Below are 72,089 nucleotides of genomic sequence, written 5' to 3'. Positions count from 1 at the left end.
TAGATGATTTTTACTTCCATTGTTTTGCTTAATGTTTTCAATTTTCTACAGTTAACATACATCAAATGTGTAAAATGAAAAGATGAAAGCTACTTATAAAAAACTGATTTACTTATTCTATCTGCCCTTGCTTGCATTATCAACCCACGCAGATGCCTTGGGCGACGTTATAACAAGAGTCCCTATCCCAATGACCACATGCTTCCCATTCCCAACATTACCTGGAAGATTTCCATAAGAATCATAGCTGACAGCAGCATGGTGACCATTTCAAAATGTCCTGTCTTCATTTTTTTCTTCTAAATTAAAATGAAGAAATTTCAATTCAGTAGACTTAAAAAAGAGGCTTAGGAAAGTAGATAAGCAGGATGATACACTATATATATTTTCATTCTGGGTGAGAGTGGGTATCATGACGGTCAGGAAGTGATTATCAATAAATTTCAATGGCTGAGGAAACGAAAGCTCAGAAAACTTCAGCAATTTGCTCAAGATTAAATCTACCATTTCCATTCTCCTCCAGATACGTTGTCTCCCCCACCATAGTCACTGATGCTCATATTTTATTCCTATCGCTCAATATCCCCTCTGCATAAACAGGAAACGAACACCAGCTAAAACAAAACTAAAACAAAAACATTTCAAAACTGGTCCCCTAGCTCCCAGTTCCAAGAATTCTCCAGGAGCTAATAACCATGCACATCATTCTATTCTTCTATCTTCTTTGCAAATCAAATCATGCCTATTTGGGTAGGATGGAGGAGATGATGAGGCCAGTAGTGGTACAAACCACACGGTTTTCCAAGGGACCTCCCTCCCCCAAATATTCACATTCAAGAGAAGCTCAAGGATAAAACTTTCTGAAGGCGGGAATGAGAATAAGAAGGAACTGAGTAGGCAGCAATTCTAATAAGATTATACAACTGCTGGCTTAATGCCCAATATTTATCCCAATGTTTATGAGACTGAAAGGGGTAAGTGGGAGGGTAAGAGGACCTCAGGGGCTGAAGCTGTCCCAGAGCCATCAACAGATTCAATTAAAGGTTGATCTACAGTTCCTTCCACATATTTACAACAAAGTTGACATTACTGGAACTGAACTAAAATTTCTATTTTATCCTACCAATTACCATATTCTGGCATCTGAATATGGGAATGAACAGCACAGGGGAAAGGAAGATAGCTTTCCCTTTGGCCTAGATTCCCACCTTTAGGCTGTTTGTTTCACTAAAGGTATTAAAATATAGTATCAAAATGCCACTTTTGTGTTAAACTTCCCTTTCCAAAAAAAGATTTGGAATATAAGATTTGACAAATAACTATCACAAGGCAGTATGTGTCAAGAAATCTCAGAATCAGGTTTTTGGGTTTTTTATTTCCTAATTCTTCACTTCTGTAGTCTCAGTGTAAATAAGTAAAAATGTTTACCTGGCTTTTCTGCCTGTGGAGGAGTTTTAAATGATGCTAGGTCTCAAACTGTTTCCCCACTCTCTCAGTTGTAGTGAGCGAGTCTTCAGGTTGGGAGACTGTTGACAGTGAGAGCTGAGAAGCGAATGCTTTTCTTTTTATAAACACCCCCAGCAGTAACTTGGCAGTGGCACATTACTCCATTTGTGTTCTGCTATTTATATCTGGCCCCCACGCTATCCCTTGGAATCACTGCTGTTAACACATGGAATCTCCAAGAGGCTTGTAAAGCCGCAGCAATTCCCTCTAACCGCACAGCATGTTCAGTTCTGAGCCCTTAGCTGTGGGCTTCTCAGAGAGTGATCACTTCCCAGTCCTAACCTTTTGACTCTGAGATGTCAAAGTAAAGCAAGATTTTACCCTAGATAGATGCTTCACATAACTAAAAACACTTGCTGTGTTAATCGCTGGCAATGGTGATAGCTATCACCATTCACTCAACTCACTTACTGTATTTCAGATACTGTGCCAGATGCTGAGGATAAACAAGCAAGTAAAACAAAGTACTAAAAAGCATTCACGATCTAATAAAAGACGTGAATGTGTATATTGAGACTGAAAACATGAAGAATCTTATGTACAGAGAAAGTGCAGTGAGAACACCACGAAGGGAAGGATTTGGTAATACCTGTCACCTGAACAAGGTACACATAGTAAAACTATTGACCACAATGCTGAAGAACTCTTAAGAGTTCACTGACTATGGATAAAAAATGGTGAAATGTCCCAGGAAATGCATGCATATATACATCAAAATACATCAATCAAATGTATTAGATAGTAGCACTATTTGTAATAGCCAAAAACTGTAAACCATCCAAATGCCTATCAATGGTAAAATGGATAAATTGTGGTATTTTCATAAAATAGATTTTGTATAACTTTGAAAATGAATAAACTCTAACCGTATAAACAAATGTGGATAAATCTTACTAACAAAATTTTGAGCAAGGGAAAAACAAGTATATACTGCATGATTAATTAACATAGAGTAGTGAATCGCCAAAACACACCTACGGTATTTGATGTCAGAACAGCGGTTACTCCAAGTGGGAGGTAGTAACCGGAAGAGAAGAGGCACCAGGGGAGTAGCATCTGGGATGCTACTTAGGTTCTGTTTTCAGTTCTGGGTATTACATTCGTGTACTCAGTTTGTGAAAATTCATCAAGCTATATACTTATACATATTTTCTTGTGTGTATGTGTATGTGCGTGTGTACATACATATATTACTCAAACATTTTTTTATTATTAGTTTTGAGTATATAATACATTGGTTAGACATTTATATAGTTTATGAAATGACTCCCTGATTACTCTATCACCCATCTGGCTCTCCACCTAGCCATTATATTGCTGCTGACTGCATTCTCTATGCTGTGCTCCCCATCCCCATGACCTATCAACTGCTAGTCCTTTCACCCAGTCCTCTCTATTTCTGAGTCTGGTTTTGATTAGTTTGTTCTTCTTCTTGTTCCTTAGATTCCACATATAAGTGAAATCATATAGTATTTATCTTTCTCTGACTTATTTCACTCAGCATAACCTTTAAGTCCATTCATATTGTTGCACATGACAGGATTTCATTTTTTATGGTTGAGTAATATTCCATTGTACATATAAACCATAACTTCTTTATCCAATCATCTGTTGATAGGCATTTAGGTACACATTTTAAATTACCATGAAGTGCATCCACTTTTACAAAACCCATTGCATCTCTACTCTTAAGACTCTTCAAAACCTCTAACCTCTTCCCACCTCACTGGCTAAGCAATTTGAGATTGAACACACTATATACACACCCAGAAATAGTATCATCTTAAAAAAAAAACAACAAAGTTTGGTTAAATAGGAAAGGAGTGTGTGCACATATTTTCAGGCCTTAAGTCCCAGGCATGTGGGCCAACAGGGAATGTGGTAGTGGGGTTTTCCTGTCTTTGGCCCTTTCAAGCCTACCAGATTCATCTATATTTCATGCATAAGTCTGAGTTCATCAAAAAGAACATAACATTGCATGAAGTTCAAGGTAAGTTTTGCCTCATTTATTTCCAATATGCCTTTCCTCCATTCTTGTTTTCTTACAGTTTTTAACCCCCTAATATTATTCATTCATTTTTTTCAACAAATATTTGAATACTCGCAATGTTCCTTGGCATTGTTTTAGGTACTGGGAGTATAATAGTAACATCTTGCCCTTGTCAAATTTATATTCTCATGGAAGGAGGCAGTCAGCTAACAAGATAAATAAATTATGTAAGTATGTTAGAATATAGTAAGTGCTACTTTTTTAAAAAAGGTATTACCAAGGAGATTGGGAGTTCCATGGAGAGTCTGCTATTTAAATTGGATGAGTAGGGAGGACTCAGTGAAAACATCTGAGCACAGACTTAAAGGAGATGGGGGAGATCAGCCATGAAGATTGTGGTGGAGTGCTCAGGCAGAGGGAACACAAGCAGGCAAGATGGCTGGAACAGAAGAGTAGTAGGTAAGGGAAGGGTAGTAGGAGGTAAGGGTAGTAGGAGGTAAGATCATGTCTTTGTAAGCCATTGTAAGAACACTGGGTTTTACTCTAAGAGAAAGGGAGCAAATCACAAGGTTTGAGCAGAGATATGACATGATCTGACTTATTTTTTAAGAGGATCATCCTGGCTATTATGCTGAGAATAATCTGTAAGATGAAAGTCTGAAGACCAGTTTATAGGTAATGCAAGCAGATTACAAAGGCTCAAATAAGGATGGTGGCAATACAGGTAATGAGGAGGTGTGTGTGTGTGTGTGTGTGTGTGTGTGTGTGTGTTTTGCTGTTAGAAACAGGTCATCTTTATTTGAGCTTGTTAATAATCCTATTTTCGAAGATTAAATTAAGCATAATATGTCCAGATATTATAAGGGAAAGTATTTATGGGTTCTAAAAAACTGTATTTTCAAAAATGTGATAACATTAAAAAGTAAATGAAAATGACCTATAGTGATACTGATTTCTTACATAATAAAAATATTTGGACTTAAATTCAGAATATATTTTTAAGATTGAAGCAGTAGGATGCGCTGATAGATTGGACAGGGGCCACAAGTGAAAGAGAGCAGTAAAGGATAACTCCAAGATTTTTAGCTTGAATAACTGAAAGGATAAAGTTGTCAATGACTAAAATAGGGGAGATGATGTGCAACAAATATCCTGGAAGTCAAGTGAAGGAAACATCTTCAGGAGAAAGAAAAGATCAAAAGTGTCAAATGCTTCTGATGTGTCAAGATCGGGACTGAGAACTGACCAGTAGATTTAGCAATGTAGAGGACACTGACAGCCTTGATAAGAGCAGTTTTGATGGAGCAGAAAGCTTGGTTGTAATGGTCTAAGAGAAATAGAAAAAGAACTGGAGAAAGTCAAAATACTCAATTCTTCCAAAAATTTTTTCCTGTAAAGGAGAGATAAGAAATGAGACAGTGGCTTGATGGTAGGGTTGGGGAAAAGATGAAGAGGGTCCAAGAGCAAAAGGTAATAATTCAGTGGGGGGAGAGACTTATAATACAGGAGAGGGAGGGGAGAATTACTGGAACAATGTCCTTGAGGAGACAAAAGGGTGTGGGACCTAACATACAAGTAGATGAGGTAGCCTCAGATAAGAGCAGGAACAGTTCATCTAATATGAGCAAGAGGGAAGGCATAGTATATTGATAATGCTGGAAAATAGTGGTTACGATGTGAGGATTCTTTTCTAATTGTTTCAGTTTTCTCAAGAGTCAACAAATGATGGTTGAAGTGGTAGAGATTTGATGAGATTAGAGAGGTATAAAATAGTCTTCTAGAAAAAATAAAAGAATGAATGAAATATGATTGCTGGGCTGCATTAAGGCCCACTTGAATTTAAAATGAAAACACTCAAGACTGTATTTCTCTCCAGCTACATTCAGTTCCATGAGTAGATGTGACACAGGTAAGATTAGACTGAACCAACACTGTAGCTTTTCTAAGATTAAAATCAGGAACAGACTGATTTTAATGATTGGTGTGGGCAAAAGACTTGAACTGACACCTCACCAAGGAAGATGTATGAATGACAAACAAGCAGGAAATGATGTTAGACATCATTTGCCATCAGGTAAATGTAAATTAAAACCACCATACACCTAGTAGAATGGCCAGAATTAAAAAGACTGACATCAAATGCTAATGAGGATGTGGAACAACTGAAACTCTCACACATTGCCAGTGGAAATGCAGAACTTACAACTACTTTTGAAAACAATCTGTCAGTTTTTAACAAGTTAAACGTGTATTTACAATAAGATGTGGTAATCTCACTCCTGGATTGTTACTCAAGAGAAATTAAAGCATATGTTTATAAAGACTTGTACTCGAATGTTCACAGCAGCTTGATTAATAGTCAAAAGCTAGAAACAACCCAAATGTCCATCAGCCAGTCAACGGGGGAAAAAAATGAATCCTAATGAGCAATAAAAAGAAACAAATTTCCTGCAAATCAAAACCACAATGAGATAAACATCTCACACCTGTTAGAATAGCTGTCATCAACAGGACAAGTAATAACAAATGTTGGAGAGGATGCAAAGAAAAAGGAACCCTCATACACTGCTGGTGCGAATGCAAATTGGTACAGCCACTATGGAAAACAGTAAGGAGGTTCCTCAAAAAAACTAAGAATTGATCTACCATATGATCCAGCAATCCCTCTACTGGGTGTATTTACTCCAAAGACTTGAAAATCCATATCCAAAAAGGTATTTGCACACCAGTGTTCATAGCAGCATTATTCACAGTGGCCAGGACATGGAAGCAACTGAAGTGTCCTACGATAGATGACTGGCTAAAGAAGCCGTGGTACATATGTACAATGGAATATTACTCAGCCATAAGAAGAGATGAATACTGCCATTTGTGACAACATGGACAGACTTCAAGATAATCATGCTAAGTGAAATAAGCCAGACAGAAAAAGTTGAAAATCACATGATATCACTTATATGTGGGATATAAACCTAAAAGCAACATATGAGCAGGACAAACGAACAAGAGACTCATGGACATGGACTATAGACTAGTGGTTACTAGTGGGGTAGGGGAGGAGGGGGGAGGTAGATGGGATAAAGGGAGTCAAATATAGGGTTTAGAGGGAGGGTGAAGTGGGTAAAAAGAATCAAATATGGCAGCTAAAGGAAACTGGACTTTAGGTAGTAAACACAAAATAGAACATACAGATGTCAAATGATAATGTACACCTGAAAATTATATAATTGTATCAACCAATGTTACCCCAATAAACTTAATTTAAAAAAAGAAACAGATTTCCTTCTTTAGATCAGTAGTTCTAAAACTGACCGCAGCGACAGCTGCACAACTCTGTGAACATACTAAAAGCCACTGAACTGCACACTTGAAGTGGGTGAATTGTATGGTAACTGAACTACATCTCAACAAAGCTGTTTTTAAAAAAAGAACTACTTGATACATGTAATAACAGATGAATCTGAAAAACATTATGCTAAGAAGTCAGTCACAATAGGATACATACTATGTGACAGTATTTAAATGGCATTCTAGAAAAGGCAAAACTGTAGTGACAGAAAGCAGATCAGTGATTGCCATGGCCTTGGGTTGAAGGAGGAGAATGACAAAGGGCATGAAGGAACTTTCTGGGAGTGATAAATGTTTTAAGTCATGACTGTATGGTGATTACACGATGATATATATTTTTCAAAAGTTACAGAATTGTACATTTAAAATTGATGAATTTTATTTATATAAACCATACTCAAATACATCTGATTTTTAAAAAAAAATAAAATACAAACTTGCCCACATACTCCCTGGAATGTTTTCTTGTACTCTCAGAATTATTTGTATCTCAATTTGAAGACTACTACTATAAAGCATCTGTAATGTTGCAATGACCAGTAGAAGATGCTGAAAGAAACCTAAAAGTTTTGTCCAAAAGAGCTTATAGTTGTGACAAGATAATGCAAAGTACATATGTATCCTAGAGACTGGAGTAGGACCAGTAGCAGGACCAGACGCCTCCACGAAAGGCCAGTAACCACTAGAGGGCAGCACCAGCACGATACCTCTCCTCCAGCAGCAAAACTTAGATTGCTCTTTGGAAGGACTGAAAGGGAGAAAGGTAGAAAAGAATTCTGAATTTAAATATTTACCTCAGGAAGACTGTTTCAACTCATGAGTTGAAACTGGGCAGATTTTGAGTGCCCAACTGGTAAATTCCGCCATTTTGGCCTCATGGCACTGGGTATTCTAAAGAACAATTTCTCCGTCCTCTCACCTTACTAGATGATCCTCCCACAAACCCTAGATGAGCTTCCTTGGCCTTGCTGGACATCTTATAGATCATAGCTGGTTTGTGCTCCATTTACGTTCATTAGGCCCACAGGAAAACCAAAAAATACCATCACAACAACCTTGATTTTGTAGAAAACTGAGGAGGAACCTTTGTCTGCTCCTAACTCATTCTGTTACTTTGCTATTTCCAACTACTGCCTGGGTGATGATCCCATGTTAGACATGGCGCCTCTCTAAGAAGCTGAAAATGGCCCAGTTTGCCCAAGGAGAGGCAAGAACATAATCTTGACTGCTCAAAGATTTCCTGAAACTTAGCAGGTTGTTTCTAAACTGCTACCGACCTTTCCCAGGGTTTCAGTCCAGAGGCTCCAGAGCACAAGCGTTTAATCGTTTTTCCCTTCTCTTTTTCTATTCCGAAATCAGTTCTTCTACTCCCAAATCCTATTTGGGGTACTTCCTATATGCTATTTCCTCTTCCTCTATTCTATGAACCAACTTATTCTGGCATTTTCTAACTCTTTCTTCCCTTGGACTTATCTTAAAGGTGACTGCATAGATAGAACAGACTTTATAGAGGGAATGAAAAGTATATCTATTTAGTATTTTCAAAATTATTCAGAATATTGTCTCTATAATATTCTAAATATGATTATGTTATTATATTTGTGGACATGTTTATGTTTGTAGATTTTTAAGCCTCCAGGCTTTAATTCTCAACTTCTTTTTCTACTATAGTGAGAGATACATTCTTATCAAGAACAATGGGTCTCTGTGGCAATGATTTCAAAGTGTACAGGTGTATATGTGAAGTGGGTTATATTAAAGTGTAGGAGGCATGATATTTCAAAAGAAACTCCTTCACAATTTCTTATATGTCACTCAAGATATATGTCAACATATCTTCGCATCTCCTAGAATATTTTCTAGATGTCTTCCTCACTTATAGGCACTTCATAAATGTTTACAAAATAAGGAAAGAGAAGGATGAAGAGAGGGAAGAAAGCCAGCCAGTAGCCCTAGTAGGCTTAAGATTTCCAGGATAAACATCAGCAGGAACAGCATCAGCATCTTGAGCCTCTAAGAGCAACAATTAAGCTTTTGCAGCTTCTTTGGGGAGAAGCTTTACTTATAGGGACCTTCCAGTGAAAGTGATAGGTGTCCTGTTTCTGGTCACTGGAACTCATAATTTTGGCCTCACTGAACACTTAGATGAACTATGACTTGAAATCATAAACCTCAATGACTCAGAAATCTTGTACTATTAGACCTTGTTACAAACACATTCAGTTCACAAGTTCATATACAATACTATGTGCCAGACCATAGAGTCCAATGTTGATGTTTTAATATTTGTAAATTAACTTTATTTTCTTCACTTGCAAGTGGGCGGCACTAAATTATCTGGTGACTATTTTCCTGTGTGCTGGATGGAGGCTAAAGCCAAGTGAATTGTGACTGTTCTTAGCTAACCTGTTATGGTCCTACAAATCTCTTTTGCAGCTCTAGATTTCACCATAGAAATTTTTTACAATAAAATCTACACTCAGCCCTTATTCTATTATTTGAATTCAATAGTTTGGTTGGTTCTCAAGAAATCTAGACCAAGACCGTGAAGTTAGCAATTCTCTTTTCTGTGGAGTAAAGCTCCAGAGTATGACCCACAAACATTCATCACAGAAATAAAGCAACTGAGACTACTGTGGCACAATTATTAAAAAAAAAAAATACTACTTACAGAATCATTTTATTGAGCACTCAAAATGCTCTGGGCAGACATCACTGAACCAAGTATGAATAACTCATTGTAACTGTTGAGGAACTAGTTTCTCATATCCTAATCAATGATTCTGGAAAAATAAACCACCTCTGAGGAAAAGCAATGAGGGCATATGACAATTCTCCTTTACATTCCCTTCTTTCAGAAGAGTTCTAAAATATACTAACCAAGACTCTGAAACAAAGGACTGTAAATGGAATTTCTAACTGAGAACAATGTTGACATTAAGAGAGAAAACCAAGAACTGAAATATGGCATTGGTAAAATTAGAGGTTCCCTTGTGCTCATGAAATACTTTAAAAAAGGTATCAATAACCTAGGAAAACATACTTGAAAGATATTCTCTAGAAAAAGGAGTTGCAAGAACAGAGCACACAGGAATTAACGACATCAGAATTCTCCTCCAGGCAAGGGCCCATTCTCCCGTGACTCCAGGGATTAGATTTCTGTGGGATTCTCTGTATCCATATGATCCTGCAAAGGTATTCACTCATTCACTCAAATGCTTACTCAAAAAAATTCCTCAGTTGTCTACTATGTGCCAGACCATAGAGTCCAATGTCAATGCTCTGATATTTGTCAATTAACTTTATTTCTTCACCATTGTGATAGGAACACTTGCAAGTGGGAAACAATGAGTTATCAGTGAGTATTTTCCTAGGTGCTGGACAGAAGCTATAGCCAAGTGCAGGTGATACCTCTATACCTCACTGCCTCTGAATAGGGTAACATAAAACTTAAGTGCACACAAGATTCACACAAACAAGCAACTCACAAGTATTTATTGAGTGCTATGTGTTCGGTCAGGTGAGAGACAGTAAAAATTTTAAGACAGAGTCCTTAGCCACAAGATACTGTCTAGCAATGGTAATAAAGTTAAGATGAGGAAATTTGGGATTGATAATATTGCTATGAAGGAACAGAGAAATCTTAATAAGAAGCAAATTCTTTTTTACAAATACTTAATTTGGTTTATAATACTCCTTCCTTCCAAATATGTCCATTTCAAAGTATCTATTATCAAAGGCCTCAAAAAGTTAACTTTTTAAAATTAAATTTTATACAATATTTATGTTTAGTTTAAACATCGAATATTTCAGAGGACTTATATTTAAAAGCATCAGCTTTTGACATTCTCTTTCTGGTAGTCATTTTGTTACAGGACATTAGCTACCCTTACTGTTCCTTCCCTTCGTCTCCTTTCTGGCTTCTACCCTCAATCTTTTACAAGTTCGTTTATCTTTACATTGCTAAAACTTAGTAACATTTGTTTTCTGTTCTACAGTCAATAAAATCTTCCATGCTTTGATTATAGGTTTGTTCTAAACTTAAGAAACAAAAACATTGTTTATAATATTGAAACCATTAAATACTCTTTAGTGTAAAGCCAAGAAACAAGATAGAATTATATTTCCATCTCTGTTGTGTCATGATCACTATCACACTCAAAGCAAAGCATTCTTATACCAAGATCAAATGCATAATACTTTCTAGTGGAATATACTCCACTAATCACTTGAAATTATGCCCCATTTTGGTCTGTTTCACATTTGGATAATTACAATTTTTTTTTTCCTTGAGCCTCTGAGTGCTTTTGTTGTTGTTATTAAGAGAAAAAACACTTGTTTCCATCATATCCCTAAGGTATGTCTATTTCTAGTGCTTAGAATCCACTTTGTGCTTGTTCTTAAAGCCCAGTTTTAATCTGGACCAACTGCTTTCTAGGCTAACAACTATCATACTAGAAAATCTTTTAAATGTATCCCTTGGTACTTTTTCCATTTCTTATATTATACAGCTTCTTCCTTAAAACTTATCTTTTTTTTTTTTTTGTAGAAATACATTCTGAAATAATTTTCTCAAAGGATTCATGGAAAATAAATCCTTTCTATTCCTTTCTTTTTTGAAATAGGAATATAATTAACAGTTTGGCTGGTATATAATGATAGGTTCAAATTAATTCTCTCAAATTTTATATAATAAAGGAATCTCTAAAAGATTTATGTGAATTCCATTTTTAAAAAAGATTATTTTTTTGAGCCATTTTAGGTTCACAGCAAAACTGGAAGGTACAGAGATTTCCCTTATACCCTGGGGCCACACACATGCATAGACGCCCCCACTATCAACACTCCCACCCCACCCCCCACCAGAGTGGCACATTTGTTACAACTGATGAACCTACATTAACACATAATAATTATTCAAAGTCCATAGTTTATGTTAGGGCTCACTCTTGGTGGTGTACATTCTGTGTTTGGTTGAATGCATATCTACCATTTCAGAATGACACAGAGCTGAAATCATCACACAGCATGTAGCCTTTACAGATTGAGGAAATTTGGGAATGGCAGTAATATGCATTTAAGTACTATGCACATAAGTTTCCTCCATGTCTTTTCATGGCTTGATAGCTCATTTCTTTTTAGTGCTGAACATTGCCTGGATGTATGTATCACATTTTATTTACCTACTGAAAGACATCTTGGTTGCTTCTAACTTTTGGCAGTTATGAATAAAGCTCTTATCAACATCCATGTGCAGGTTTATGTGTGGACGTAAGTTTTCAACTCTTTTGAAGAAAATACCAAGGAGTGTAACTGATAGACCATGTGATAATACATTAGTTTTATAAGAAACCTCCAAACTGTCTTCCAAAGTGGCTGTACCATTTTGCATTCCCACCAGCAATGATTGAAAGTTTCTGTTGCTCCGTATTTTCACACCAGCATATGGTGTCATTAGTGTTCTGAGTTTGGCCAGTCTAATAGTGTATAGTATTTCATTATGTTAAGTTTCAGTTCCCTGATGACATATGATGTGGAGCATCTTTTCATATATTTTATTTGGCATCTGCATATCTTCCTTGGTGAGGTATCTGCTAAAGTCTTTGGCTCATTTTTAATCAGGTTTTTGTTTTCCTGTTGTTGAATTTTCAGAGTTCTTTGTATATTTTGGATAACAGTCTTTTTATCAGATATGTCTTTGCAAATATTTTCTCCCAGCCTGTGCATTGTCTTCTTTCTCTTAATACTGTATTTTCCAGGGAAGTTTTTAATTTTAGTGAAGTCCAGCTTATCAACTATTTCTTTCATGGATCATGCCTTTAGTATTGTGTCTAAAAGATCACTACCATCCCCAATGTCATCTAGGTTTTGTCTTACATTATTGTCTTGGAGTTTTAGTTTTGCACTTTAGATTCAGGTCTATAATCCAGTTTGAGTTAATTCTTGTGAAGGTTTATAGATTAGAATCTATAATAGATTCATGTTTTTGCATGTGGATGTCTACTTGTTCCACCACTATTTCTTAAAAAGACGATTTTAGCTAAATTTAATTTTTAGAACTGAAATTTTTCTTTTTCTCATTGCTTTCAATTAGTTTTCAATTATAGGTTTTATAATACTTTTACTTTTCTTATTTGTGCTCAAGTATCTGTCAAATAATTAATGATACATAAACATCTAACAACTTAAATACCTACTGGGAAATTCTCAAAGGAATATATGCGGCACAAGCAGAGAGGCACCATATTTTAACCCAATTCTCTGGTAATTGCAACAGAATGCACCATTTTTCATATTTTTTCTTTTTGTGAATCTTGCCTGCCTAACTAGATTATAAGCTTCTTTTGTACCCATTTCTCTCCCTACTACTTTCAGCTTAGAACAGCATAAGGTACAGAGAATGTATTCACGGTGCATTTAAGAAGGATTGGTCAATGTTTTTAACTCTGCCTCAATTATACTAGAATCTAGTACATATACTTATTAATATTTTCAACAAGTTTTAATAATGATTCATTCATTTAATAAATTTAATCTCAATGTTTATTGAGTACCTGCTATAGGTCAAGCACTGTTCTACGTGGTGGGATATGTCAGTGAATAAAATAAAAATCCTTGCTTTCAGGAAGCTTACGTCTATCAAGCAGTGGAAGTAAGGGAGGGAGGCAACTATATATAAAAATAATAAATTAACAATTATATAGTAAGGAGAGATGAAGCAGAGCAGAGTAAGGCAGATTAAAATTGTGGAGTGTGGAGAGCCAGGGGCAGGCTGTAGTATTAGAGTGGTCAAGACAGGCCTCACTGAGAGGGTGAGTTGAGCAAAAGCTTGAAGGAAGGGAGTTAGCCAAGTGGTCATCTGTAGGAAATCTTACCTTACAGAGAATACCTAGAACTGTACTGTCCAATAACACCTGTGGCTACTGAGCACTTGAAATGTGACTTGGTGACTAAGGAACTGAATTTTTAATTGTATTTCATTTTATTTATATTTAAAAACTGATACTTGATTTATTTAAAAACTGTATGTTTGGAACAACTCAGATATGTGAATCTAAACTGCAACTGTAAATTTTATGAAATATGAATACAGATCAAGTATCTTTGATAAAAATTCAGTGTCCAAATGCAATGTACTGTCAGTGTAATACAGATTTCAAACACACAGTAAAGGGAATAAAGTAAAACACCTTATTTAAATATGCTGGGTTACATAAGATATATTAATAAAATTAATTTCACTTGCTTCTATCTTTTTAAATGTGGCTACTAGAAAACCTTAAATTATGTGTGGCTTACTTTATTTCTTCCGGACAACACTGAACGAGAATGGAGAATCTTCCTGCTATGTCTGAGGAAAACCAGGATAGCTCAGAGGTAAAAGTGGCTAAGGGTGAGTGAGTGAGTTAAGAGTACAACAGAAGGCGAGTTTAGAGAAGTAAAGGGTCCGTGACATGTGGATCCTCAAGTACCTTTTAAACTTTTGTATCACGATGAAAATGACGGAAACTGCAAGATTAGAGGTGGAATGAACACCTGAAACCACTAGTTCATTTGTCAGAAATTTCTAGGAAACCATTTGGCTATATTTTTGTGCCCTTATCATGTAGATGTATTGCAACATGCCACAAGGTACGATGGAGGTGAGAAAGAGAGTTAAGCCTTATTTAAAGTCTTGGCAGTGGGCAGGACTGGAAACCTTCAGAGAGCAGACCAATCCAATTCCCATGCTGCCAGGCCTAAAGACAGAGACTCTAGTTGTATCCAGATCCAGTCCATCATTCTTTCATTTATTTTCCACATCCCTCTGATTACCCTCTTCCATTCAGAGTTTCTTCTTCCTCAAGTAGTAAAAAAAGCAGCTATATGTATTTCCTTTCTTACCATCATTATTATTTATGCGTGGCCATAGATATATTTATACTGATTTTATTTTTTAAGGGCAGTTAAAGCAATAGCTACATTTTCATCTGTATTTTCCCTCATGCAACACAGAATTAATTAACATAGATTTGGGAAGAATACTTTTAAAAGGGATGGAAAATAAGCAATTTTTATTTATTTATCAGCTGTAAGAAGTCCAAAATTGCATGGGACCTTGTGGATTGAAGACATAAAACAAGGGTAAACAGGATCTGATTACTAATTAGAAAGGCCCTGTGGAAGTTATGCCTTCCTAAGAGGAAAATAAAAAAATGTTTTACTTATTGCCCTTTTAAAATGCATCGAAGAACACTATTAAAAAGGTGAGAATTTTACATAACATGAAGAATAGAGCAAAACTCTGTTCCTTGGCATGGCTAATAATGTAATCAAGAGTTTAGTTATTAACTTTCCCAAAGCTGGAAACCCCCATGAACTAACTACTGTTGGAACATCATTCAAACTTAAAAAGGAAACTGAAGGTAACTTAATGCTTTTTAATTTAATCTTACTCCTTTCTGGAACAGGAAATCTTAGCTTTGAAAAAAAGAGAAACAAAACTAAAAGGGGTAGTCCCCCTCGTAGATGAGAAGAGTTAATGATTACATAAATGGGTCTGGTAATTTTCCTTTTTTTTTGCTATCTTTTTTTTAAATTGAGGTTAAATTGTCATATAACATTATATTAGTTTCAGGTGTACAACATAATACTTTGATATTTGTATACTCCAAAAAGTGATCACCACAATAAGTCTAGTAACCCGTCACTATACCATAGACCTCTATTTCACCCTTCCCCTATTCCCCTTCCCCCTTGTAACCACCAATCTGTTCTTTGTATCTATGAGTTTGGTTTTTTGTCCATTTGTTTTGTTTTGTTTTTAGATTCCACGTGTAGTGATATCATATAGTATTCATTTTTCTCTGACTTCTTTCACTTAGCACAATACCTTCAAGGTCATCCGTATTGTCGCAAATGGCAAGATTTCCTTCTTTTTATGGCTGAGTAGTATTCCATCGTGTGTGTATGTGTGTGCGCATCACATCTTCTTTATCCATTCATCCACTAATGGACACTTAGGTTGTTTCCATATCTTGGCTATTGTAAATAATGCTGCAATGAACGTAGGGATGTATATGTCTTTTCAAATTAATGTTTTCATTTTCTTCCAATAAACACCCATAAATGAAATAGCTGAATCATGTAGTTCTATTTTAAATTTTGTGAAAAACCTCCATACTGTTCTCCATAGCTGCATCAATTCACATTACCACCAAAAGTGTATGAAGGCTCCCTTTTCTCCACATCCTCTCCAACAACTGTTATTTCTCTTTTTTGATAATAATCATTCTAACAGGTGTGAGGTGATATCTCACTGTGGTTCTGATTTGCATTTCCCTAATAATTAGTGATGTTGAACATGTTTTCATGTGCTTGTCAGTCATCTGTCTTCTTTGGAAAAACATGTATTCATATTCCCTGCCCATTTTTTAATTGGATTGTTTAGGGTTTTTTTGCTATTGAGTTGTTAGAGTTCTTAATATGTTTTGATGTTAACCCCTTATTAGATATATGATTTGCAAATATGTTCTTTCAGTAGGTTATCTTTTCATGTTATTGGTTTTCTTTGCTGTGCAGAAGCTTTTTAGTCTGATATATTCCCACTTGTTTATTTGTGCTTTTGTTGCCTTTGCTTTTAGAGTTAGAACCAAAAATTCATCAAGACCAATGTCAAGGAGATTACCACCTATGTTTTCTTCCAGGAGTTTTATGGTTTCAAGTCTTACATTCAAGTCTTTAATCTATTTTAATTTTTGTATATGGTGTAAGACGGTGGTCTAGTTTCATTCTTTCACACGGGGCTGTCCAGTTTTCCCAACACCATTTATTGACGAGATTGTCCTTTCCACATGGTATATCCTTGGCTCCTTTGTCATAGATTAATTGACCATATATGTGTGCATTTATTTCTGGACTCTCTATTCTGTTCCACCTATTAATGTATCTGTTTTTATGCTAATACTATACTCTTCTAATTACTATAGTTTTAGACTGCAATCGGGAAGCGTAACATTTCTAGCTTTGTTGTTCTTTCTCAAAATTGCTCTGGCTTTGGGGGTCTTTGCAGTTCCATCCTAATTTTTTAATTGTTTGTTCTGTTCTTTGAAAAAGGCCATTGGAATTTTGATAGGAATTGAATTAAATCTGTAGATTGCTTTGGGTATCATGGACAGTTTAACAATATTAATTCTCCCAATCCATGAACAAAGAATATCTTTACTTTTTTTTGTCTTCAGTTTATCAATATTTTATAATTTTTAGTATACAGGTCTTTCAACTCCTTGATTAAATTTATTCCTAGGTATTTTCTTCTCTTGATGCAACTGTAAGTGGTCTTGTCTTCTTAATTTCTCTTTCTGGTAGTTCATTATTAGTGCATAGAAATGCAACAGATTTCTGTATATTGATTTTGCACCCTGCAACATTATTGAATTCATTAAGTAGTTCTATTAGTTTTTTGGTGGAGTCTTATAGGTTTTCTATATATAGTGTATTGTCACATGCAGACAGTGACAATTTTACTTCTTCCTTTCCAATTTGGATGCCTTTTATTTTTCTTGCTTAACTGCTATGGCTAGGACTTCCAATACTATCTTGAATAAAAGTGGCAAGAATGGATATCCTTGTCTTATTCCTGATCTTAGAGGAAAAGTTTTTAGCTTTTCACTGTTGAGTACAATGTTAGCTGTGGGTTTGTCATTTATAGTCTTTATTATCTTGAAGTACACTCCCTTTATACCCACTTTGTTGACAGTTTTTATCATAAATGGATATTGAAATTTGTCAAATGCTTTTTCTGCATCTATTAAGATAATCATATAATTTTTATTCTTCATTTTGTTAGTGTGGTATATCATATTGACTGAATTGTAGATGCTAAACCATCCTTGCATCCCTGAAATATATCCTGCTTGATTGTGGTTTATAATCCTTTTAACTTATTGTTGAATTCAGTTTGGCAATACTTTGTTGAGGATTTCTGCATCTATATTCAACAGGGATATTGCCTGTAATTGTCCTTTTTTTGGTGTCCTTTTCTGGTTTTGGTATCAGGATATTGCTGGCCTCAAAAAAAAAATGAGTTTGGAAGAGTTCTCTCCTCTTCAATTTTTTGGAAGAGTTTGAAAAGAATAGGTATTAAATCTTCTTTGAATGTTTGATAGAATTCATCAGTAAAGCTGTCTTGTCCTGGACTTTTGTTCGTTGAGAGGTTTGGATTACTAGTTCAATCTCCTTACTAGTAATTTGTCTATTTGGATTTTCTACTTCTTTATGATTCATTCTTGAAGAAATTTATCCACTTCTTCTAAACTATTCAATCTGCCGAAGTATAATTGTTAATAGTAGTCTCTTATGACCCTTTGTATTTTGTGGTATCAGCTGTAACTTTTCCTCCTTTAGTTCTGATTTTGAGTTCTCTCTTCCTTAGTGAGTCTACCTAATGTTTGTCAATTTTGTTCATCTTTTTAAAGAAACAACTCTCAATTTCATTGATCTATTGTTTTTATTCTCTATTTCATTTATTTCCACTCTGATCTTCATTATTTCCTTCCTTCTACCAACTTTGGCCTTCATTTGTTCTTTTCTAGTTCCCTTATGTGCAAAGGTAGATTGTTTGAGATTTTCCATGTTTCTTGAAGCAGTCCTGTATCACTATGAATGTCCCTCTAAGATTTGCTTTTGCTATATTCCATAGATTTTGGTATATTTTTATTTACATCCGTCTCATGGTATTTTTTTATTTCCTTTTTGATTTCTTCATTGGCTTATTGGTTGTTCAGCAGCTTGTTGGTTAATCTCCACATATTTGTGATGTTCCAGTTTTCTCCTTGTAATTGATTTCTAGTTTCATACCATTGTGGTCAAATAAAGATGCTTGATATGATTCAATCTTCTTAAATTTACCGAGACTTGTTTTGTGGCCTAACATGTGATCTATCCTGGAGAATGTTCCATGTGCACTTTAGAAGAATGTATATTCTGCTGCTGCTGGATTGAAAATTCTGTACATATCTATTAAGTCCATTTGGTTTAATGTGTCATTTAAAGCTGATGTTTCCTTATTGATATTCTATCTGGATGATCTACCCATTGATATTAAATAGGATATTAAAGTCCCCTACTATTACTGTATTACTGTCAATTTCTCTTTTAGGTATGTTAATATTTCCTTCATATAGTTAGGTGTTCCTATGGTAGGTGCATAAATATTTACAAATGTTATATCCTCCCACTGGAATGACCCCTTTATCATTATGAAATGCCCTCTTTGTCTTTTATTAGTCTTTGTTTTAAAGTCTAGTTTATCTGATATAAATACAGTTACACCAGTTTTCTTTTCATTTCCATATTCATAGAACATCTTTTCCATCCCTTCACTTTCATTTTGTGTGTGTCCTTACATCTTAAGTGAGTCTCTTGTAGGCAGGACATAGATAAGTCCTGTTTATTTTAATCCATTCAGCCACTTTATGTCTTCTGACTGGAGAATTTAGTCTATTTACATTTAAAGCAATTGCTGATAGGTATGCACTTATTGCCATTTTGTTAATTGTTTTCCAGCTGTTTTTGTAGGTCCTCTTTGTCCTTTCTTGTGTTCTCTTTCCTTATGGTTTGATGACTTTCTTTAGTGTTATGTTTAGATTTCTTTCTCATTATCTTTTGTGTATTTCCTACAAGTTTTTAATTCATGGTTACCATGAGGTTCAGACAGAAGAGCAAGTGTACACACGTACGTACGTACACACACACACGCGCACGCACAGTCTAATAGCAACTTAAGTTTGAACATATTCTAAAACTCTATATTTTTATTCCCCTTCATGTTCTGTGATTTTAATGTCTTTTTCATCATGTTTTTAATAATATTTTACATCTTTTTATTTTGTGTCCTTTAATTATTGTAGTTTTAAGTAATTTTACTACTGCAGTCTTTTAACCTCCACATGAACTTTATAAATAATCAACCCATAACATTTACTATACATTTACTTTTATTAGTGAGATTTTTAATTTCATACATTTTCTTATTACTAGTTAGTGCCGCTTCTTTTCAGCCCAAAGTCCTTTTAACACTTCTTGTAAGAATGGTTTAGTCATAATGAAGTACTTTAGCTTTTGCTTGTCTGGAAAACTCTCTCCTTCAATTCTGAATGATAACTCTGTCGGGTAGGGCATTTTGGTTAGAAGTTTTTTCATTTCAGCATTTTGAATATTTCATACCACTCCCTTCTGGCTTGAAAAATTTCTGCTGATGAGGGTTCCTTTGCACATAACAAGTTGTTTTTCTCTTGCTGCTTTTAAGATTTTGTCTTTATCTTTGATTTTTGACATTTTGCTTATATGCCTTGGTGTGGATCTCTTTAGGTTCATCTTACTTGGAACTCTCTGTGCTTCCTGGACCTGGATGTCTGTTTCCTTCCCCAGGTAAGGGGAATTTTCAGTTATTATTTATTCAAAGAAGTTTTCTCCCCTTTCTCTCTTCTCCTTTTGAAACCCCTATAATGCAATTGTTACTCTGCTTGATGTTTTCCTATAGGTCCCTTAAGCTATCTTCACTTTTTAAAATCCTTTTTTCTTTTTGCTGCTCTGTTTGGGTGAGTTCCACTGCCTTGTCTTCCAAGTTGGTAATCTGTTCTGTTTCATCTAGCCTGCTGTTGAACCTCTCTCATGTATTTTTCAGTTGAGTTATTTTATTTTTCAGCTCTGTGACTTCTGTCTGGTACTTTCTTATATTTTCTATCTCTTTGTTGAAGTTCTCACAGTGTTCATCCATTCTTCTCCTGAGTTCAGTGAACAACTTCATGACTATTACTTTGAACTATTTATCAAGTAGGTTACTTATTCCCATTTCATTAAGATCTTTTACTGAGGTTTTGTTTTATTCTTTCTTTTAAAACATATTTGTTTCCTCATTTTTCTTGACTCTGTGTTCGTTTCTATTTATTAGGTGAAAGAGCTACCTCTCTGTCTTGAAGAAGTGGCCTTGTGTAAGAAACAAACCTTATCATTCTACCTTGCCCTAGCTCTTGGTTGTCTCTCTAACTTTTGTGATTGTCTTATTAGCCTAACTTATTTTTGATAGGTCCCGGTTGTTGACGGTGTCCCAAGACCTGTCAGTGTTCCAAAGGGAGGGATTTCAGTCAGCACCTAGTTTCAGACTGATTGGAAGCCAGATCCTCAGGCAGCAACTTTTAAAGTATTCAAATATATACAGTTCTGTAAGACTGCAATTATAAACCCTGGTGACCCCAAATCAGGAGATCTGGAAATGTTCCCTGGGTGACAGCAGCAAAAATCAGGGCTTCAGATGAGCATATAAGCTCCTTTCTGGGAGCTACCAGTGAGCTGTCATGAGGCTAAGGGAGGATACCAAGATGGTGCTCTCCTCCCTGCATTCTTTGAGAGTGCCTCCTGGTCTCTAGGTGTGTGGCAAATGTGAAGCCTATCCCTCAGGCTGAAGTGCCAGGACAAGTAAACAGGCCTTTTTCACAGACAGGCTGGGGGCATGTTTCAGTCTTCTGTCTGTGCAGTGCCCCAGGTGTGACAGCCTACCCAGAACTGTCTTTCCCACTGTTACAATCTCATGGGGCCTAAGAACCCAAAACCCCCTTGGTCACCAGAGTAAGATGATCAACGGGTGTCCCCTTTGTGGAGTGCGCTCTCCCACCAATTTTAATGACTCAGTGGGAGCACCATGATAGCAAGGAAAGAGTGCTGAGAGTGGGGCATGCCCATGAGCTTTAGCAAGGCAGTGGGAGAATGCTGTCTGTGCACACCGCCTGCACCAGCAAGATAGAGGGAGTGTAAAAATGGCAGCACCCAGTACCTCCATCTTTGGAGAAAGTCCCAACTGGTCCTTGCCTCTCCAGCAGGCACTTTAGGAATAGCAAATACTCTCCTTCACATATAGTCTAGGCACTTGTCAAACTGTTGCTTTTGTGCTGGGACCCAGGATGAGCAAATCCAACTGCAAGCTCTTTATAAAAAGTATCTCAAATCCCTACAGCCCTTTGGGTCTCCTGGATGTAAGCCCAGTGGTTTTCAAAGACAGATATTTTGGGAGCCTCATCTCTCCAGAGCAGGTCCCAAAAGTTGTGGGGACTTAATGTGGGGAATGAACCCCACATCCTCAGAGAGAAGTTCCAGACTTGTGAAATCCCTCCCTATTATGGTCCACTGTGCTAGCGGTGGGGTTTCTGGCAAGACCCCCCTCTCTGACTCTCCTGCCCATCTCAATGTGACCCTTCTATCTTTTGTCATAGAGGAGCTGTTCAGCTAGTTTTCAGGTCTTTTTCAGTGAGAACTGCTCCACACATAGCTCTACACATTTGGTGTGATCATGGGATTAGGTGAGTTCAGGATCTTCCTACACCCCCACCTTGGAACACCCCCTCAGTCTGATAGTTTTCTTACATGTGTCTCTCATCATTTCTAATGGCTTTCTCCTCTGAAGTAATTTTTTAGTTAGCTCCTGCTTACTCTTACCCCACATAACAAATTCAAAACTCTCTTGTTAGGTTTTACATACGACTGACAAAAGACTATCATTAAACTATGTCAACAGCAATACTGTTAATATTGTCCTTAGAATATCCAGGAAAAGATACTCTGAAAATTCATGTGGAAATCCATTCTGTGGCTCACAATCCTTATGCTTTGGCATTCTTTTCCTTCTCTCTTTAACCCAGCATTTACTAAGCCCTTAAGTGTCAGACATTACAACAGGTGTTTAAGACACATAAAACAAAACAACAGTCCCCTATCCTTAAAGATTACAGGGAGAGAATACCATATAAACTAAAAGTATAATATGTGAGGTAAGTGTATGTCAGAAATATTCATGGGTACCATGGGTCCACAAAAGAGGGCAACTACTTAAGCCTGGGATGGGAGAGAGGTGCTGAAAGGAAATGACAATTCACTAGAAGACTGGAGAAGAAATAGGTGTTCAAAAAAAGAAGAAGTGGGCATTCCAGGCAGATATAAAAGTATATACAAAGCACTGATGGCATAAAAGGGTAGCACATATTCAAGAAAACACAAAATATGCAGTATAGCTGGACAGCATGATATGTGTTAAGGAGCAGAGAGGTTCAAGGCTGGGGAGGAAAGCAGGGGCCAAGATCGTAACAAAACCTTGTGTGTAATGCTTAGTAACTGGGCTCTTCTGAAATTGCAATGCAAAAACATGAAGTAGGGGAAGAGAAACATCATCTGATTTCAGAAAGGTCCTGTTTCTTCCTAGAACAAGAATATGACTCAGCAAGATGTTTTAACTAGAGGCAAGGAAACATGTTGACGGATTTGAGAAATCCAAGTGAGAAGTAGCAGGAATCAAACCAGTACAATGGATCTAGAATGAAAAAGGTATGGTAACAAATTACATGAGGTAGGGATGTACAGAGGGGTAGTTTAAGAGCAAGGAAGGATGATTCCCAGATTTCTGACTAAGGCATCTGAAAGGATAGGCTCAATGTCAATCAAAATAAGAAATAGCAGCAGGTTTTAGGAAGAAGTTTCACTTCAAAGTAGTGAATTTGAGTCCCTAGTGGATATTATAGAGAAGATATCCAGTAAGCAGTTGAATTTATGGTTCACAAAGAAATCTGAAATGGTCATTAGTTACATTAGGTTTTCTATTGTTGCTGTAACAAATCATGATAGACTTCGTGGCTTAAAACATTACAAATGCATTATCTTACAGTTCGTAGGTCAGAAGTCCAACATATGTCTCCATAGGTTAAAGTTAAGGTGTTGACAGGTATAATTCCTTTCTAGAGGCTCTAGGAGAGAATCTTTTTCTCATTCAGGTTGTTGGCAGAATTTGGTTCCTTGAATATGTAGGACTGAGATGCCCTGTTTCTTTGTTTTGGCTGTCTGCTGAGAGCTAGTCCCAGATTCTAGAGGCCACCACATTCCTTGGTTTGTGGCCCCATTCCTCTTTCTTCAAAGCCAACAACAGCAGGTGGAGTCTCTCTAACACTTGAATTCCCCCTTCCTCTTCTTTTGTAGTATCTTTCTAACTGTTCTGTCTTCCTCTTTCATGTTTTAGTGCCCATGTGATTACACTGGTTCCACTTAATGTATCCATTATGTGCTTTAAGGTCCATAACCTTAACACCATTTGCAAGGCTCCTTTTGTCATGTAACACAACAAATTCACAGGTTCCAGAGATTAAGGTATGGACATACTTGGGGGCCCTTATTCTTCCCACCATATTAGCCAATAAGTATGCTGAGTCTGAATGCAGAGGATAGTGCTCTGGAGAACACTGGCATTTAGGTGCAGATCACAGCAAGTTCAAGACGGAAACTAAGAAGGAGACTGAACAACTGTTTTTCCCCTCATGAAAGCAGAGAATGGAGAACTTAAATTGGGGGGAATAACATGATTTGAATGACAGTATTTCCAGAAAAGAAAAAGCATTTGCTAGAGTACTTTTAGGAACGACTGACAGCTCTGACAGATATCTTCAAGGTAACCTCAGATCGTTACGCAGCTGATTATCACGCCCAGAGTCACAGCTCAGAAGAACCAGACTCACTATGGGGCATAATTATGTCCTCCCCTCCTCCAATGAAGATAAGTGCTAAGAAGAGAAGGAGGGAATGATGTCAGTACACAAAGCAGAAAGAACATATTGTATTTATAAATGCTGGAAATTTTCTAATGAATGAAACTCATATTGGGTGTTTTTTCTTTGATAAATGATTGCATTATGGGAGAAAATGATTTCTTTTATAATAAAGTTTAGTCTCCTGTAGCTTTAGATTCGTTTCAAATTATATACTTAATTGAGAGTAAGTCTATCAACATTTGGTTAAAATATTTTTAATTATTTGAAATAGCTTTTTAATTTACATTTGTATTTATTAGTGAAAATTATGTTAAGATTAGGATTTTATATCTCTATACAACATAAACAAAGTATCAATTAAATAATGAAAAAAATAAGGATGGAGAAAGAGAGAAAAGGATTGAGGATGTGAATAAATATTTTTTTTAAAGGCAAGGGAAAGGGAAGACATTAAGACCACTAAAAGAACTTTGGCCTCTGGACTTTCCAAAGCAAATATCTGCCTTTAGAGTCTTCCCCTGCACCATGAATTAAAAAGCAACAGAAAAAAAAGCTACTACTGCTGTTCACAAATATTAATTCGAAACATAGCGGGAAATGCCCTAACTACAGAGACAAACACAAGCTGCTTCTGCAGCGAAGACTACATGCTTGCTGTGTTTGTAGTATGTGCGGATATAAATAGGTAGGAAATTCCTGCTTTTTTCTCACCTTTTAAATAACTAGATTTTTTTTTTTTTGCCCAAGATGACAGAAAGATAGAAATGAATTTCTCTATATGAATGCATCAGCAATGATTGATTCCTAGAATTATCTACTTTCTATTCCACTCAAAGACGGAATCTTTTTTTTAGAGTAATATGTGCCTTGTGAAAAACTCTACCTCTGGCAATTATAGGAAGCTCCAATTCTGTATCCACACTATCTGATAACCAGTCAAGTAACGACTCCCAAAGGCCCTATTTACAGTATTTCACATCATAATCTTTCTTCAATTTTAAAGAATACAAACCCAAATACAATTTAACAATACAAAGCCTTGTTACAATGCCTACCAAGTTGGGGATTTTAAAAAAATAAATACATAATCTCGATAGTAAGATGAAAAAGGCATTCACACTAATCAAAACATTCATGAAGAGTGACAACGGAATTTCTTGGCTAAATTCTAAATTAAGTCTGATTCTATTTAATCTTATTGTACAGACTACACCTAACAGTTATGAGCAACTAGCACTTTACTAATAAAGGCTTTCTCTCCAACTCAGATGGGATGCACTAGTTTCCAACATACCTGCTATCTACAATAGTCAGTATGCCATGAGAAGCTTCTGAGGAGAGAATAAAACGTTGCCATCGCACAGCTTTGAACATTATGGATGAAAACTAAAGCAGGCTGCTATCAGTGTTCAAGAGCAAATTCTGTGAAGGGTTAAAGGAAAAAAAAAACTAGCAACAGAGAGTGCCTCAGCAGAGGACAGACCTGTTTTTAGTGTATCTGAATTATTTTTAAACCGTGTGTGTGTGTGTGTGTGTGTGTGTGTGTGTGTGTGTGTGTGTGTTTTATATATGGCACACTGAAAGCCAGTATGATGCAGTGACTTTCTGGATTCACAATGCCTCAGTTAAAATCCCAACTCAGCCACTTTCTAGCTATGTGACCACTTAATAATCATGTGATGCTGAACATGTTTCTTGTCTGTATCCAATTTCTCCATCTATCAACTGGAGATAATAATAGTTACCCTCACAGGGTTGCTGAGAGGAGTCAGAGTTAAGAGATGCAGAGTCTGGTGCAGAGTAAGCAGTATGTATTAGATATTATTATTTTGAGTTAATTTTAGACTTATAGAAAGTTGTAAAAATAGTACAGTATTTAGAAATAGAAAGTAAATAGAAAGTTGTAAAAATAGTATCTCCCTCATTCCTCTTCTAATGTTAATATCTTAGTACAATTATCAAGAACAGAAAGTGAACATTGGTATAATATTGTTAACTAAACTACAGTCTTTATTTAAATTTCACTAATTTTTCCACTAATTTTTTCTAGAATCCTATCTAGGACCCACATTGCATTTAGTTATTTTTCCTTAAGTCTCCCTAATCTGTGATACTTTTTTTATGGCAGACACACACTTAACCAAAAGATCGAAGTAAATATCACTAATAAGACATCAACATTATGAATTCCTTGATATGATACTGAAAAGGACATAACAGCATTGTGCAGTTTTCTTGCCCAAAATGCGTAACTTCATTTCAATTATGAGAAAACATAAGAAAAGCTAAAATTGAGTAACATTCTATAAAATAATTGATCTATAAAATACTCCTCAAAAGCATCACTATAATTTTTTAACTTTTTAAAAATTAAGAGTAAATTATCTTTTTAATAAATGTATGTAAGCCATGCTAAGAACCTAAAGTTTGGCTCATTTTTCTTTAATTATAATTTATAAGTAGTTCCCCACTTACTAATGGAACCTAATTTAAAATTTCATTTAAAGAACCTTTCATTTCTACCAAGATGATTTTTTTTCATCATAGAGCCTATATTTCAAGTTCCCTATGAGGTAACTCTATTTTAAGAGGCTAGTCTAGATATCTAACCTAATATGTATTATTTTTCTAGGGAGAAATGTATTATAGGTCTCAACTTAAGATGTCAGAAATATCTCCTCCTCTTATTCACTGTCCCAAACCTGATGGACAACAGGAACTCTGCCTCTTTCCTAGTCTATCTAAACATATTCAACACGCCATTACTCTGGTTCTTGGCAATTCCCAGGCTAGCTCCCCCATACTCTAAAACTATTTTTCTTTTCTCTCGCCCTAATTCTTGAATACCTGGCAATCTGAGACCTATTTCTGGAGCCCTCAGTTTTGACAATATGTTCACATGCTTCTCTGGCTTTCCAGACTCAGCTCAGGACTCTACACATTCTTTAGATTTTGTGAAGACTCCACAGGTATAAGTAAAAGTCCCTCACCACTAGTTTAACTCTTACAGAACTCCATCTACTAGCAGGGCTAATCTATGGTATCCTTCCAAATATGTAAATTCAAACTGCAAAGGTTCTAGAAGGGAAGGGACCTGGGATGAGGAGAGAGACAACAACTAGAGAGTGACTATTTGGAATGTAAAATGTATTGATTTAGAATGTAGGTTAGAGAAAAGGAGAAAGGGGGAATGGGAATAAGGGAGCAGCACTGATGTCACTGATGTCCTACAGCAATTTCCTTTGCTCCCCCTCTATCCTTCCCTGTTTCTCCTGGAAGGATCTAAAGCCCTCTTCTGGTATAAATTCCCAGGAACAGTGATCGACCTGCTGGCCAGCTACTGGACTAGTAACTGCTGCTTCAGACCAGAGTTTCTGTTCACCTCACCTAAATGCAGAAAGAACACAAGCTTCTTCTCTTTTTCTCCATTGCTAGAATAAGCATCAGTTGTTCTTAAGTTTTCTAAGGGTACTGCTGCTAGTCATGATGGGGAAATAGAGAATAAACATTATTTAAAAAGAACAAGTTTTAAGAAGTCTCACAATAATCATTCTGCTGGTATTCAATAAAATATAAATTAAATGGGGCTCTAGACTTTCTCAAGTTTTCCTAATTACTTTCTCACCCGGACCCTCAGATTCTATTTATCTCAAGTTGTTCCATACTTAGCCTTCTACTCCAACCTTCTTTTGAATTTTCTATTTTTCAAGGAGCCTTGGGTCTGGGATTTTTCAGTCAGACTTTAGGTTGCTATTCACTCCCCTGTTTCATCACAGAAGGAAACCTGAGTGTGCTTTTTTCACTGTTGTCCCCAGACTCTGCTACTTACTAAATGTGTTTAATGATTTGAGAGAAAGGTTACATAATCTCTTTAAGCCTCATTTTCTTCTTTAAAAAGAAAATAGTGGTACCCTTGCTAAGAGAATTATTGTGAGAACTAGTGAGACGACATGTACTATACCTAGCACATGGCAGACATCCAAACGAACAATGGCAATTATTATGGTCTCCATCACCCCTTCTGCTACCACCATATACCCATAACGGGTAAAGATGCAGGGTAAGAGATAGGAAAGCAGAGCTGAGGAGTGAGCCATGTTTCCCTGACCACAGTTCTTATTGTTCACCTACCCACACATTAAAAATAAGAATAGAGAAGCAAGAAACATACAAAGTAAGCTAGGTTGTGTGCTTCTAAGTGGAACCAGGAAGTTAGGAAAGTCTTAGAAATAGGAATATAAGAAGACTGTTTTGTTGGCTTTTTATTAAAAAGGAAAATAGCATTCGGCATAATGTACAAAATAAAACTAACATATAGCCTATCTAAATATTTAAGAGTTGTTCCTGGTCAGTAGGGGAAAAATGGTATAGAGGATAGAGGCTTTGTTCATCCCTCTCGCGATCAAATCAAAGTTGTGAAGGAAACAAGGAACAAACAGCAAGTAAAGTTGCCTGGGATCTAGATGAAAAGAAGCACAACAACTAGGGAGAAAAATAAGAAATCACCCTGCAACAGTTGGAGGTGAGAGGGGGTGAAGTCGCGAGGCTGCCTGGTCCCGAGTGGCTGAGTGGGACAGAGGCTGTGGCAGCTGCAGACACCTCTTAAAGGGGCCGTGACTGTGAGTGGACTTTTGTGGTGACAGACCTGCTCACTCTGAGTACCAGTGCCCGGTTGGCTGTGGCAGGGAGCGGGGGTGTACCAGAGACTTATGGGGAGACACTGAGTTGTCGGAGTAAGGGCCGGAGGTGAGACTCTCTCCCAGGTATAAGTGCTGGTGGTACCCACTGTTCCTCTGTTGAGCCCTCTCCACTCCCAGTGTGCATACTCAGTGCTACCATAGCTGAGATGTCATCAAATTGGATAACAGAGGTTGCTCCGCCCAGAGGATTCCCTGAAACTCCACCTCCCCCAACTCATGGCTCCACCCAAGCCACATCCAGTTATGTCCTTGGCAAGTCTGGTGCCCGTTGCTGAGTCAGCTCCAGACTCACACTGGTGGCAGCTGGCATCGGTTTGGCCTCTTGAGGCAACTATAAGAACAGCATCTGTGGATTGCCTGCTTAATCTTAACAGTTGGCCCTGGAGGGACACAGGTTGGGGCTAAACTTAGCCTGAAGCTGAACCCCTCAGGACTGTGCCACTAGACACCTACTACACAAAGCCACGCTAATAGACTGGGAGACTTAGGAGTTTTGCTTAGTACACAGAAACAGACACAGAAAGGCAGTCAAAATGGGAAGACGAAGAAGCAGAAACCATATGAGAGAACAAAAGAAAGATCCAGGAATAATGGAATCAAGGAATCTAACAGATGCAGAGTTCAAAACACTGGTTATAAAGATGCTCAATGAACTTAGGGGAAGTGTAGATAAATTCAGTGAGAACTTTAACAAAGAGATAAAAAACATAAAAATGGAAATGGAAATTATAAAAGGGAACCAGTCAGAAATGAAGAATATATTATCTGAAATGAAGAGTATATTAGAGGGAATCAACAGAGTGGAGGAAGAAGACAATCAAACTACTGACATAGAGGATGGGAAAGCCAAGGACACTCAATCAAAATGGCAAGAAAAAAAGAAGCCAAGACTATAATAATAATTTAAGGAGCCTATAGGACATGATTAAATGTAAAATATCAACGTCATAGGGGTACCTGAAGGAAAACAGGAAATTGAAGAGCTATTTGAAGAAATGATGGAAAACTTCCCTAACTTGGTGAAAGAAATAGACATGCAACCCCGGGAAACTCAGAGAGTCCCAAGAAAGAGGAACCGAAAGAGGCCTGCACCTAGACACATTATAATTCATACGCCAAAGGTTAAATACAAAGAGAGAACCTTAAAAGTAGCAAGAGAAAAGCAGTTACCTACGAGGGAGCACCCATGAGACTGGCAGCTGATTTCTCAAAAGAAATTATGCAGGACCAAAGGGCTTGGCACAAAATATTCAACATGATGAAAATCCAGGATCTACAACCAAGAATACTTTATCCAGCAAAGCTCTCATTTAGAGTTGAAGGACAGATAAAGAGCTTCCCAGACAAAAATAAGCTAAGGAATTTATCAATACCAAGCCAGTATTACAGGAAATGTTGGAGGGACTTCTTTAAGAAGAAAAAAAAACATGTATCAAAAACAGAAATAAAGAATAGTAATAACCACATTCCTATCAACAAGCACCTCAAATGGAAAAGAATTAAGTGCTCCAACCAAAAGATAGGGTGGCTGAATAAATAAGAAAACAAAATCCCTATATATGCTGTCTACAAGAGACTTGCTTCAGATTAAAAGGCACACGCAGACTAAAAGGAAGAAGATGGAAAAAGATATTGCCTTGATGGACCTAGAGAGTATTGCACTGAATGAAGTTAAGTCAGATAAAGAAATAAATACCACATGATTTCACATACATGTGAAATCTAAAGAACAAAGTAAACAACAACAACAACAACAACAAATGGAAACAAACTCATAGATACAGAGAATATTTTGAGGGCTACTAGATGGGAGGGGGTTTGGGAGGGGTCGGTGAAAAAGGGCAAAGAGATTAAGAAGCACAACTGGATAGTTACAAAATAGACACAGAAATGTAAAGTGTAGCATAAGGAAAACAGTTAACAACGTTGTAATAAATATGTAAGGGGGAAAAAGGGTCCTAGATATACTGGGGTGACCACTTTGTGAGTTATACAGATCTCTAATCATGTTGCTGTACAACTGAAAGTAATATATTATTGTATGCCAATTATAATCGAAAAAAACTCATTGAATTATACAATGTAAATACGAGAAACTAATTGTCTATTATATTTCAATAAAGCCAGAAAAGACATATAAAAAAATAAATGAGAGTTGTTCCTGTTTCGAATCCAAAAGTCATTTATTCTAAATTTCAAGATAATATAAGAAATAACATATTTCTAACAACAAAAAAAACCCAATCCTTTTTTTCCACATTCTTGACTATATGTCCTATTTAAAACCTTACATTTAGTTAACCCTTAATTCGTACTGGCAAGACCTGTGTACTGAAATGGCCCTTATAAGTGGACATTTTACTTACCCTAGTTAAAAAATACATACAAATAAATCCAATGCAGCTTCGTACCTTACATACATAGCTCCTCTAACATTCACATGCAGGACACATCTCTTCAGGCAAGATCCTTTTGTGCATTATTCTAACTAGTCTTGAAATAATATTGGCCAGATCTATTTTACCCTCTCTTCCAGCTTCTGAGTAGCAGAGGTAATAAACTAACAATAAGTGAAGCTACTGCACAATTTTCTCTTATTGAATCAAGCTTCCTTCAATTAGTTGTTTATAAAGTTGCTCACTGCTAATCTCGCACATGTTTTTATCCCCTAACAATAGGCATTTTGTTTCCCAACGTGGAAAATTAACATTAACATCCTCATTGACCTGCCAGTTGTCGACTGCAGTCATTTTCCAGGCAGCCAACTTAAGGCCATGCACAGAGCTGCCTTTGTTGTGAGAAAAACATCTCCGAAGTTTATGGTGATGCTGAAACTGTTTTGTACAACCCACTGCTCCTGGCTCAAATACATGCAAATGACAGCAAATGTTCTGTAAAGAGTATAGAGGACACTGAAAAGAGGATTACATCTATTCAGTGAAGTCACAGAACTTGATTGTTTCTTCTGCTGTGTTCTAAATTTTGATATATAAAAGTTTTTTAATTTTACCTAAAATGCTAAAGAAAAGCAATTCAGTTTCAAAGCCATGGTTTCTTATTTTTCCTTCTGAATTATTCTGAAAAAAAAAATCAAGTAGCTTCTCTTTGACATTTGTTAATTATACTCTAACAAAAACCATTTGGCACTGAATTTGGCAAAAAGTAACATTCTAAGGCAAATAAATTTAATATAAATTATTAAACAAATAATACTTATAAACTGTTTTGCCAAGTTAAAAATGTAATAATTGTTTCTGATAACTCTTTCCAAAAGGTAGCATTAAGTTTTCTTTTCAGAAAAGGAACTATATAACAAAATCTTAACTAATTTCCAAGAAAATGAAAGAATTGTAGTTCAATAAATCACCTGTAGCTTAGTTATTCCAGAAAACCCTCTCTTTTGCAATAAATTTAATTAAGATAATGGGAAACTATCTAACTCCAGAAACAAGATACAGATAACCTGTATCTGATCAGCATGAACACGCATAGTTAAAAAACAAAGCAAATTGAACTGTCAGTTAACTAATTTTCAACTCTTTAATCACTGGAAGCTGAAAGCATGTCTTCTCTTTGTGCTCATCTTTCAGAGTACAGATATCTATCTCTTCTTTAACATTATAAATTTGGTACAGAGTTCAGTAATCTTTTATACAAGGTGTGCCAAGGTTCTGATTTCATTCCTTCTGTCATTCTCATAAGGAAAGAAAAGGTACATTGCCTGGCAGTGGCTTTCTCAAGCATGAGAAGGTCAGTATGGTGATGGTGGCCACTGAAAATTGGCCCTTGTTTTGTGCTTGCACTTGAGACTGCAATGTTTGTGGTAGCACATATCATGGATGAAGTCATTCTTAGGAAATGTGAGCCTTGGTACATCTCATTCTCAAATACCAGATTGCATTAGCAGGGATCAGTTTCTGCAAATGTCTTCTTATGTCAAAGTCCCAGTAAGGGATCAAGTATAGGCTCAGAAACAACCTTATTCAGAATTCATTCTCTTTGGGATGTTTTCAAATTGCAATAAAAAATGCAACATTCCATAATGCCCTAATGATTTTTTAAAATTGTTTTTATACTAACCTCTTCCAAGTCTTTGGAAGAAAATATAGCTTTGCCCAATGCCCAATGACTGTCTTGGATATATCCTGCAGGATCTGTCTGATTTCTGGGAAGGGTATTTAAATAATGTTACAAGAAAATCCTAGGAGTGGTATTCCTTTAAGGATTCCTGAAAAACAAGCAAAAAAAATCCACTGAAAGCTTCCTAAATGCCTTAATCCCTTTACACAAGAGTATTAGGTACTATAGTTCTGTACTTCTTAGAGCTAAGGATTCTACCACAATCTGTTCAGTTTATTCATATTATTTTAGGTGCCTAGCACATGTGTGCCAACTTCTTCCCCAGGAGTGAGTCATTTGTCTTCTAGAAAAAAATACAAAAAACCAGGATTCTGTTACATTATACTTATTGATGATAAATAGAAATATTTGTTTCCATTTCTAACCCACTTTTCACTAATTTAACTGGACAAAATATCCTTGATAATTCTGTTTGGCAGGTAATAAATTTTTCAGAGACTTAGTGAATGGTGAGTTGAGAATTAAATCTTTAAATGTCTTACATGAATCTCTTCCCACTTGAAAACATTTTTAAAATCTATATTAATTGGATAATTTGGGATTATAACTAAAACTTCAGGTGAATGACAGGTTATATAGAGTTTAAGCTAGAAGGGTCTTTGATGATTAATTATAGAAACTAGATTAATTTCCTGGGATTCTCTGTTGAGTGGGTGAACCTGGAATAGTCCAATTCCAGAAACAAAAAGCAGGGGGGAGGGGAATACTACAAAGACAAAGAATGCAATTTAACCTTTCTCCTTCTTACTCAAAAAGAACAAGATATAATGACTTAGTGAAGAAAGAAAGAACAAAAGGACTAGAAAGACTTAAAAAGTTTCTAAAACAAAGCAAAACAAAAAGCACAGTATCGCTCCTTTCCATCCCCATTCAAATTAATCAAGGCAGCATAATATACTAAATTTCAAATAATAATTAGATCTGCACTGTCCGATATGCTAGCCACTAACTATATGCCTACTGAGCATTTGAAATGTGGTCTGTCCAATCGGAAGACTTAATATTAAAAAAAAAAAATTTCATTTAATGTTTTTAAATTGATTACACACTGAAATGGTATTTTTTTCATGTTTTAGATTAAATAAAATATATTCTTAAAATTAATTTCACCTGTTTCTTTTTACTTTTTAAATGTAGCTACTAGGATAAAATTAAACATGTGGCTCACATTATATTTCTACCAGATGAAGCTAGACAAGACATTTAGTGCTATAAAGCCAGCAGAAGAAGAAATCACTATATACTGAAGAAGGCTTCATGAAGGTAGCACAACTTAAAAGAAGGAAAGGATTCTGAAAAGTACATCTCATGCTAGAAGAACCATATTACGTGAATAGAAAGAAGAGGGACTTCTCAAGCTCACTGGATGAGGGGATTTTCTGAAAAAAATTCATCCTCCTCATGTGATATTAGAAAGTATTTAGTCCAGAACAAGTCATAGTCCTGAAGACACATATCTACAGAGACAGCAGAAATCAGGCAGACCATATCCTACAACTAATTAGAAAGCTGCAAATTTGCAGTAAAAAGGAACTTGGTTTTGTTCACTGCTCTATCTTCAAAATTCAAGAGTGCCAGGCATGCAAGACACACCTAAAATAAATATTTGTTAAATGAATGAATGAGCAAAAGAACTATTGTACAAAGGAGTGGTGCTTTTCAGTAAACTTTAAGGCAGGGACACCAGAGGAAAGGAGAGTAAACAGGAAGGGAGTGAGTGTTAAAGGAGAGAGCATCCATATAAGCACCTGCGAAAACCTATCAGGCTCATTCTTTTGTATTGTTCAAGAAAATGAGGTGAAAATGTTAAAACACAAAACCAATTCCTCTCTCAACCCTGCATAATTTTGGACTTATTACCTGGACTTGAAGTGAAGAATTAAATAAACCTTCCTTAGCATCCAAACTGCAATTCACCTCAAAGGAAAGAGACAAGGCTGCATCCACAGGGGTGAAGAGCCCTCTCTTCTGGGGTCATATACCAGCAGCAGTAGCACCCTCCCTATAGACTACTGGGTGGTCTTCCTCTCAAGAAGACGGTTTTTTTTTTCCTTCTCCCTGCCTTCTCCCCTATTTCCTCCTAGAATATTTAGAAATACACCCTGACACACAAAAATTAGAGACCTGGCATAGTCTGCTTTGAAAATTGTCAGTTGAAAAATGTGTGTGTATATGTAAAGGGGAGAAAAAACTAGTTCCTGATGTTTTTACAATATTATGCACTATCAATTGTAGTAATAAAAGACAATAAAACACACACAGTTTTGAAGAAGAAAATTCCGATTCATGAGTATTCTACTCAACAAAAGAGTAATTCACACATGAAGTCCAAAGGTTGAAAGTTTGTTCATGTTATATGAAAATTTGAATTATGCCTATTTGAAATAGTATAATACAGAATATTAATCAAGTCTTAGTTTATGCATAAAAATTTTAAGAATGTCAATTTCCAGGGGTTTCTTCTTCTTTTTAAAAAATTAATCAAAAGTACCTTTTGTAGTTCATAATTGTGATGATTAGGTGTTTGTGCTGTTGCGTGAGATGTGCCCCCCTCAAACCTTGTTACGACATTAGCACATTACCCGTCTGATGTGAAAAGAAAAAAATTAATCAAGAATCACTGTTTAAGCCAACAAATATATAAAAGGATGCTCAATTTTGCTAGCTATTAGGGAAATGCAAACCAAAACCACAATGAGATACCATATCACATCTGCTAGAATAGCTGTTATCAACAGGACAAGTAATAACAAACGTTGTAGAGGATGTAGGAAAAAAGGAACCCTTATACACTGCAGGTGGGACGGGAAACTGGTAACAGTATGGAAGTTCCTCAAAAACATAAGAATTGATCTACCATATGATCCAGCAATCCCTCTACTGGGTATTTACTCTGAAGACTTGAAAACTCATAGCTGAAAAGATATTTGCACACTGATGTTCACAGCAGCATTATTTATAGTGGCCGAAACAGGGAAAAAAACAAAGTGTCCTAAAATAGATGATTGAATAAAGAAGCTGTGGTACATATATATATATATATATGGAGTATTACTCAGCCATAAGAAGAGATGTAAGACTGCCATTTGCGACAATATGGTGGACCTTGAGATAATCATGCTAAGCAAAATAAGCCAGACAGAAAAAGTTAAAAACCACATGATGTCACTTATATATGGGATATAAACCTAAAAGCAACAAATTGGACAAACAGAGACTCATGGACATGGACAATAAACTTGTGGTTACCAGAAGGTCGGGTGGGGGGTGGGGCACAGATAAGGTAAAAGGGGTCAAATATGTGGTGACAGAAAGAAATCTAGCTATAGGCAGTGAACACACAATGCAAAATATATATGACTTATTGTTGAATTTTACAGTTGAAACTTACTGGATTTCGTTAACCAATGTCACCATAATAAAAAAAGTAATAATAAAAAGGGAAAAAAATCACTGTTTAAGAGATTCCCTTACACCGAAGCTATACAAATGTAGGTGGTAAAAAAATATATTCATTATTCTTTGTCTATATTTTGTGAACCACGCTATTACATTTATACACTGGACCTGTGTAAGTCATTTTCGTGATTAGAATGTTACTTTTACATTCACAACTATTACAATTTAAAATATTTTTCATATCTTATAACAATAGCATCCAATCTTTTACTAAGTGCTTATGCTTGTGCTAATGCTGAAAAATACCCTAAAATAAGTTAGGTGTGATATGTCAGTTTTAGGAAAGAACACCATAACGTATTAGAGACAATAATAGCAGCTAACACTTTTTGAGTGCCAGGCACTCTTCTAAACAATTTATATATATTACTTTTTAAAATGCTTAGCTTATAATGGTCCCATGAAAAAAATACATTATCCCCATTTATATTATCTATGTAATATAAATATATTATCAATATGTTATATTATAAATATTGTAATAGACTATATTAACCATAGATGAGAAAACTGAGGCTCAACATGTTGTGGTAACTTACTCAGGACTACACAATTACTAAACAACAGAACATGGATTTTAACATAGGCTTGATTCAGAGCCCTCCCTGTTAACGATGCTCTACTGTGTTTCTAGTGCTAAGAAAATGAAAAGCAACATTAAGAGAAAATAAAGGATAAGAAATTATGAGATCCAAGCACATACTCATTTTACTTTAACCATTTTCCTGTGGAAAAATTAGTCTTGAATGACATGTTGAATGAATGAGAAACAGAGAAAAAATATTCCAGCTATCTTGAGATTAATTAAAACAAGGGCTAAGAGGTTTTAAAAACTGGTAGTGGTTGTTAAAGGAATTTAAATGTAGGATATATCTAAATAAATATGTAGTTTCAGGATAAAATATAAAAATGATTCCCAAAAGAAAAGTTGAATAATGTAAAATAATAATCTGAAAAAAGCAAACTAGCTATAAATCCCTGATTATACTAACAAAACTAGGAAACAGGAATAGATGTCTGAAAGAAAGTTACAGTGATTTTCTCACCTTACAAAGGGAGAAATGAGAAGATACAATTCTAGTTTATGTAAATAATTAGAGATACAGGTAAAAATTTTTAAAAGATTACTAGCAAAATGTAAAACCATGTATTACTTTCGAATCACATAAGTGCTAAAGAAAATATATTTAAAGAAGAAACCAAAGAAAACAGACAGAAAAGAAATAGCAAGAAAGCATTTTAAAAGCTTATTATACAGTAAATTTATCCATAAAAAAATCCCTTGGGTATGATTTTTTTAAGTGTGACACATTTAAAACAAAAAGATTAGAAAGCTAAAGAGGAAAAGGTAAACATAAATAAAAAGATAACAGGAGTTACATAAAATTAGAATCTAAGATGTAAAAACATCACATGAGAGAGAAAAAAGGCTCATTTTTTAAAAATCCACAAATCATACAACTATACATATTAAATAGTGCTAAAATATATATATATAAAGTAAAAACAGTTAAACATGCAGAAAGAAATGGATATAAATTCAAAAGTATATAAGGAGACTTCTTTAGACTAGTATGGTTGGCAAAAATATAAATAAGGTTAAATAAAAGTTGTTTAATGTCATAACATAGGACTTGTATAAATGATTAGAGTTTGGACTTAAAAGCAAAACTAAAACGATAAAAACTGAATTTTTTAAGAATGTTCTTTTGCATAGTTATGTGGAAGGTGAAAAGACTGAAAACAGGAAGACAATCTTCTTGAATGAAAGAATGAATGGCAATCTGAATTCCACTGCCCAGGCTAGTGCAATAATTAGATAAGCCTTAAGGCGGCTGGTTCCCATTTGGGTATATCCTATTATATATATAGCTCTTTACTCTGTATATAGTAAAAAGTGCTTTCATATCAGCATTACTTTTGATACTGTATCAAATAGGAAGGCACAGTGATGTTAAGAACAAAACAGAAACTCTTGGGAAAAAGGAGTATGACTCATGGAGGGAAATTCCTGTTGCCATGAGAGGATTGGTGGCATATCAAATGCTCTATATATACCAGTTAAGAATTCCCTATCACTTTCAGCATTTCAACTGTCTCCAAGATGAGCGTGAAAGGCATGGTTATAGTCTTGGCTGTGATATTCTGTGCTACAATTGCTCAAGGTATATGGTACTGTTTACTTCTCAGCCTATAAATTTCTTTTCTAATTCTTCAAATGTCTTTTCTTCTACTTTTATTTTAAAATATATACTAAGTTTTTATTTAACCTCACATATTAGAAGTTACTATAGCTTTGGCAGAGAATGCTAGAAATGTTTAAGGCACTAGTGATGATTATTGAAACTAGAGATGATAAACTACATGGAATTTTTTATTTGGCTATAAAATCTGGCAAAATCCTTCAGTAATAACTTTAAAATATGTTAAGATTTTTATGAAATAATGTTACTAACTTCCTAAAAAAAATTCCTGAGCATAAAAGCAAGAGGCAAATAAGCTTGATCTCCAATAAACTTTTCATGTTTTCTTTTATTCTTTAAAGGTTTGCTTACAAATTTAAGAAGAAAATCACCAACATTTTACTTAAGCTCTTTTCCCAATGACAGCAGTGTCAAATGCTATTCAACAAATTACTATCTTTATCCTTAATGAAAACTCAGCTCACATTCTTCATCAGAATTATAAACCATAGCCATCTGTTGCAATCAGATTTATTATAACTTATGCAATGAGTCTATGGTCACGCCACCCTAAACAAGCCCAATCCCATCTGATCTCAGAAGCTAAGCAGGGTTGGGCCTGGTTAGTACTTGGATGGGAGACCAGCTAGGAAGACCAGGTACTGTAGGCGTGAAAAATTTTAAAAATAAGGGATTGTAAACTGACAAGGTCCTTGCAATCTGTGAGGTCAACCACGGGTTGCCTTGCCTAAAAATAAATAAATAAATAAAAATAATTTATGCCTTGATCTGTTCTAGGCTTCCCAATGTTCAAAAGGGGACGTTGTCTTTGCATAGGCCCTGGAGTAAAAGCAGTGAAAGTGGCAAATATTGAGAAAGTCTCTGTAATTTACCCAAGTAACAACTGTGACAAAATAGAAGTGATGTAAGTAATGGACTTACTAAAGATGACAATGGTGGAGGCATTTTTGTGGGGGGGTTTTGTTTGTTTAAGCTCTTCTATCCAAAATTTAAGACTGTTATGGATTTCCCTTAACAGTATCATCCTGAAAACACATAAAGGTCAAAGATGCCTAAATCCCAGATCGAAGCAAGCGAACATTATAATCAAGGTAGGTTAACAGATTACTTCCATCTTATAATGGTTTTATCCGAGAGAGATCTTTTGAAAAAAATAGACAACTGCAGAAAGATTCTATGATTTTGTGTGAAATGTTCTGATAAGGGGTGTTTGGTTATAATCAGTTTTCCTTTCTTGCTATGTTTTTACATGTCAACTCTCAATCACTGAGAATAGCCCAAGTTTATAAAACTTTTGTTTTCTCATTACAGAAAGCTGAAAGAATGAATTTTTTAAAATATAAAAACATCTGAAATCCTGGAAAAGAGGATTTGAAAACTCAGAACAAGTTTAACTGTGACTACTGAAATTATAAGAATTCTGTAATAGGCAACTGACTTTCTCCTGCCTGTTGCAATGTACATTCATGCATTTGTAGGTTAGGGAAACTTGTAGAAGATTCGATGCTTATAACTATTCTGCTGTGACTATAAAAGTATTTCTGTCTCTATAAGTTACCTGCTGTTACTTGATCTATATTCCATATTACAATCTGCAGTTATAATGGAGACATTATTGGAGTCAAGATCTCCTGAGTTAAAAGCATCCATGTATATAATAAACATTCTCCATATAATTTTAATGCAAATCTACATTTCTTTTCCCCCAAATTAGATAGCAAATATATAAGAAAAAAATTCTTATATCTCATTTTGTTTTATAAAAAGGCTGTAATTCATGAAATGTACTATGAAAAAAATTATAAGTCTACGGCGATGCCACCTTGAACGTGCCCAATCTCATCTGATCTCGGAAGCTAAGCAGGGTCAGGCCTGGTTAGTACTTGGATGGGAGACCACCTAGGAAGACCAGGTGCTGCAGGCATTTAAAAAAATATATATAAGGTAAAGGAAACTGGTAAGACTCCAAATATCTTACAATTAAATTAGCAGCTCTGGTCTTAATTTAAGATTTTTTTCACTGAGATGTTTTGAAGCAATTAGGATATGTGTATTTACTGTGTAAAATTTTGTTTTGATCTATTCTTATAAATTATAGCAATATCTGACTCATTTTAAATGTAAAATGTTTTTGTCTACTGAAGAAAATGTTGAAAAATAAATATATGTGCATATCTGGCAATCACCTTTACTTTCTGTGATTCTTTTTCTTAGGAAGATACATAATCTAATATTTTAAGTCATGCCTATATTATATAATTTAGGGATATCTAAGATAGTTTTACTATGAAAAGAATCAACATCATTTTTCTCTAATAAATTACCATAACCATTCTTAAAATTTTTGTTTTCTGAAAATTTGAGATGCCCTATATTTCGAGAAGTATAGTTACCTGTCATCACACAGAATTGTTTAGAAATGTACTTTAATACAGCTGTTCCCAACCTTTTTGGGGATTGGTGCGGGTGCTCCTATGAGAATCTAATGCCTGATGATCTGAGGTGGAGCTGAGGCGGTGATGCTAGCACTGGGGAGCGGCTGCAAATACAGATGAAGCATCTGGTCTGCGGTGCGGCTTGGTCTGTGGCCTGGGGTTTGGGAATCCCTGCTTTAATGGGTAGTTGTGAAGGAAAAACTGTCCCTTTTTTAAACGAGTCTTCCTGAGTCCAAACCCCCTTCTTACTTGGGCAAATCCCTATGATGTGAGTCTTGGTAGGAGACCAAAAGGGAGATGGCCACAGGAAGGAAATCCTTCCTGGCAGCCAGAACAAGGTATCAGGCAGGCGATATCCAACCTAGACTTTGAACTCCAGCTACCATCACAAAGATGCTATCAGTAAGAAAATTATTTAAAGTGACAGTAGTATCAGTGTAAGTCATATAGTAGTAGCTTCCTAGCACATGCTCCTGTACCATGACTTTGGCTAATCCTCCCTGCCCCCTAGCTCTCTTAGGTTTTTGTCCATTTTCCAAGCCTGATTCTTCAGTCTTTCTTTGGATTCTTCAACTAGCAATTACATTCCCTTTCTGCTGAAGCTAGCCAGAGTTGGTTTCTCTGCATGTAACCAAAAACCCTTGCTGATACAGCAGTTTATAGATACCTATACATTTGAAAAATAAAAATATTTGTTACATATTATCGAAAAAAAGGTTTTTCTGTTTATTTGAAAAAAAGAACAATTTTAGTGTATCTTTTGTGTATCCTTCCCATTGACATCAAAGAGCTAAACATAAAGCAGATCAGAGAACTGACAGGAAAGTAACTAACAGAGGAAGGCTGCCTGGAACCTAAGGCCTCTTACTGACTGGCTTTTTGACTGGTGCCTACGAGCAACAATGAAAAGCCAAAATGTCATCTGGGGGACTTGTATATAAATCTATATAACCTATAAATCACTTATTTATACATAATATAAACATATATAGTATAAACACATGGTATATAATATATAGTATAAATTAAATATATATAGTATAAACATGATATATAATATGTAGTATAAACAGATGTTATATATATCATAAACCTACATAAAGTTCTATGTAGAGATGGGACTTCTATATAAATTCCCTGAATAGTTTCAAAACTTGGATCTAATATTTGAATATTTACAGTGATTTTTTAGAGTATCTTTAAAAATAAAAATTCATTGAATTAGGGCTACATGATAAATTTTTTACATAATGTATAGACCAGCACATTATTTTTTGACCAGTACATTATTATTGAGAAGACAACATATACTTAAATTTCTTCATGACAAAATAAACATATGAATTAACATTGTACTTGAGCCAAACCTTCCTACCTCAGTACTACTACTCCCTCTGTCCATTTGTTCACTAAGCTAATATCTACTAGTCACTTAGATCTCAGTTTAAATGACATTTTCTCCAAGAGGTCATCTTTGAAATCATGCCTTTAATCTCAACTAGATTAGGTATTCATAACACTGTCTACTTTTCCATCACACTATTTATTGCAACTGTCACTAAAGAATTGTGCTTAGTATCTGCTCTCCCACAAGTGTAAGCTCAGTAAGAAAGCCACAGTAGTTCTAGCCCATAGGACAATGTCCAGCACATATCAGAACCTCAATAAATATTTGAGCATGGATGACTGAATGGCCACAGAAATTAAGGGGAAAGGAACTTACAGCTGAGGAATAAATGACATAAGAATATGCAGTGGTAGGAAAGTATAAGGTAGGTTAAAAAATAATAATAATTAGATTGGCTTGGTAGGAGTGACGGATGAAGGACATCAAACGTCCAGCTAAACAACCTTAAATTTTACTCTCTATAAAATAGGGATTTATAAATGTGAATAGGAGAATGATCCTACTCAAGTTATTCTAAATTATTCTGGGAATGGCACAGAAGGTTGATTGGAAATGGGAAAGGTTGACTGGAAATGAAAAAGGGAATATGTTGCCATAGCTCAGGTGTGTATTTCCCAAACTTCAAGTCATTTTCATATCATTATAATTTTTAAACTGTATTTCTGATCAATCTTTGTTTTGCAAATGTGTACCACCTCTTTTTTTGCATGTATCTACATAAAAAGCAAACTTTCACTACTGTACATTGGAAATCAATATCACTTGCTATAGAAATAAAATGTAACAGTAAAAGGAAATGTAATAAAAAATACTAAATTTAAACTAGATATTATTATATGCCAAAGGTTCTAACCATCAAGCTTGCCCTGTATTTGTTAAAAGGGAGATTTACATAGTTGGTGAGATGTTTGAAAGCCATACTAATAGCAAAGCGAGACTCTCCATGATTTAACTGCAGTTAAAAAGAGAATAATTAATTGATATTAAATGTTGTTATCAGTGAGTCCCCTAGCGTTGTCCCACACTTTGGGAAATACTGGTCTGAAAATTTGTAAGGGCAATATGTTAAATAGAATTACCATGTGAGCCAGCAATTCTATTCCTAGGTATACACTCGAAAGAATTGAAAACAGCTGTCCAAACAAAAACTTGTACACAAATGTTCATACAGCATGATTCACAAAATCCAAAAGGTAGAAACACTCAAAAGTCCATCAATGGATAAATGGATAAAGAAAATGTGGTATATGCACACAATGGAATATTATCCAGCCTTAAAAAGCCATGAAATACTGATACATGCTACAACCTGGATGAATCCTGAAAACATATGCTACGTAAAAGAAGCCAGACACAAAAGACAACATATTGTATGAGTCAATTTATATGAAATATCCAGAAAAGGCAAATTCTTAGAAACAGAAAGCAGACTCGTGGTTGTCAGTGGCTCGGGGGGAGGAGGAAATGAGGAGTGACTACCTAATGGGTAAAGAGTTTCTGTTTGGGATGACAAAAAATTTCTGTTTGGGATGACAAAAAAAGGTAATAGTGATGATTATACAGCATTGTTAATGCACTTGATACCACTAAACTGTACACTTTTAAATGGTTAAAATGGTAACTTTTATGTTATACGTATTTCACAATATAAAAGTAATTAGAGCTAAACTAAGGTGGTAATGGTGGAAACAAATATAACGAGATTACATAGCAAAGAAAGAATCAATAAGACTTAGTGACAGAGTGTATGTGAAGGTTGAAGCTGAGTAAAGGAATCAAAGAAAATGCTAAATAAGGGTTTAAATCTGACATAGAGGCAGAAAAGGGAATCAAGAAAAGTTTTGAGGTTTAAAATAATAGTACTTCCACTAAGAGGAATACGGAGATCGGGGGAAGATGTAGTTTAGCAGAAAAAACTGCAAGTTGGGTTTTAAACATATGGAACCTGAGATGTCAAATATCCACAGTGATTTAGAAATTCAAAACTGTTTCTTTTAATTAACCAAGAGAAGCTTTCAAACAGATGGAGTAGTTTTGGATAATACTGCTAGAAAGGAAAGGTTATATTTAATCACTCTTGGCTATTGACTATGGTACTTAATATGCTCATATAGAATTAATATACCTCTTTAGTATCTGTTTCTTAAAGATTTCCAGAACCAACAATTATAAATCTTTATGATGCAGTCAACTGGTTCTGTGCATTATAACTAGTATACCCTCACACACACTATTGGGGGTATTAGGGGGTGGAGAGGGGCACAGGTGCCAAGGCAATGTCAATTCCTTCACCTTGCCTTCTCTGCAACTTTTATTTGAGACTGAGATCATGATGTACACTGCAACTATAGTTTCACTTAAGTATCAAAGAAGGATAACCACACTTCCTGGAAATCCTGGTACCATAAGTACAGATGTAGTTGCTTGGTACAGCTCAATAAACTGGTAGAATATAGGAAATGCCCTGAAGTGAATTATTTTACATAATTTCCCATAAATTGTAATTTGGATTCTACTTTAAACCGTACACAAAAAAAAGACAAATTGTCAATAAGAGCTTGAAGAAAACTAAACGGTGATCTAAAATATGGACTAACATGCACTACTGAACTACATCATAATGAAATATATACTTAAGACTCCTCTCAAAAAAAGACAACAATGAATCAATTAAAACTAGACCTTTTCTAAAGCTTTTGATTAAAAATGAAACAAAGTATTTAAAAAATTCATATTACTTTATTTAAATCTGACTTATAGGAGGGAGGGGACAATGCACTATTCTTACCAAAAACACATTTGCTTTTATAGTGCTCTCAAATGTTATCTCTTCCCCAAAATGAATAAGTATGCCATATTTGTAAAAGTCCTCCCAAATGCATGAGTTTGCAAACATAGCACTCTATTTTAAGGTATGTTCATTTCTGTTATCTACAGCAATTCCAAAAAAAGACCAGGGCTACTCCTACCTCTGCATCTGCCTTGACACTGGGCCTGTCTTCTACAAAGCCATGTATGACTATGGCCTACCTGCCCTGGTTTCATCATATCCCAAGTTGTCACAAAATTCCGAAAATGAAATCATCTTTAAACTGTATGTCAATACAACAAAAAATATATCCACATACATGTGTGCTCTCATGTGTGTGTGTGCCCATTAAAAAAGATAACAGGAAGCAAAGCAAGGACTAGAAACCTCTTGCCATTTATAGTCAGCATCCGTCCAAATGACTTTACCTAAAAGTACAATCCATATCACATGAAATTTCTTCAATTCATCCCTGTCTCTCCTATCTCTGATTAAAGCTTGAATTCAGGCCCCAATTAGCTCTTATAGAGACTGTTTAAGAGTTTCCTTAGTCTCCTTGCCTCAGTCTCCCACCATCCAACAGTGCTCCAAAGAAAACTTTGAAAAAGACTCCTTAACCAAGCTTTAGCTTGCTCCTCTGAACCCTCTTCTCAACTAGGCCTTGACTTTGGGCTCCTGTGTTCCAGGCTTAATCCAGACTTAGCGAGAATCCTGCTCAGTCAGTTTAGCAAGAATCCCCACCCTTGATATCTGATCATTTTCCATATCTGGTCAAATTCCTCATCTCCCCCTCAAGCCCAGTTTTATACTGAGGTCCCTTTCCCCTTATTGCAGTAGTTCCTAAACATAATCTGTTTTTACCGCTTTAACTATTGTAGAGCTATGGTTTTTCTTTGACATCTTCTAAAACGCAAATCTGATATTACTCTCATTTTCAAATATTCAATAACTTCTCATTGTCTTCAGATAAAGTCCACATTGTTCAGCTTATTTCTCTGAATGCTGCTGTCATCTCCTTGATCTACTCCAGTCATATTCAATTATTTGCTATCTCCATGTTATTTTCTATATGAAATGCCCTTCTCCTTTATCCATTTGTCCAATACCTACTTATCTTTCAAGACTGTTCAAGAGTAGCCTGCCATAATTCTTTCCTGAGGCATTGCACACATACTCACTTTAGAATGGATCACTCTCCCCTTACTACCTCCACTATAACACATCATTTTTCTTATCTGCTTACAAGGTCTTCCTCTACCAGGAGGTTCCAAGACTTCTTTCAAGCAATCATGGGATCTCTTTGATGGTCTGAACTTCAATGGTTGGTCATCAGCCAATGATTATCTTACAATACTTGCTAGGACTGAAACCATGTCCTATTTACTTGTATTCCTATAGCACCCCTGCTATAAACCTTGGCAGGTACTCAATGCTTGCTAGTAAAATAGGATTCTTGGTGCCTAAAGCAGCAGAAACCAAAGGGTTTTCACCAGATTCTGTAAGAAATGGTCTTCTAGTTATACAATAAGTGATCTTCACATGTGTATAGTTGGCACGTGTTGTATTGAATAATGCTCTTAGAACACTTCAAATACTTGTGGCTTTCTAATTTATAGTAGTGACAGCCTTTTCAGCAAGAGAATCTGCTTCTTCCTGAAGGACAACGGATGCTGAAAAAGGGCTGGGTTGGGACCCCCATAGTAGAGGCCTCACAGCGACCCCGGCCTCACCTTTCCTTGCACTATAGCTTCAGGATAGATTGTCCTCTGCAGCTTGACCCAGAGCTGGGAACGTCCTGAAAGTTGTCCTGAAACATGATTAATGCCCTTATGCTTACTGATCACAACCTTTATAGTCTAACATTCTTTCCGGACTACTTCCATCTTTGTTCCTGGGTTGCTAACCAGAGGGCCACAGAGAGAAGGTTCCATGAAGCACAACAGATCCCCGGGAACCCATCACGCAGCCTCTGGAATAAGGCCCAGATTTTCCCTTAAATATCCTAAGCCGGACTGAGAAAGTAAGGGAGTTTCTGAAGGTGTTAACCTGCTGCCTTCTCAGATTACTGGTGCTCTGACAATAAAGGGTTACAAAGCTACTAATTTAAGATGACCAGGTGCCTTAATTTGTTGATTGATACCACAGGTTTTGTCAATAGAGGCTGATGATGAAAGCAACTCACAGTAGTAGAGCAGAGTGGTTAAGAGGCTCTGAAACAACACGATCTGAATGCACACCTTGCTTATGGAATCCTATTTTAGCTTATCAAAAAACAAGTACGCCATACAGAGTGGTTGTTAAAATTAAATACGATAAATTTTTTTTAAAAAGCACAGCCTAGTGCAAAAAAAAAGCATACCCTAAGTATTAATTTTAATATATTATTTTTAATAAAATAAATTCTAATACTAAGCAGTTTATGCAGACAGTTAATATGGAAACAAGCCATCCTTCAACTCTTTGTATTAAGAACCATGCAACTTGAGATCCTCTATATTTGGATTTGTCAATATAGCTTAATCCACAGTCGACCTGCTCTACTGGAGATATGAAGAAAGAAACAGAAACAAAGAGAAAAGAAAAATGGAAAAAAGAGAGGTGAGAGAGAAAAAAAAGGAGAGGGAGGGTAAAGGGGTGAAGAGAGAAACAAGAGAGAAAAAATAGAACATGAAAAAAAAAGAAACATGGAAACAGTGAAATGGGGAGGGAGGACAAGGAAAGGAAACCAATTCCTACATCCTTATTTCTTCTCTGCCTCTCCTCTGGTTTTATCTCCTACCACCTCATCTAATCAATTTAATTCACTAACCATAATCTTTCCATCTCTCTCCCTTCAGTTCTTTGATCTCTGGATTAACAACTCAATGACCCTCTCTGAGCAGTATGTTGATTTAAACTCATCGATCACTATGTTGTCAAAATATTGCTACAATTTAATATTCTTGGACAATTCCCAAAATTTCATACTAAGAAATAACTCAGAAAAGTAGTGGCATAATTATGCCACCATTTCTTCGGCATCTCTCCAAAGGCTATATTTTTTAAATGCTGGCCACTAGAAAATTCATTTAGACTTTTTAAAATGTCTTTTTAATCTCCTGTTATCTTTACAGCAACCTGAAAGATGAATGGGATAGGTATCATAATGTGCATTTGAAGCTAAGAAAACTGAAATATGATTGCTCAAGTTCACAGAGCAAGTGAGAGACAGAACTATATACTGTATCTCTAGATTCCCAGCCCATCACATCATCACATCATCCCATCAAGTGTGAGGAAAGCAAAGCATTGCACGATCTAAAATGTGTCCAAACAGAAGCTATTCTCAGCTCTCCCAAGCACGACACTTGTAAGGGTCTACCACCCACTCTGCACTTTGCTCAGGCTAGCAGTGAATGATGGGACAAATGGGTAATTCAAAAGTATGTAACCAGTATTACTAGGCACTGGGAGCTGAGGGAAACTTGGGGAAGCTCAGTTAAAATTATGAAAGGGAAAACTATGCACTCCTCTCCCATACTTTCCAAGGAGTATTATTGTACATCGGCTGTGGGGATTCCCATTCTACAAAAATCACTGAACAACAACTCCTTACTTTTTAGGAAATTTCTTCTAAGCACATTAATTTCTCGGAAAGCATTTTTTTTCTGAATTTATAACAAGTCTGTCAGTGCACTGTTTCTTTTGGCCTGATGCCACAATTAGAGGCTTAAAGATTAACCAACAGCCTTTGAAACTGAAACTAAAGATGGGATACTTCTTTAACTCCTGGTTTTTTTTTTTTTGTTTTTTTTCTGAAACTAGACTCATTACTAAATACTAAGAAAGTGAATATGCCAAAAGCCTTGCAAAAATTGAGAGGAATGTAATAGTTATAATTTAGACTTTTATTAAACTGATTCTTATAAATTTGGCAGTGGATGCAACAAGTATTACCGTTGGTTTGCTACTGTCTCCAAAAATTTGATTTTTTTTTCTGAATTCTTCTCCACATTGATCACACTTATAAAGTTTCTTCTCCCTGAGCAGATCCACATTCAAAAAACAAGAGTGCTTTGTTTTAATTCTATGCTCACGAGACAGATTATTAATTCAACTTCCCAGGTACGCTGATACTGGAAAGGGGTGGCTCGGATGCCAGACCCAATAATCCCAGTCACTGAGAGGTCCTCACTATAAATTGTCTTTTGAATTTGTGTCTTTGTTTCTTATAGATTTGGTTTGCAGAATTAACTCTTTGAGAACATGTTTACTCTGGATTAGGAAAAAATGGGAGTTTTTCTGGACCTATAATACCAAAGATAAGATTTTTGTGGAATCCTAACAAGGTAATACCACCCGTGTGAGACTCTACCAACCTGCCTCACTGGTTGGCTAGCATTCTTCTATACCAGTTTTTGTGACATTTCTTTAATTGCCTCAACTCTCCTCTTTACTTTGCAAGATGGCATCTTAGCCAAGTATTTAGATACTAACAAAGGCAAAATTATCACCATGTATTTTTTATTGTTTAATGTTGAACTGTTCAGAGCCTCTTCTATCCATGATGTCAGACATTTCTCTGAAAATTTTTGGCATTTTTACTCATAGTCCAATTTTTATTTCACACAAATAGCTATTGGGAAGGCCTCTCCATGTCACTGTTTCTCGTAAGCCTTTACCTCATCAGAAGAAAGCCTCTTTGCTAGGTGAAAGTCTTCTTGGTTCTACCAGTTCCTGCCTCACTTCCCTTCCTTTTGTCTTTTCAGTTTCCCACAGTGAAGTCCACAGACTTACCCACGTGAAATTCAGCATTCCAGCAATTTCTGCCTGCCCCAAGCAATAATGCACTCACTCTTCTGATGACAGAGTTCCTACACCTGAGCTTCCAAGTCTTAAGTGTGCCCAGTTCGCAGATATGAGCTTTTATCTTGGCCTCTTTGCCAAGTTTCAGGTCAGTACCTGTAAGGTAGGTATATTAGCCTAATTCTATGAGAGAAGCCCTGCTTTTCTCTGGCCTGTCTCTGCACTGCTGCAGCCTAGCTGACTATGAAAAGACCTCCCAGATATTTATTTCCCTGGGTTCCAAGTATCACCTGCATTAGATTTCCCATTGCAGGGTGATGCGTGCATTTGGAACAGTATTTCATCTTGGATTCCATTATCAATCACTTGCGAAGAACACTATCAGACTTAGATACTGCTGAACTTCACTATCAGGCCCAATACGTTTCACTATATAGGTATCACCTGGCTTCCTACTGATGTTATCTGCTGTGAATAATCAGCCAAGTACTAATGATAAAATAAGACACCAAGTTTTGCCCTTGTCGTCCAGTTGAAATTATGCTAATTTCAGTTATCGCTGTTATCAGTTCAACGATTAACACTTTTTCCTTTGTTTGCATTTGACAGTCTTCTTAGAGCTGTGTCTTAAATCAACCTGTTTCCATCCTGTTCTTCCAAGGTCGGTCTTTACTCATCCCCCTCTTTTAAATTTATTTCTTCAAAAAGCATCCTTTGTTTTTGCAATAACTCTATTTTAGGCATGTCCTTTTGTTACTTCATTCTTGATGTTATCCAATGGTGTTTTTATTCAAAGACTGACTGTAATACATGAAACTTTTTTACTAACACACCAGAAATCAGATACTCAAATGAGAAGTTTTCCCTCAAAATAGTTACACTGGAGACTATTCACTTATTCTAATGAGTCTATGAATAGTCAAAACATTTCTGTAATTCTTTAAAACTTTTCAGTTCCTTTATCATTAACCTTGTGCAAGAAGACCAAACCTATTATAATACTTGATCGAAGGATAAGCCTGGCTAAATTACTGTTTCCAAAAATTAGCTTTACCTGCAAAAAATGAAAAATTGCTATTACTGAGGATTTTTAAAAATTATTTGGCAGGATTTTAAAAAATTACTTAGCCTCTAAAAGTAATTATAAAAGTTTAAAATAAAATGTTGAGGAAAAAAACATCAGTAAGAATAAACGAATGGCGATCTTTGTATGACCTAACAATTATCTAACCTCTAAGATTATTTTTGTATATATAAAAGAAGATAACTTTTCTATCCTCTTACTGGGTTGTTGAAGGAATAAAATGAGAAAATAAATGACATCTCTGAAACCCAAAGAGTGAATAAATGTAAGATATTCTTATTCATACCTTAAAGCTGCAAATTAAAATGTACCCAAAACACAATTTGAAGACATACTCATTTTAAAACTGTATTTAGGGCTTTGACTTAAGAGTTGACATTTTTATTTTGCAGGAGGTAAGAGATAAAAGATCTATTTTAAAAATTTCGATGTGCAATAAAGTTCTGTTTTTCCAGAAATAGTTCTTGATTTGGAAAGTGAAACCTAACTCACTCTTATTGAAAAAAAGAAGGTGGAGGGAAATTCCATAACTCAGAAGCCACAATAAAGACAAATAACACCTTCGATTTTGCAACATGGGACTTTCACCAAGGATAAGGCAACAGATTTTGCTGAGTACACTGTAATGTTATCCAATCAGAATCAGAGAGGGAAAGTGTCTTAACAAAATAAATACTGAGTCCTAGTCCCACGTTTTCTGAGACACTCCTCAACTGCTTAGACATTCTGAGCCTACTGCAGAGGAACCTCCAGTCACAGCACCATGAATCAAAGTGCTGTTCTTATTTTCTGCCTTATCATTCTGACTCTGAGTGGAACTCAAGGTAAGGAACATCAAGGGATATTTAATTTGTAAGGTCAGAAATAGTACTGTGTATAAATTCTACAAGTACAGAAATAGAGTATTTGCAAAAGTTTTACAGACTGCCTATGAAGGGGAAATGAGCAGAGATTCCCTCTGGTCACTGAGTTTATAATCAGAGAAGCAAGTGGACTATAAGAGAGAAGGACGGTGGGAACAGAAGGGAAATAGGGAGGACACAGAAAGTGGGAAGGAATGAGGAGAGAAGATGACACAGATACTTCCTCAGTTAACTTAGCTTAATTAACCATATGAACTATGCTCAAGGGTATGATCTTAAAACCAACAAGCTGCGATTATATTATTTTTTCAGATAATCATTCAGAGCTGTATTATAATGGGATCACTCCTCAGGTTAAGTGGATATGTGATGACAGGGGAATATAGGTTCTGCTAAGTACTATCTAATCCACATTAAATGCCTGAAATGAAAACTGTGCTAACCTCCTTTGCTGAATCTGTTTCTTTTTCTGCAGGAATACCTCTCTTTAGAACTTCACGCTGTGTCTGCATCAAGATTAGTGATCAACCTGTTAATCTAAAGTCCTTAGAAAAACTTGAAGTGATTCCTGCAAGTCAATCATGTCCACAAGTTGAGATCATGTGAGTAATATTCCATCTAATGATAATTTGCCTGGTGTAATCATATAAAAATATGTGATGATCACAAAAGATCAGTAACAGGTTTGAGATGATTCTAAGACTTCTGTATAGCAAAAGAAACATGTAGAGTGAAACATATACATTTGACTTAAAAACTATATCCTATCTGTTTTATTGGCTCAACATTGTTTTAAATATTTTCACTCCTACACAGTGCAATGTGTGTATATATATATATATATATATATATATATATATATATATATATATGCCTTACTGTTGAATTGTACGCCTGAAACTTACTGTATTTCATTAACAAAGGTCACCATAATGAAAATTAAAATTAAAAAATACATACTTTCACTCCTATTTACTTCTATAGTGCCACGATGAAAAAGAACGGGGAAAAAAAATGTCTGAATACAAAGTCTAAGGCCGTCAAGAATATACTGAAATCAATTAGCAAAGAAAGGTAGGTTTGCTATTGGTTGCAGAACTGCTCTTTAAGAAATGTCAGTCTTGGGAAGTTAGAAATATTTGCATTGAAATTTCCTGTGGGACCCTTGGCTTAAAAGTGTATTGTACCATGCTCTCTCCTCTACCTTCATTTATTTATATACCAAGGTGCCATCTTCTAGGGTATCAAAAGTTACCCTACCTGTCGAAAATTGTCAATACATCACTTCAACCTTGAGGCAGAGCTATAACTATCCAAGCAAAGCTGTCAAACTTGCCCCAAGTCTTTCCCAGCCTTAAAAAATAAAGCAGCCCCTGTAATCCACAATGATTGTGTAGCAGCAGGAAAGCTCACCACATACTTCACCTAAGAGGGGTTATCTATGAACTCAGTAAGTTCTTAGAATCCAGACGGAAGTCAAAGTTGAGAGTATCACACTTTTACACCCCTTTCTTCTTCTTACAGGTCTAAAAGATCTCCTTGAACAAAGAGAGAAGCATAATCACAGCACAGAGACTGCCTCTGCCATCATTTCCCTTCATATAGTATACGTCAAGCCCTAACTGACCCTGGATTGTAGTTCTCCTAAACGGTGACCAACCAGTCACCAAATAAGCTGTTACTCCTACAGGGCGGTGGATGGTTCATCATCCTGAGCTGTTCAGTAGTAACTCTGCCCTGGCATTATACTATAAGCTATGCTCGGGTGCTACATTCTTAGTGAATGTGTGAAGCCCTAGCCCTGCTTTCCTCATCTTTCCTACTTTCTAAAGGTTATTAAAAGATCTTTCCACCTCTAAGCTTATTTGAGTTCTTAGAATCTCAAATAACGTGAATGTAATCAAAGTGATAATACAATCATATAATCTGTTTTTTTACAGAAAGATCTTTACTCCATGGGCTTCTGCTGCCATTATCCCAAAGGGCTCAGAATCTCCTGGTGGTTATATATATATAATTTTTATTATATATGTAATTCCAAATCATAGAAATGTATGGAAATATATGTGAAAATAGTATTATTGAATGAAAAACTGTACAAAGCAGAATTCTTAGATGTATATGTCTTTTATATTGTTTTCAGTGTTTGTGAAATAACTTGTATTATTACGTACTACACATAAATGAGCAATGGAAGAATTTTTAAATCAGATATGCTGCGTGTTATGTAAGACAAATATGCTGGATGTTTTTCAAGATAAAAAAGGTATGCTCTCTTGGAAATATCAAGAATGATTATTTAACTGTTGAGAGACTAAAAAAGTAATAAAATAACTATAACTAATATGAAGTGTCTGATGGGTCATTTGACTGAGACGTTTATTTCATAAGAAGCTTATACTGAAGAATCCATAGCCTAGAGAAGCTGGGATGGGTAGAAGACAAATGAGTTTAAGAATTACAATACAAGATTCCTTCAGGGCTAATGTGGAATAACAGAACTTGGCCCAAGCTTCAGAGCATTATAGCCAATTTCCTATGAGACATCTCCACCTGGATATCCCATAGAAACATCAAACTTCAAAATACATTACATTAACTCCCCTCTCCTCCAGATCTATTTCTCCTCCTCTATTGTATGTCCGAGTTTAATAGCACCATCATCCACTCAGTTGCCCAAACCAAAAACCTGGGAATAATTCTATGCTCCTTCTTCTCTCTCCCCTCCCATATCCAATTAGTCAATAAGAAAATATTTAAAATGCATTTAGTTGGCAAATTATTATATTAGTATGTATAAAGAACTCTTATGAATAAAAAAGGAAAAGCTAGACAACTAAATGAAAAATAGAAAACAGAAATAAGAATTTCACAGAAGAAAAAATCACATGCCCTTAACATATGAAAAGATGTTCAACCTCATTAGTAATTAGGGACGTGTCCCTTCAAATTATTATGGGATACCACTGCACACCACCAGACTGGCAAAATCTTTTAAGTTGGATAATATCAACTGCCAGGGAGGACTCAGAGCAATGAGAAATGTCCCTCCACTGCTGGTGAAAGAGAAAACAGCTATGACACTTTGGAAAACAGTTTGGTATTTATAAAATTTAACGTGCACACTCTATGTCCTAGCAATTCTATTACTATATATATACCGTAGATGAATTTTGCATAGAACGTATATGAGAGAATGCTACAGAAGCATTATTTATAACAGCAAAAATCTGGACACAATCCAAACATCCACAAATAGAATAAATAAAAAAACTAGAGTATGTTAATTCAATAGGATATTATACAGCAGTGTAAATAAATGAAGTATAACTACACATCAACGTGGATGAATCCAAAAATGATCTTACACAAAAGAAACGTCACATTAAAGTACTTGCAGCATGATTCCATTTACTATAAAGTTTTAAAACAGGCACAACATTATATTGAAGAGTTAAGACATATATGATGAAAACAAATAAAAAACAAAGGAATGATTTCCATTAAAATTCAGGGTGGCGATTACTTCAGGTGAGAAGGGAATGCAATCAGGGAAGGATACGAAAGGGGCTTCTGAACTATAGTAAATTTCTACTATAGGTAGTGAGTACATCAGAATTTGTTCCTTAATCTGTACCTACACATGCTCTACTTTACATTAAAAAGGCAAAACAAACTAGCAAATAAAACAAAGAACTTCTGAATATTACCAAATGTGAGATGTCTTCATGAGTATCAAGCAACTTCACATAACAAAATGGAAGAGTAAGAGATGATGTTATCACTGGAGATGTAATGTACAGCAGGTGACTATAGTTAATAGTAAGTAAGGCAGTAGATCTCAAAATTTCTCATCACAAAGGAAAAAATTTCTAACTATGTATAGTGACGGATGTGAACTAGACTTATTATGGTATTTCACAATATACACAAATATCGAATCAGTTTTATGCGTAAAATAATATAATGTTATATGTCAATTACATATCCATGGGGGAAACTGGAAAAATAAGTGGGTGGGAGTGAGAGCCCCCGTGCATGAACAATCACATTCTTACCTATGACACAGGAATATGGTATACGACCATTACAATGGGAGCCTTAACCGGGTCACAGCTAGACTATGAAGTGACAGAACTGCCTTCTCATTTTCTTTTTCTTTCTAACACTCTAATTATATACAAAAACATCACCTATCTCATTCTCAACTGACTGTCAACTAATTTTCAGGAAGGTATTAACCAATAAATATTTAAGCTGCCCTCTGTTCAAAAGTAGGGTATTCATTTACAAATATTTATGTCCCCTATACATCAGGTTATAAGAAATGACTATATTGTGAGTTTATAATTTATTATTAATGATAAAACTAAAGATAAATAAATTTGAACTGAAAAAAACTCTGGGGCTGAAAAAAACTCCAAATATACAAGGAAAATAGAGAAAACAGGAGAAGCCTTTCCTGGGAAAGTGATGGCGATCTGGAATCTGAAAGATGTGTATGTATCTGATAGGCAAGAGAAAAGTGAATTCTAGGAGATGAAATAACATGTCAAAGTATTAGGTATGAGATAGTGCGGTGTGTTCAATCCAGAAAAATGTATAAGTATGAAGTTAGAGGTATGAATATTATGGGAAATAATCTTGGAGAGACATATTAAGTATTAGATCATGAACACTTTTCTATGCTAAGTAGGCCACTACCATCATTATATAGTTATAAGCTATATACGTGTTATGAAACATATATAAAAGTAACATTGCCAGACTACACTATAGTAACAAAGCTCCCAAAATATTAAAATCCTAACACAATTAAAGTTTACTTTGTGCTCAAAGTTCCATGTAAGTTAGCAGGGCCTCTATGCTAACTCAGGAACATAGTGTCCCTCTATCTCAATCAAGGGCTGCCATGACAGGAAAGAGAAGGATGGAAGTGGAATACTGGCTCTTAGATGCTTCAGTCCAAAGTACTGTCTTATTTGTTATGAGGGATAGAAACCGTAAGGGAACATGTATTTGTCTCTGCCAAAAACAGAAAAATTATAAAATGAGACTTTAAAAAATTAAAATAAAACCAGAAAACAAGGCTCATAAAGAAATCTAGCTCGGAAAGAGAAGTCTAGACAGAACATTTAAGAAATAATAAAAGTCTTATATCTTAGGAAGTTAGATCAGAGGTGAAGAATTTCTTTTCTGAGTAGAAAATTTACATGTTCAATGTAAATAAAATTTCACGTACATATTGAACAAATGTGTGGACACATCTACTGTAGTATGGTCATATTATAAATCTCAGGGAGAGAATCTATTTTCCTGGAGAAATATATTGCCCACGTTGATCAAAAGCTTACAACCTGATCTAAGAACAATGGCCTCCTACAAAGAAGGGAAAGGGGAAATGGCTGTACTTTTCTTTCTTAATTTTCTTTGTTAGACCATACTTAGTTAATTCATTGTTCCATATCTAGAGCTTGATAGTTGACTACCAGTGTACTTCCTTTCAAAAGCTGGCTGAGAACCTCAACAGGGCACTGAGAATATGACAATAACTACTCTGGTGATTCTGAGCAAGTCATTAAAGTCTGCTTGGGCCTCTGTGTTCTTATCTATAAAATAGAAGTAGAAATAGCAATCCTCCAGAAACGCTGCTAAGATAAATAACTGCCAAGAGTAAAATAAATACTATTTCTAGGTGATATCATCTATAATCCTATTTCTTTTTGCTTTTCTTTATTTTCCAAATTTTCTACAAAGAATATTTTTACTATTTTTAATCAGAAGGAAAAAGTTTTAAGCAAATGGAAACTAATTTTCAAAGACACTAAATATTAATGTTAAAGCGTTAGGATTTATGTTCTCAGTGACCTTCATGAAATTACTCATCTCTGAGAAAGATCTGAACTGAAAACAGAGTCACATATATATGCAGAACTTCTCTATGCTAGGCTAAAATTTAACAACTTGTGTTAAAAATCATTAAACTATTACTGGATATATTTCAGGTCACCAGGTTATAGTGTCTTAGTCATTTTTAGTCTCCTTGCTTACCCTCTTTCTTGCTTCTGTTTATTCTATATACAATTGCCAGGAGCATACTTTTAAAACATAAATGAGATTATGGCTCTCCCCGGTCTCATCCTTCCAAGAGCATGTCATCAGACTTAAAATGAAATCCAGAATCCTTCATCATAATCTGTAAACCTCTATATAACTCTCCCACCTCACTCTATTTTCCTCCACCTTTCTTTTCCAGCCATCTAGGCCTCCTATTGCTCCTCAAGCACAGCAAACATATTTCCATCATTTCCATAGCTCACTCCTTCACTTCATTCAGGTCTCTGTTCAATATTACCTTCTCAGGGAAGGCTTTCCTCACCAATCTATTGCAAATAGCACCATATCTATCACTCAATCTCTTTACCCTCCTTTAATTTGTTTATAGCCTTTATCAATACCTGTAAATATAAATATTAAATATTCACTTCTTGGTCTATATATTCTCTCTCCCCACAAAGTTCTATGAAAGCAGGGACTACACTTGTCTTACCACTGTATCCTTGGTACCTGCAAAAGTACTGGGTGTACAGTAATTCTCAATAAATACGTGTTGACTGAATGAATAAATGAGTTAGTGACATTTGCCATAGCTACGATCCTTTGGAAATTGATGTTCCCTCCAAGGACAGACCTTAGATAGTTCTTAAACCTTAGGACAAAGTAAACTTGGAAGGAAAGAGCTTACTAGTTTTGTTGAATCCCAGGACACTCAAATTTAATTAGAGCCAGAATAGCTTAGTCATCTCATTTTCTAGGCTCATACGTAAGACAGAAATTTCCTCAATTAACTTTAGAATGGGAACAGGGAAGAAAAGGAAAAGAAGTTGAAAAAGATTCAACATCAATCTGAACTTAAGGAGAGTTAAAGAGTCTCTGTAATGCCATCATCCCCAGAGTAGAAGACTTTTATTTTGGGATGTGTGGTTTTTAGGGCTCAACAATGTCCCTAAAATTACAAGCAAAATATTTAAATGTACGTATATCCATAGCTTTTACCAGAGTCTCATAGAGTTCTATGATATCCAATGTTTAAAAATTTTTGACTCTGTCCTAATTCATCACAGACCTGAACAGATCATATCAGTTTGTAGGGCATTCACTTCAGGGCATAGGGACACCAATATACATGTCTCATGCCTGAGTAATCTTACATGCAAACAACACTGGAAATACTTTCCTAGTTTGAGGATTTATTTAAGAAACCTGAGCTGACCTCAAAGATCTGGGCCCTAAAAGAGACATTGCTGGTCCGATTTCCAAGATATTCCTACAATTTCCAAGAAAATGTGGACTATTTTATTAACTATAATAACATACTTTTTTTTAACCTTTAAACCACTGAGACACAAACTTGCTCTGCTGTTAAAAATTAAAGACTTCCTTCAAATTATTGTATGAGATGAAAGGGGAAGATTCTTGGAATATTCTCAATTCAATCAAATTCAACTTAATAAATATTTACTATGTACCTACTATCTTTAGGATCCAATGGGGCAAACAAAGAATCAAGACATGGTACTTGGCCTCAAAATTATTATAATTTAGCTGAGGAACAAAAGCACATATACAAACCAAATGTCACCAACAACAAAGGGTAGGCAATACTAATATTCAGATAAGTGGTATTTGCAAGTATTGCTGATCAAAAAAGGCATCTATTATGTTGGAAGTGATAGATGTCTTAGATATAGTTAGTAGAAACATAATGTGTTAAATCAGGGGAACATGTAAATATCACAAAACACGGTAAATTTTTTAAAGATAAAATTAAAGAATGCTTATGTTCTTGCAATCATGAGAGTGAGAAGAACAGAAATCAAAGTTATAATTTGCCTAAATGGAATAAAGAGTAAACTGAGACTGAACCATGAATGTGCCACTTTAAGTTGTGTAGGTAATGACTTCTCATGTTGTTAATGATGTTTTTATTAAGAAAAGCCCAGGTAGTGATGAAGTCAACCATAAGCAGAGGCAGAACAATGTATGGTGTAGCTAGCTCCACCTCAGAAATAGCTCTGGGGTAGAGTCTGGAAGGCTTCTGTACAATGAACTACAGTAATCCTGTTAAAAGGTAAATTGAGGCACATTGAAACTTTTTTGAGACTTTGAGCATACGACAATTCAAATCAGGCAGCGCCAAACAAAAATGATTAGGAACACTCCACTGGCAGGAACTAGCAGAGAGGTTTTTACAGAGAAGACATGAAAGCAAAGCAAAGAAATTATCTGACGGCTATAGCTAAAGCAGTTTTCTTATTTGAGAAAACCCCATTGGCTGTTCGTAATTAGTTACTGTTAATTTTCATTTTTTCTAATTCAAGTGACTCTGGCTTAGGTTTTGGGTTGTTTATATTGGCTACCAAGGCATTAGAGCCACCTCAAGGTAATGATTTCCTTGTTTAATTATGTTAACAATCCATAAAGGAATTTTTGACTACAGTTATACGGAATTATGCTAAGCAAGTATGCCAATGAATTTAAGTATTGCAGTTATATCTTGTGATGTCTGGTAATCAGTATAAATAAATATGCAAGTAGATCCGTGTTGTCTCACTTATTCTTGTTGATGTTCATCATTACTCAGAAGGAATGTTAATGGGGGTAAGGTAAAAGACTTAACTTTACAAATGCTAAAATAAGCGTTAAGAGTTATTGAGGAAAGGGAAAGATAATTTAGGGTTGTGATGAGTTCAGAGAAAATTTGACAAAAATGCAGAATTTGAAGGCTGCTCAAAATAACATAACCTTAAGTGAAATTTTTATTAAGTATAAAGAAGTTCAGGATGACCAGGAAGCAAGAATCACAGAATCAACACTATACACATACACTATCCATGTACACATACACACCACTGTAAGTAGCTCAACATACCTCTGCTCTAAGTAAAACAATTATTTAGCTTGGAGAGAAAGAATGGATTGAGATAGTAAATACCAAAAAAACATTAAAATCTCAAGTCACAGATATTCAAATATTTAAATATAGCATATATATTTTTAAATATAAAAATAAAAACTAATTAAACTGGAATTTTACATTTTTGGAAAACAGGAGTATAAGTCTATAATACAGCTAAATCACTCAAAATAAAAATTTACATAGTAACAAATGAATTTTCACAAATGACATGTGAGTAACCAAAAAGCCTTCATATAAGTCCTTGGAACTATAATTGACAAATACCTCAATCCCAGAGGAGAAAAGTAAGACAGAAGGAACACATCCACAATGACAGACATCATAACACGAGTTGAAAATTTTAGAGCACAATTTTCTACTGGGAGCACTACCACCATTCCTATCAGGAGAAGTACATTTGAATCTTGAAGTGAGTGCAAATGTAGTTTGAAAAAGTACATTCAACTTTGTAACTGAAAAACAAAACAGTAATTATTTTTGTAATAAAAACTACAAAAAAAATAAAGTTTTACACAATCCCCCTGGCTGGTGGGGATTTTCAGAAGAGAAAAAGTTTTTAAAGTAAGCCTTATTATTAATGCTATATACTAACATTTGTTTGCCACAAGCATAAGTCATTTTTGGTTTTCAAAGGAAGTATACATTTTATTTCAAGATCAAGTCTGACTCCTGTGGGACTACACTGCAAAAAAAAAAAGTAGCTGTTTGCTCCCCAAAGCTAACTTTTGTTGCATCTGCTATTTTCTCTATTTTGCGACTTGAGAACCTTTTAATCTCAAGTAAAAAACAAGAACATTTTCAAAATAACATCATTTAGAGCTGATTTGAGGCACCATTAAGTGGTGAAGTAAGTCAGAAGGGGATGGTCATTAGGTTGTGGACACAGATACATTAAAAAAAAAAAAAAATCTGTCTTTCAGGCATGAGTTAAGTATATATTGAAAAGGAAGAAATCTAACTTCCTCATTTTGAGAAGCTATCCCAAAGTAATTTTTGGAATTCGATTTTGATTCTGGTCTCAAAGATAACTTCCTTAAATTTACTTTAAATAAATTTCACCCCAACACATGAGCAGGTTTTGTGTCATTCTATTTCTAGTTCAACAATTTGTCTATTATGTATTATGACCTATATTTATAGAAATAGGGCAGATCACTGACTGAGACCATAGGGACAATGACACATAAACTTCAATGACCACACACAATAAGAAATACCCACTTTGCAAAAATATTTGGGAAAGTAACAAATAGATGGTACCAGCCAACAACAAGCAAATTCAACAATCCCTGAGTGGAAGAATTAGATTTCCAGAGTTACCACATTATAATATTGAAAATATCTATTTTTCAACAACAAATCATAAAGCATACAAAAAAAAAAAACCAGGAAAATATGAGCCACAAAAGGTAAATAATTGCAAGAAAACTATTCATAAGAAATCCCAGTATTCAATGGACTTACTAGACAAAGATGTTAAATCAACTGTCTTAAATATGCTCAAAGAGCAAAAAGAAACCATGTACAAAGAATAAAAAGAAACTGGGAAAGTGATGTGTGAACAAAATGAGAATATTAATGAGAAATTATTAAAAGGAGCCAAGCAGAAATTCTGGAGCTGAAAAGTAAAAAACTGAAATGAAAAATTCACCGGAAGGTTTCACCAGCAGTTTGGGGCCAGCAGATGAAAGAATCATCAAATCTGAAGACAAGACAATTGAAATTATTGAGTCTGAAGAGCAGAAAGGAAAAAATAATGAAGAAAAGTAAGTTAAGCCAAACAGACCTATGGCAGTGGTCCTCAACCTTTTTGGCACCAGAGACTGGTGCTCCTATGAGAATCTAATGCCTGATGATCTGAGGTGGAGCTGAGGCAGTGTTGCTAGCACTGGGGAGCAGCTGCAAATGCAGATAAAGCTTTGCTTGCTTGCCTGCTGCTCACCTCTTGCTGGGCAACCTGGTTCCTAACAGGCCACAGACCGGTACGGGGGTTGAAGACCCATGACCTACAGTATACCATCAACTAATACTAGTCATAATGCTTGAGCCCCAGAAGAAGAAAGGGGCAAAAAAAATTTTTCACATAAATAATTGCCCCCAATTTCTCAAATCTGATGGAATATGTGAATCTACAGATCCAAGCAGCTCAATTAACTCCAAGCAGGATAAACTCAAAAAGATCTACAATGAGATACATAATAGTCAAACCATTGAAACTCAGAGACTAAGAGAGAATCTTGAAAGGCATCAAGAGAAAAGTGTCTCATCACATACAAGAGATCATCAATAAGATTAACAGCCAATTTCTCATCAGAAACCATGGAGATCAGAAGGCAGTAGGATAACATATTTAAGATGCTGAAAGAAAAATTGAATTCTATATCTGGCAAAACTATCCTTCAATAATAAAGGAGAAATTAAGACATTTCCAGATAAACAGACTCTAAGAGAGTTCATTACCATTAGAACTGCCCTACAAGAAACATTAAACGGAGTTCTTCAGACTAAAAAGAAAGGACACTAGATAGTAAAAATTAGACAAGCTAAACTGAAAGACACTGGAAGCAGTATGAAGAAACAGAGAACACAGGTAAAGGTGAAGGAGCGTGGGGAGAAAAAGGAAAAGATGGAATGATGGAGGAAAAGGAGGTGGAAGAGGGGGAGGAGGTGAAGGAACTGGAGGAGGAAGAGGAGCAGGCAGAGCAGCAGGGGCAGCAGCTCCCACCACTGCATAGGCAATACTGAAGAGAGAGGCCAGATGGAGTAGCGTTCAGGGGCCATTTAATAACCTGGGCTATCCTGCTGCAGAAAAAGGCCACATGGAGGAGGCCTGTGATGCCATTTTAGATGTCTAGATGACTCTAGCTCCAGTCATTATTTGATTGTAACTGGAGAAAAATTACTAACAAACTTTTGTCGGGAGAGTTAGATATTAACTGGGAGTTCAAATAACTTAAATCCACAATTTATACATTATTGGGAATTAGTAAAAAGTTTGAAACAATCAACTATGGAATTATCTACATCATACAGAAATAGAAATTAGTATTATACATAGAAATAAACAGAAGTCAATGTTATATAAAAATGAAAAAACTTCTAAACAATTAAAATTAAAAAATTAATATAAAAAGGCAGTAAGCTTGATATTAAATATAGTTGAGGATGCAGAGTCAATGAAACTCATTCACTGCTGGTAGAAGCATAAAAGGTATAACTTCTTAAACTGAATATACACACACTCTGTGAAACAGTAATTCCACTCCTAGTAATACATTCAATGGAAATGCAAATATATGTGCACCAAAAGATGTGCACAAGAATATTCATAACAGCAATATTCATTTTAGCTCAAAATAAGAAACAATCAAAATGTCCATCAACTGGATATATACCTTGTGGTATAGTCATAAAACAGAATACTAAGGGCAATTAAAATGAATGAATCACTCTTCCATGTATGACATGGATGAATCTCACAAATATATGGGACATACTGTATATTTATATAGTTCAAAAACAGATAAAACTCATCTATGACACAAGTTACCTTTGGGGAAGAAGGGAAGGGTACTACTGTGCTACTGACACTTGGTGAAAATTCACTGAGGCATACTGGTATACTTTTCTATACACATATGTATTTTTCCCTGTATGTAAGTTGTATTAATTAGTTACGGCTGTCATAACAAAATACCACAGATTGGGTGCCTTTAGCAACAGAAATATATTATCTCACAATTCAGAAGACTAGACACCCAAGATCAAGGGGTTGGCAGGGTGAGTTTCTACCGACACCTCTCTTCTTAGCTTGCGATGGCCATCTTCACATGGTCTTCTGTATATATGTCTGTGTCCTCATCTCTTTGTATAAGGACTCAATAGATTAGAGCCCACCCTAATGACCTCATTTTAACTTAATTAGCTCTTTAAAGATCCTGTTTCCAAAAACAGTCACATTCTGGAGGTACTGGAAGTTAGAACTTCAACATATGAATTTAGAGGAGAAGCAATTCAATATCTAATACGTGTTTAGTTCAATATGATATTATGTAAGAAATTAAAGCAAGAAAACAAAAAGTTGATATTTAAACTGAAAATGGACTGAAGATTCCTATTCAAAATATGTAAAGAATCGACATACATTTATAAAGTCAACACTAGACTCCACTTGACAAATGAGCTTGAAAAAGTAGAAATTGCAGACATCAAGCCAACATAAACTAAAACGTGGATAAGAAACTGAAATAAACTCTGATCTCAGGTACCAAGTTTCACATATTAAATGAACAAAAGTAAATACAAATAATAAGAGGATTAGAAAACTGATACATCTCATACTGATTGGGGCATTACAAAATCAATCTAATCTTTCTGGTAAGTAACCTGTCGAAATGTTACAGAAATATTAAAGAATGTTTTTACCCTTTGTCTCTATACGTCCAAAGAAGGAAAATATCCCAAGAAAGTAAAATCTTTGAAAAAATAATAAGAGCATTTGCTGTATTACTGAAATGATAGAAACAACTCCAATGCCCAGCTCACAGAGAATAGACTACAAATATTTAAAAAAAACACTTTTAAAATACACAAACTATATATATACAAGGAAATGTTTATATAAAATAAATTAAAAGATACTGTTTAGTGACAAAGGTCAGATGTAGGTATGTGCACGTCTATGTGTTTGTAAATCTTGTGTTATTCCCTTAGTGAAAATCCTTCAATGTCTCGTCACCACAGAGATTTACAAGGCCCTTCATCCTCTGTTTCCCGCCTCATTTCTAACCTCATTTCTCATCATTCCTCCATTATCACTCTATCCTCCCTTGCCAAAGTTCTCACAGTTTCTGAAATTTGACATACTTTCTTATGCCTCCTAATCAGAACACCCCCCACACACCTTCTTCTAGTACCAAATTCCAACCAACTCTATTTTCCATACCTAATTCAAACAGCTATGTTTGAGCCCATCAGCCAGAGTTGTGGCCTTCTCTGACCCTTCAATAACTGTGTACAATCCTTTATCTTACCACTTCTACAGTAATTGCTAATTTCCACGCAGCTTTCCCCCATTAAACTGTGGAGGCAGAGATTATTGTTCATATTTGCATCCTCAGAGTCTGGAATCATAATAATAAAAGTTTAATAAAATAAGTGAATGATAAACAGTAAATGGTTTCAAGAACAAGGATATTTTTTCTTGTAAAGTTACTTAATTACATTCTAATGTAAATCGCTTTAAGTAAATATAGATATTTTAAACAAAAGTATTTTCTCCCTTTTCAGGATAATTTTTCTTCAAGTTAGGCAGCAGCTTCTTAATGATACTGGTTACATCATCAAATTATAAGCTGACTTGCCAAAAGACAGAGCAAAAATGTTGTTACTGCCAGCATTTAGCCACAGCTGTCCTCTAAATGGTGTTCTGACATTCTCTTTCAGTATAATTGATTCATAGATCTAATCCAGTCTTTAAGCTTTATATATATATATTTTTTTTAAAAAGTATAAACCAGGAGGCCAGATATTAAGATCAATAAAGGAAGAACTGTTCTTTTCACTTTGTTACTTGAGATGCAGACGGGACATAAAACCTCCCCACAACTATGATTTGCTTGCAGTCAGCTTACCATACTATAATAGTTTGGAAGAAAGGAACGACTCCTTGCATGGAGAGAAAAAAAGAAGGAAAGAAAAATCAGAATACTAAGCAGGGGTTTCTGAGACTTTCAAGAAACAAACCCTTTTCAAATCAGTATCCTTCAGTACTAACAAAAGCTGCTGAGAGGAGGGGAAGTCCACACTGTAAGAAATTGAAACAGGCCTGGGGGGTTTCACTATGAGAGAAACTTCTTCTTTTACAAGTAAAAAGGAAGGCTCTTATTTTCACTGTGACACAGTGAGTCACGCTGTGTACATAACTAAACAGACTACACTGGCTCCATAACCAAAAAGGCGGAAGGCGGAGGCGGGGGAGCACATGCAAAAACAGAATCCTGTTCTCAAGGCTTTTGAGGTTACATCAGCATCGGTTCCTCTGGGATAGGAACTGGAATTTTGCGAGGCAAAAAGGTTAAGACTCCGTGCAAAGGGAATTTGGCAATCAACAGCGTGAATCGTCCTTGGCTCCTTTCCCAAGACTATGAGAAATGTCTGCAAAATCTGCTCACCAGGCTTGTTTCTCCTAAACGCCCTGTCTAACCATAAACGCCAATTCGGTGAGATTTTCTCTGTCCTGCCCAGTCCTGAACGTGTTTTCTCTCAAGGCTTTCAGAACAACTTCTAATAAGAGGCTTGGGAAACAAAAAACGAAACAGGCCAGAGCGGAAGGCAGCAGATGAGCATAACGAGGGGCCAGCTCTGCCACTCGGCTGGGCCTCGGGGGCGCCCTCCCATCCCGCTTGTCACCACAGAAAATCGGCCCTTTCTGCAGAAGATCGGGCCTCGAGTGACGCCTAACTTACTCCTCCTAACACCTTCTTTCGCTCGTCCAAAAGGCGTTTCGTTTGTCTCAGACGTTGCAGCCCACAGCTGAAAGTCACCCCTAGGCCTTGCCTGGCGGCCCCACCCCAATGACCAGGCCTTTCTAAGGCCATCGTTCCCTTGGGCCTCAACCCAAGCCTGGTGCGGAAACTGCAAAGTGGGCCTCGCTGCCGGCATCCCCCACAGAAGCAAGGCCGCCCCATGCCAGGAGGCTCTGGGCCCGGCAGGGGACAGAGAGGCAAAATGCCCAGGGCACAACCACTACCTTTCCGACGATGTGCTTCTCCAGGCGGGATCGGGGACACCAGCCGAGGGCCGCGAGCGGCGCGAGGTGCGAGAGCGGCGGCAGTCTCTTCCCCACGGAAGGTTCTGGAAGCCAGCTGGCTGGGCATGCGCAGTGCGCGCGCCTCAGTCCACCGGGAGATCTCCTGCTCTGCCCCACTTTCCGACCCCTTGCGGAGCCAGGCAGCACTTCGCAGGCGCAGTGCGGTGCCAGGCTGAGGGCCTTGGTTCGCTGGCTCCTTCTCTTCCTCCTGTACATGTATCTACTGAGCACCAATGTGAGCCAGGCTCTGTGCTCAGCCCTGTGCTCAGGCGTGGACCGTCACACGCCTTCCTTGTTCTCATGACAGAAAGAGCTGTTAACCTTAAGATTGCCGGTAAACAACATTGCCTTCCATAGGGGCCGATAGGTGCAGGGTGCCATGATAGCAGATGATGGGAGACCTGACCAAGTCTAGGGATCAGGAAAGACCGCCTCGGGAAAATGCCGGCCTGGATAGCTGTGGGTAAGTTTACCAGGCAGCAGGATAGGGAGACTGAGCAGGCACAGCATTCCAGGCAGGGAAACAACAAAAGCAAAAACAGTGCGATGGGAGGGAGCATTGTACCTTTGAGGATCTGAGAAAAGAAAGGGTAACAGAGCAGAGTTATGCAAGAAGAAGCTGGAAAGGTGGGCAAGGGGAGACCGTGATGGGCCTTAGTTTTTATCCTAAGAAGTTTCCGTCGTCTTTTCTTTTTTAGAAAGAATAGTTACTAGTTCGATGGTGACTTGCAGTTGATAATGCTTTGTTGCCATTTATTTTAACAACCCGCAAGGTCAGTAATAGTTTTCTCAGCTGAGAGAACAGGTTATAGAAGTTAAATATTTTGCACAGCCATCAAGTAGCAAAGCTAGACCTAAACTCACCTGTACCCTATGCATGGTCACAGTCATTACCAAAATTAAGCATAACCAAATGAATAAGCTGTATCACAAGTTTTTTTCAAAAAGATATCTGTAATGTATTTAAGCATTAATAATCTATCTAGAAACCAGTCCAAAAATGTGCACCATGTAACAGAAAATGCTAATATCTGCCCGCCCCCCTTACTCTACAGCATTCTAAATTTGGGGGAGGGGGGAATCCTGCCCTCAAGGGGACAAAAATTGGTTCTTAGAGGGGACCAAAAAAAATCTTAGCTATTACAGTGATTAGTGGCACACAAATGTTCAACCCTACCCAACAATATCATTTCTTAATATAGGCACGCATCGCTTAATGACTGGGATACATTCTGAGAAATGTGTCATTAGGTGATTTTTGTCATGCAAACGTTATAAAGTGCACTTACACAAGTGCACTAGATGGTATATCCAACAATGCACCTGGGCTACCTCAGAGAAATTGCGAGTTTGGTTTCAGACCACTGGCAATAAAGAAGTATCTCAATCAAGGGAGTCATAATCTTTTTGCTGGTGAGGGTCTTGCCTTCAGTTTGTAAAAAAAAAAAAATATATATATATATATATATATATATATATATGCAACACCTACGAAGCACAGTAAAGCAAAGCACAATAAAAGGATGCCTGTATATGGTATAGCCTATTGTTCCTAGGCTACAAACCTGTACAGCATGTGACTGTACTGAATACTGTAGGAAACAGTAAAACAATGGTATGTGTGTATCTAAACATAGTAAAGGTACAGAAAAGGTACAATATAAAAGATAAAAATGGTACACCTGTGTAGAAGTTACCATGAGTAGAGCTTGCAGGACTGGAAGTTGTTCTGGGTGACTCGGCTGAGTGAATGTGAAGACCTATGACATCACTGTTCATTATCGTAGACTTTATAAACACTGTACACTTAGGCTACACTAAATTCATAAAAAAATTTCTTCAATAATAAATTAACCTTAACTTACTGTAACTTTTTTACTTTATAAATCTTTTAATTTTTTTAATATTTCAACTCATAATAACATTTAGCTTAAAACTACAAATACATTGTACAAATGTACAAAACTATTTTTCTTTATATCCTTATTATATAAGCTTGTTTCTATTAAAATATTTTTTACTTAAAAGAATTTTCTGTTAAAAACTAAGACACGAACATACACATTGTCTTTTGCTGGAAGTACCTGCCAGGGGCTCTTCTTGAGGAGATGTCACTCTTTTCAGAAATATCTCTGTGGTGGCTTGCTTGGTTTGTTTCTTTTTTTCATCATAGATTTGCTCGTAAGCAGATGATGCACCATGAATATTCTTCTTGTCAACAAAAAGAAGACCTGAACTTTTGTAGATTTAAGAAAAGGTTTTTATTTGGGCCCATCTGAGGACATGCCTGAGAGCAGAGTTCCAAGAAGTCTTAAAACAGCACTCCAATTTTAGGAAAGGGAGGGGATGCTCATGTAGGCAGGAGGACAAAGAAAGATATAGCTATGCATCAGCAATTTTAGTTACATACGATCAAGGATTAACAGTTTTACATGAGTTGAAGAGAATTTGCAGGTAAAATAGGGTCATCAAGCACCTGAAGTTGGGAGCCATGGGAAGGAGCTTGGAAGCAATTATTGCCTCATTTTTATTGGGATGTAGAAAGAATAGGCTCTGCCTTCTATAATCATTTATCTTTTTAATTGGAATTGTTGGAAAGTATACGTGGCTAGCCCTTCAGAAGGTCTTGGTTAGGAATTTACTATATTCCCTTGGTTACTGATTAAGTTGGAGCAACAGCTTAGACACCCTTTCCTTGCTCATTATTAATGAAAACCTTTTGGTGTTGAAATTTATGTTTTCAGACATTTTAAGGAGCTTGCTGAGTTCTGCAAAAGTTTCTTCTAAACACTTCTTCTTTGAAATGTCTTCTTTTTCTTCTTCAGCAGTTCTCTCTTCTTTTGCCTCTTCAGGTATGCATTCCTGTGCAAGTCCCAACAGCTCTTAATCAATCAATTCCTTAGAAACCACCTCTGTGAACTCCTCAATGTCATTCTCACCCACACCCAGGTTAAAGTTCTCTGTCATCTCAACCACAGCCTTGTTGATTTTTGCAACCTTTACACTATGACATCACAACGGCTACAACATCACTAGGCTATAGGAATTTTTCAGGTCCATTATAATCTTATGGGACACCATCATATATCCAGTCGTTATGCAGTACATGACTATATTTAATTTTTTTCTTTAGGGAGAAATTGAATTTAATTTAGATTTAAGTTAATTTAAATTTAATCTATCTCAGAAGAGGCACTAATGAAAAAGGTTGAGAAACATTGTTCCACAGTAATGAAACCTCCAAATTTTAGTGTATCAACCAGAATAAAGGTCATTTTTCTTAATTGACCTTGCAGCTAGGTGTGGCCATGTGAATAAGTTCTGGCTCATGGGAGGTGATGGAAAGTGATAGGTGCAACTTCCAGGATGGGTCTTAAAATGAGAGACTGCCCTTTTCTGCCTTCCCACCATCCCGTAATTGGAAAGCACACATGGTGGCATGCCCCCTTGGGCCATGTGCATGAGGGCAGCAACCTAGACATGATAGTAAAGCAACAAGGTAGAAGGAGACTGGACCTCATGGAGTAGAACCACCATACACACTCTAATCCACTTGCCTCTGTCAGGGAGAAATACACTTCTATCTTAATTAGCCATTATTAATTTGGGTTACTTTTGTATACAAGTGATCCCTTACTCTTTTTTATTTTATTATTGTGATAAATAACACAGAACATCAAATTTACCATCTTAACCATTTCTAAGTGTACAGTTCAGTGGTGCTAAGTATATTCACATCATTGTACAACAGATCTCTAGTAGAACTTTTTCATCTTGCAGCACTGAAACTCTATATCCACTGAAGACTAATTTTGCCTCACCCTTTCCCCCAGCCATTGACAACTACCTTTCTACTTCCTATTTCTAAGATTTGACTTTAGATACTTCAGATATTTGTCCTTTTGCAACTGGCTTATTTCACTTCGCATAATATTTCAAGGTTCAGCCATGCTGTAGCACGGGACAAGATTTTCTTCTTTTTTAAGGGTGCATAATATTCCAC

The 72,089-nt window shown here is 35.9% G+C and overlaps 2 protein-coding genes, 1 long non-coding RNA gene, 1 other non-coding gene and 2 pseudogenes across 5 annotated transcripts in view; 5 read left to right on the top strand and 1 right to left on the bottom strand.

Moving 5' to 3' along the window:
• ART3 (ADP-ribosyltransferase 3 (inactive)) overlaps positions 1 to 1,630 on the bottom strand; it is a 24,964-nt gene extending 23,334 nt beyond the window's left edge. For both annotated transcript variants that reach the window (XM_039845495.1, XM_039845496.1), the window contains exons 1-2: positions 1,429 to 1,630; positions 222 to 299 (exon numbers count right to left, since the gene is read on the bottom strand). In XM_039845495.1, the coding sequence (XP_039701429.1) occupies positions 222 to 290 (69 nt within the window). In that variant the 5' untranslated portion in view covers positions 291 to 299; positions 1,429 to 1,630. The remainder of the gene's footprint in view (positions 1 to 221; positions 300 to 1,428) is intronic.
• A 34,106-nt stretch (positions 1,631 to 35,736) lies between these two features.
• LOC120588708 (small nucleolar RNA U13) lies at positions 35,737 to 35,840 on the top strand. The gene has a single exon (XR_005649293.1). It is a non-coding gene; the product is annotated as a small nucleolar RNA U13 (small nucleolar RNA).
• A 3,602-nt stretch (positions 35,841 to 39,442) lies between these two features.
• On the top strand, positions 39,443 to 39,561 carry LOC120588451 (uncharacterized; annotated as a pseudogene).
• A 1,155-nt stretch (positions 39,562 to 40,716) lies between these two features.
• Positions 40,717 to 40,835, top strand: LOC120588397 (uncharacterized; annotated as a pseudogene).
• Positions 40,836 to 49,466: 8,631 nt separating this feature from the next.
• LOC120587964 (uncharacterized) lies at positions 49,467 to 50,996 on the top strand. The gene is made up of 4 exons (XR_005649111.1): positions 49,467 to 49,667; positions 49,778 to 49,891; positions 50,312 to 50,511; positions 50,958 to 50,996. It is a non-coding gene; the product is annotated as an uncharacterized LOC120587964 (long non-coding RNA).
• A 1,082-nt stretch (positions 50,997 to 52,078) lies between these two features.
• CXCL10 (C-X-C motif chemokine ligand 10) lies at positions 52,079 to 54,639 on the top strand. The gene is made up of 4 exons (XM_039845485.1): positions 52,079 to 52,256; positions 52,771 to 52,897; positions 53,280 to 53,369; positions 53,820 to 54,639. Exons 1-4 carry the CDS (start codon positions 52,196 to 52,198, stop codon positions 53,836 to 53,838), a joined length of 297 nt encoding a protein of 98 aa, XP_039701419.1. The 5' UTR covers positions 52,079 to 52,195; the 3' UTR covers positions 53,839 to 54,639.
• The last annotated feature ends 17,450 nt before the right edge of the window (positions 54,640 to 72,089 follow it).

Source organism: Pteropus medius, unplaced genomic scaffold (assembly GCF_902729225.1).
Source record: "Pteropus medius unplaced genomic scaffold, Ma_sr-lr_union100, whole genome shotgun sequence".
Lineage (NCBI taxonomy): Eukaryota > Metazoa > Chordata > Mammalia > Chiroptera > Pteropodidae > Pteropus > Pteropus medius.
The sequence above is the reverse complement of the archived record's forward strand: the minus strand, read 5'-3'. Positions and strand labels throughout refer to the sequence as shown.

Excerpts from the sequence above, each read along its gene's own strand:
- CXCL10 (XM_039845485.1), top strand. The coding sequence starts at position 52,196 with ATGAATCAAAGTGCTGTTCTTATTTTCTGCCTTATCATTCTGACTCTG. Across the intron at positions 52,257-52,770 it reads GACTCTGAGTGGAACTCAAG|GAATACCTCTCTTTAGAACT; the intron begins GTAAGGAACATC and ends CTTTTTCTGCAG. Across the intron at positions 52,898-53,279 it reads TGTCCACAAGTTGAGATCAT|TGCCACGATGAAAAAGAACG; the intron begins GTGAGTAATATT and ends TTACTTCTATAG.